Genomic DNA, 72,089 nt, shown 5'->3' on the forward strand with positions numbered 1-72,089 from the left:
GTGGTATGAGACATCGTGTCCGAGCTGTCGGCATATGTTGGGGCGATGAGCCTCCCCGTAGTGACCAGTGAGCAATTAAGAATCGAGAGCCAGGTATGGTGGTATGAGACACTGTGTCTGTGCTGTTGGCCTACGCTGGGGTGACGAGCCCCCATAGTGACCAGCGAGCATAGGTGTTAGGTCCTTGTTCGAACAGTCACCGTTAAATTACTCGGCCAATGGTTCTGTGCCAGATTATCATTCGAACGACCCAAGCATGAATGGAATTGGGAGACGAGCCATTCCTTATGGTGATTTGGTTATATAACAAGCCTGCACCTCGAAACTGAGTGATCATACTCGGTGTTTAGGTGATGTCCCATACCGAATTGATCCTCATACCTTTAGGTATCATGCCTTACCTTTGAAATTATTAGTTTAGGAGACAGATGGATGATACCTAAATTTGGATCATGGATCGTAGGCTTAGAGCCGGTACGGCCGCCCTGGGCCAAGTGATCTAGATGAGGCCATTGATTAAATGAGGTGCTTCAACTTCCCTAATATTGTTGGATGAAAGGACGTAATTAATCCACTTGGCTAACATGTACATGATATTGCATTGGCTACTTTAGTGATTTGGCAGTTGTGGTCGCGCTAAGGGAGTGTGGGTTCGTGATCATTAGATGTTGTCGCACAAGTGTGTATTGTGGTGAGAAGCATGCATCATATCATTGAATCATGCATTTGTATTAACCAGAGTATATAAGATTTTGTGAATGGATGCTTTTCATTAAATTTACTCTTGTGCATGATAACTTGTGACTTTTTGTTAATGGTACCACTGAGTTAGCTACTTACTTCCATTCTGGAACGGTGTTTTAAAACACCAACCAGAACCTATTATAGATGCAGGGATGATGGAGCTAGATGCGCTGTAGGATGCCAGCGTGGACGATGAGGAGGAGCGAGCGTACTATCGGACCTTTAGTGGATCTTTCTAGTTCGAGTTTGGGCGATCGCAGGCATTGGGCCAGGGCCTTAGTCATTTTGGGGGATATGTATGGGTGTGACAAGTTCTCTGTTTGGATATTTTTGAGATTATATTGGATATTTACATGTTTAGTGGCACTTGACACTCCTTTATGATTTACTTATGCTTTATGGCTTGCTTAATTCTTCATTGCCCAAGAGATACTCTAAATATAATTGAATATGAGGCCCATTAGGGCATATGTGGCACCCGAGAATTCCAGAGCCGAGTTCCTACTCGGCCCCTGAAATTTGAGGTGTTACAGTAACTCATTTCGGTTTGCGAGATATGTCTATTTTAAGGTTCTGATCGTCTTGATGGCTTTCGCCTCTGATCGGGCCTTCTGTGGTCCATCTTGGACATGAAAGTGTCCGCGACCTGCTCTACATTAGTCTCATCCACTTCAAAAAAAAACTTGTCCTCGAGTTCTCATGCAGCTTCAGTTCCTGATAATTGGTCAGGTGCGCAGTAATGATACCTAGATCAAAAAGTTTTTTTTTCAAAAACATTGGCTACTTCTATTTCATATGGAAATGAACTCATGGCTGTACAAAGCGCGGTTTGAGAAGGGCCACCTCCTACATCAGACCCCTCCACTTGGAATGTATCGATGCCACCCGGATAAAAAATTATGGTCAATTTACAGTTCACCTTCTTTTGGTCTAACCATGCTAGGAATGTATCGGTGCCACCTCCTACATCAAACCCCTCCACTTAAAAAAAAAAACTCATTCTCGAGATACTCAAATAATTTCTAGCGTCAATGTTTATCAGTCTTTTCTCTGGCTTGCATTAGGCTCTTGAGCTGACACAATACAAGTATTCATGCACTCCTTGACTTGAATAGTATGGATCAATTCCTTCACTTGTAGGCAAGTTAGCTCTCGGGGCAAGGCTTATGTGATGTTGGATGTCCCTCATGAGGAGCAATCCATCGAGTAAATCTTCAGGCAAAACTTCTTTAAATTCATTTAGGAATAGCTTTAAATTTGGAGAAATGTTTAAGGGCTTCGATTCTTCGCCCTTAGCCACTACAGCGTACACCTCTCTAAGTTTCTTGGATTCCTCCATGAAATCTTGAATGGGTAAGAGGGAGCTCTCATCCATTTTAGAAGCTTTGGGGTATTTCTTTGTTGCCATAGTGGCAACGATTATCTTTCGACTATCCTTGACGAAGATATAAACATTATCTCATCCTTGGTGGGTTGCATCACGGTCCGACTTCCATGGTCAACCGAGTAACATATGGCATGCTTCTATGTCGACCATGTCTAAAAGTATTTAAACCTTATAAGTTTTGCCAATTGAAAATGAAATAGTGTATTGTTCAGTTACCTTAGTATTGTTCACCTTTTTTATCAAGCCAATTGAGTACGAGGAAGGACGTTTTGTTGTTAATAGCTTTAACTTGTCCACCATCACTCTTGAGACAATGTTCTTGCTACTGCCACTGTTTATGATTACATCACAGACTTTGTCGTTGACGGTGCACTGCGTATGGATTATATTGTGTCGTTGTTGATGTAATTTCTTCTGTGGGGTGTACAGTAATCGCCTCACAACTAGAGATTCTCCATGATGCTCGCTCGTTCATTCATCACCATCTGCTCCTTCCTCAGTGGCTTGTTCATGCTCATCAAAGACAGAGTCTTCTTCTACAACCTCACTTTCAATGCACCCTTTGTTAATGGTCAAGTGGGTTGCGGCGAGTTAAGGCCTAGATGGACTGCTCCCACTAGTTACAGAAGGTTGAGGTGTCCTCCTACTGGTTCTTTTCCTTGTGTTAATATTGAATCTTGCGTGGGACTCATCATGGGGGGTCGAGTTAAAGGGTAAGGTTGAATAAGAACTCTTGTAAGTTATGTTTTTGCCCTACTTGCCAACTGAACTATTTCATCCAAGGTCCCGATTAGGTGCATCTAAACTCGGTCCTGAATCGCTGATCATAACCCACATATAAATCGTGCTACCTTATGAGATTCGCTTTCTGACATATCATTTGGTGTTGCCAACCGTTGAAATTCTTCGATGTAATCTGTGACGCTTCAATTCCCCTGTTGGCAATTTTAATATTGCTGGAATAATACATGCTCATAATCACTACGGAGGAATCGTGATCGAAGAAGGCGTATCATTCATGGCCATGAGGAGATGAGCACTTTGTTCAATCGAGCACATGAGAGTTGTAATTGCTCCCACCATGCAGAAGTACCTGATTTTAATTTAAACGCTGCTAATTTCACCTTTATATGCTCTGTCATGTCTATGTAATCAAAGTATCGTTCTATTTCGGCTAGCCAATTGAGGAAATTTTCTATACATAAAAACCATTAAAATTAGGAAGTTTAGCCTTACCTCGATAGTATCTTTTAGCACGATCTAGACGATCGCTCCCATGGATTGGTCATTGGGCAAATCCTTCATTAAAGTCCCCGTCACTAGAGCTAGCTCGAATTATCTAGTGTAGCCCTACGATTCACCACTGGTAGTGCTCTACGGAAATTGGAGTTATGTCGTACAACAGCTACGGGCGGTTGAGCATTGCCTTAGGTTCAAGGTGGAATTAGCACATCCACAAAATGACTGAGGGTTGCCTGCAGCCCTTCCATTGTCAACTGACTCCCTCGTTGGAAAGCTTCCATTCTTTCCGAAAGATAATGACTCCCTGGATCATCGTCCACAAGATTTTGGTTCATACCTTTATTGTTTGTCATTCGCTTGAGAGGAGTTCTCGTTTTGATACCAATTAACGTCGAGATGAACGTGATGAGGTCGATCACCGTTTTCCTCAAGGATAATTACTTTAAATCAATGAAGCTTCTCTTGACTCCTCACAGAAACTTCTTGAATTCACAAGGAAAAATATAAACTAGAAATAATTCTAGAAATTTAAAATTAATTTATTAATAATTGATAGATGAAATAAACGAGTTTACAACCCTTTAAATAGGGATACCAACCTTTGGAAGAAGTTTTGGAATTAAACTACAATTAAAACTCCCTAAAATTCATAACTATTTATAGTAAGTATCATATATGGCTTAACCACGTTATTCTCCTAATTTTTCTAAATACTTTTCATGTTGGACACAACTCCTAAATCCCAACGGATGAAGAGTTACAATCAAACCAAAACTTACTAAACATAGTAAAAATGAAAATAAACAGGGAATTCGACCATCAATTTGATGGAATTTCGCAAATTCGTCATGTCCTGGGTTGGTTGGCTAAAGTATCTTGTCCTACCCCAAAATTACATATGTCGCGTCGAGTAACTCATTCTGGTTTGCAAGATATGCCTATTTTAAGGTTCTGATGGTCTTGATGACTTCCGCCTCCGATCAGGCTTTCTCCGGTCCATCTTGGACATGAAAGTGTCCACGACCCGCTCTACATCAGAAACCTTGCAGCAACAGTCTAGGGTCCTTTCGGAGGAGATTTTGGCATTGTCCCCAAGGGGGCCCAATCAGTAGAGGATAGATTTTGCCAATGGTGGCTCTCCCCTTCTCCTAGAGCTTGTGTAGCGGTTTTGTGGGGGTTGGTCCCACATGTAATCCTTCGAGAGATCTGGAAATTCAGAAACGATGCTAAATTTGATGGGAAGTTCCCCTCTGGTGCTAACCTGATTGCTCGAGTGAAGTGGTGTCTTGTTTCCCTCAGTAAATGCTTGTTCGGGTCCTTTTCCCTTTCTATGGCCAGTCGTATGACTCTCAATATCGTGGGTATCAAGGCTCACAACCTGCATAGGATGCAAGATAAGCTTGTGAAATGGTTGAAGTCAAGCATGGGTTGGGCTAAGATGAACATTGATGGGTCAGCTAGAAAAAACCCAGGTATGTCAGGAGGAGGAGGGATCTGTAGATGATATAAGGGAGAATTCATCTTCGCTTTCTCTGAGGGTTATTGGGTAGGCTCGAACATCAAAGCGGAACTTCGTGCCGTCCACAGTGGTCTATTTCATTGCCTGAATTTGGATTTCTCCAAGGTAGAAGTGGAATCTGACTCCAAGTTAGTGGTGGCCTTTTTGAATGGTTCATCCCACGTGGGTTGGAGCTGGAAGCACTGGTCTTCTAGAATTGATAGACTAAACTTAGAGGGCATGTGAATTTTGTGCATGTTCTGGGAGAAGGGAATGCATTGGCAGATGGAATGGCACGCATGGGAAGCGATTGTCAAGGCTCCTTCCTCATCCTGCAATTTTCAGACCTCCCTCCTTAAATTAGAGGGCTCATTTTCCTTGATAGAGTTGACCTAGGTGCCATCAGGCAATCCTCTAGATGAGCTTTTCAATGAGCCAGGCCGGGCTTCTTGGTTTAGTCTTTTGTTCTTTGTCATGATAGGCTCCGCACAGGACCTTTTTTTTCCTGGGTTAGTCCGATTGCTAGCTGAGTTGTAAAGTCTTATGCATGAAATGAATATTCTGCGTTTAAAAAAAATAAAAATAATAATAATAATAAAATAATAACAAATCCTTGTCTAGTGTACAAACATACTCTCGTATATCAGCAGTACTCTATTATTCCTAATCATCTGGGATCAGATACATGAAACTTAATCAGTCATTTCACTTTACCAAAAGGTCAGACTTTCAGTTAGAGCATGGGTCTATTATCCCTATCAAAGACAGTCTAATAGCTGTAACCGCATTCGTAGAACATGGTGTCAATAACGATTATATTTATCTGACCCGCTTGTAGTCGAATTAGAAGCTCTTGAAACCGAACCTGAATTCACCCTACTCCCAACTAAAAATGCCGGTGGTGATGGAGCTGGCAGTGTCATAGACTGGCTATTGAGCATCAGAACAACCGATGACATGGTGGGCCTTTCGGTCGCATCTTCTTGCAAGCATAGTAATCCCATATGAATGCATCTAAAGACCTCACTTCTCGAGCATTGTTCTGCAACTGTTTGGTCTGTTATATCGAGTGCTGCTCCGTCCATCCAATGTTGCCATGCCTGCCAATGGTTCATCAAGGTGGTAAATATTCGATATGTAATTATATTACATTAATTATTGATTGGAAATTATATCTTACAATCTTGTACTTACATAGCTTAGAAGGTCCGTCATCTGTCCAGCATCACAGAAAGGGACGTTCTTTCGACCAGTTACAATCTCTAGAACTAAGACACCGAAGCTAAAGACGTCTGATTTAGTTGAAAACTGGCCGTGCATTGCATATTCCGGTGCCATGTATCCGCTGCATGCCATAAATGAATTGAAGGATGCTTAGGTGCTCATTTTGAAGTTCTATAGTGCTCTTGGCATAACATCTACATGCCGCCACGTTCCAGCGTGGTGGGCAGGTGCAATATCCAATCCATCAAGATATTCTCACTGAAGAATGAAGATGGTGGACTCATCAGCTGGGCCATGGTATTAGAAACAGGTGGACAGCTACAAAACTTCAGCCAAGTCCTCCTTCGAGCCCAAAAATCAGGCTGGCCGAAAACTCAGGTGGGTCTCACCATGTCATGTCGTGTGTAAAACTCTAAAATCATGTGGTGTGGCCCTCTATGTTTTAGAAAGGACTGCATTTAGGGTTGCCACTCATCCAGGTGGGGAACATCTTCTGAATGAATTGGATGGGATGTAAAAAGCACGGAAGATCCCACGATCACAATCAGAAAGTTTTCAAGATGGTCATCCCTATCCCGGCTGTTTGAGTTGTAGTTTGACCCACATGTGTTTTGTATCGATTTCATTTTTGGGATGTGGTATATACATGAAGGAGAGCACCTTATTGACAAAGGGGATCTAGGCACTACATAACGGTGGGCCCCACAGTAATTTACATCGAGCTTATTCTACGGTAGTGCAGGGGAACCCAACTTATGTGAATTTGGAAATCTAAAATGAGAGTGGCCTGGGATTTTAAGACTTACTATGTTCCAGCGATACGGCTTGTATTGCCTTGGGTTTGGTCTACACCGAAAAGCTTTGCCATACCAAAGTCTGCGATTTTAGGATTCATGCTTCCATCCAACAAGATATTGGCCGCTTTCAAATCCCGGTGAATTATCCTCAGTCGGGAATCTTCGTGAAGATAAAGAAGGCCTCGAGCAGTCCCTCTGATTATCTGGTATCGTGTGATCCAGTCTAGTTGCACTCGCTTGATTGGATCTGTACCAGTCCAATAAAACACATGAATTGTAGATGATGATGTAACTTTGATCAAATTAACAGAAATATGAATATATTGAAGCTGGTTTTGCATGGTTGTTTCTCGCGGACAAGCGAGAAAACATAAGAATATTAGAGCCCAATTGAAAAGAAAAAAAAAACAAAACAAAACAAAACAAAAACAAAAGATATCTCGCATGTAACGATGTGCAACATGTAGAACATCGGAGCCGTGAAAAGAGTGAGACCAGCAAAACAAAGAAAGTAATGGGTACTTAGACATTTCAATTGTCTACTTGTGGGGCCTGCGTTATGAGTGAACCATCATGATTCTTTTTCAGGTGTCATGGTGGGGTCCACGTCCTACAAGACTCCACTGTCCTAGACATTTAAGAGTTGGCATGTGAGACTAGTTGTATGTTAAGCAACATCATCACTCCAACATTACCATATTTTTGAAGAAGAAATTGATTATGTAATCATCTGAAAAAAATGATACTGAATTCCCACCCCGTCCCTTCTTTTTTTTTTTTACCCAGGAAAAAATTAAGAACATATCTTAGTCATATTAATCCCTACTTAAACCGTTGAAACCAAGATCCAATACAATAATGAAAATTTCACTTTAAAAAAAAAATCTTTTTTATTTTTATACACACACCCATGACTTAAGTGTTGAAACGCACAGCACGTATACTACTCAGCCATGTATTGAGACCCATAATGAACTTTTCACTTGGTTCATGCATTGTACTGGTAACAAAATTGTACTCTTGTAAGAAAAATATGGGAATACAAATAGGGCTGGTAACCTGCGACCTAACCCATTGGGTTTTTTATTATTATTTTTTTTTGTTTTTCGTTCTTTAAAAAAAAATAAAAAAATAAAAAATAAAAAATAAAAATAAAAATTCAAGATAGGTGGGAGCACACCACCTTCGTTTTTTTTTTTTTTTTAAATAATAAGGTGGGGGAGCACACCACCTTATTAAATGAAACGAAAGGTACACCTACCAAGGTGAGGCCAACACCTAGATCCTGGCCCTAGATCCAATCTCTATGTAGAATGAAGGAAACCTAATAATAAATAAATAAATAAAATGAGAGAGAGAAGGAGAGACGCAACCCAAGGGCAATCCTGCCTGCTCTTATTAGGCTTCCAATGAACGCTATGGGCCTGTTTCTCAGAACTAATTAATGAATGGGCCAACTAGTGACCAGGTTTTCAATCTTATATAACCAAAAAACCAAGACCCAAGGCTGTAGTAATGGGTGGGGCTCAGGCCTAATGTCAGAACTGATGAGTGAACATCCTTGGCAGGGGCCCGGCTCGAATACTGGTTCAGAAAATGGACCGACATGGCACTTCCTGGCAGATATGATCCTGGCCCATCACCAACCATAACTATATAATGGAGATATATAATGAAAGACTGGTATATGAGATAAGGGCCCTTACGAAATAGGAAGGTATCAAGGCTTGTGTTAGGCACATATTCATACACGAGCAGCTTCTCTTGCTGTTCCATACAACAACCCCACAACCTCACCAGGTTCCTGTGCTGGAGTTTTGCAACCAGTGCAACCTCATTTTTCAGTTCCTCTATTCCTTGCACTGATGTTCTTGAAAGCCTTTTCACTGCTATTTCCCTTCCATCGTATAGCTTTCCCTGCATAAATTTACATTATTAGAATCAAGACTGTTTAGGATGGAGCAGAAACGGGCCAGCAAGTTTCATTAATTATGTACCTTGTAAACGGCACCAAAACCACCTTGTCCAAGTTTATTTGCATCTGAAAAATTATCCGTTGCGGCCTTGAGTGTATCCAAATCAAATAATAGCGACTCTGCTTCAGTAATTGAGATCTCCGCCCGATCTTGAACTTGGAAAACTAACATATATTTTGAAAAGATTAGAAAGAATTTCTGTTTGAGAAATAACGCTCGTAAAAGGCTGACTGATTGGCCTCTCACGCATCATTATTAATTGGCCACACAAACAACGGTCAGGCTGGGTCCTATCTAGATTTTGAGAACTTGATGAATTTAGTATCCCCCCAATTTACGTATTCAAAAAATAAAGTGGTTTTGTTTTACAACGAACTTTGTGATCTGTTTTCTTTTTGGCTTTTCTTATCAGAAGTTTAGTACAATAGTAGATATGACAAAGGAAAAAGAGTGAGGCATGGATAGAGTTTCTCATACTATTATCTTGTGAATTTACATAAATGGTATTGTAGCTTGCGCATGCAGTCAAGCTTTAGCTAAGAGCCTGAGACGAGAACAAAGTACCGGTGTGCCTGGACTTGGGACTTGGCTCGTCTGTGCATATCGGTTATGACATTATATCTATTTATTTTCACAAGATCATAGGAAGGAGGAACTTTATATAAGTTTCACTCAAAAAAAAAAAAAAAACCCTTTTCTAAACAATACCACTTTATTTAAAATATGTTACAAATCTAGTCATCATGTTGTTGAGATTGTAAATAGTCCAGGCCGGCCTATTATAGTTTCCTTCCTTCCTGTGGAAGGAAAGATTAGGAGCTTGCATTCTTTTCTTGCCTGGGCCTTGATTTTAGGAAGAAAACTAGACATGGCCTGATTTATATTCTTGCTAATGAAAGACTAGGCCATACCCCAGATGTACAAACTCTTTCTAGGCCCAAACATAGCAGGGATCTATCCAATTTAAATCTTTCAAATTCTAAGGTTCAGCTCGTTTGAAGGCCCGAAAAATAAAGGGACGAATCGGGATCCTCTACTTGCCACCAACATAATTTTTCTATTTTTCGCAATGTGATTCGGCCACATCATCACAGACTGCATTTAATACAGAAGTGCTGACAACATTAGTGATGATGTGGACCAATAACAATGTAGGAAAACAGGAAAATCATGTTTGTGACAAGCAGAGGATCAGACTCTAGAGGGATGGGGCTTCCAGCCTGGCTGAGACCACCTTTCACCTCTAAGTATGTCCATTTCTTTAATATAGGGGGTGGACCAGCTCACAAGGGGTAAACAAAACAGAGAGGGATGTATTGTACTAAGTATATAACATACTTAAGTGGAAGGTTATTTTACCTGGTTTTCGTCTCATTGCCTTGCTCTTCATCCATAAACAAGTGCAAATGGTGCCGATTATAACTAATGAAATTATGACAGCGACAACGACAATAATAACTGTTTTCGATCCATTCTTCTTACCTCCTGCATCAACATGAATTAACTTTCATTTAAAAGTCGCCTTAGATAACCCACTAATTAGTACCTTTACTTAAAATAGATGATTTTCAAGGTGTGAGGATGGTAGTCCACTGGCCAAAAGCATTGATGAGTTGCAAAGGCCTGGGATCCACGCCTGGGGATTCCGCCCATGCCTTAAAACAACAAAAATAAAAAGGACCGTTGTTTACATTTGCTTCTAGTTTATACAAGTGTGGCCCTGGTATAGCGATCCAAAATGTAGATGGATGGACTCATAGTAAATGACGCCTGCACTAAAAGTTCCCAATATTAGTCTAGAACTACCGAACATGGCCTTCCATTGATTGAAATGGAACACTAGCTATAAAATTTCCAAGTAACAAGGTGGTCAATGAAATGAGGTCAATTGCTCCCATTGGTATGTAGCCTGGGGATTTTTGGGGTACTATCCATCCACCCATCCACTGTGGTTCCCATCCCGCTAATGATTTGAATCACTTGGCCCATTTATATAATTGGGAGTCTATGATATTCTAGCAAAGTGAGTTTGATGGTTAATAATCAGCCAGTCAGAAATTATAACCAAGGCATGCATAACTAAATGTAAACCATCCAACTTGTTAGTTATTCACATACCAAAATATATCAATTAGATAGTACTTGTAACTCTAATAATCAGGCACTAATCTTCTAAATTTGGACTATTAGACACTTTATTTCACTGTACAATAAATTTCTGTCTATCGATTCTCTACATTGATTTAGCGATATTCCACATTTACAATGTATTAGTGCATGTGTATCAACCACCACACTTTCGACAGCATCAAAGTTCCTCTACCCATGCAAAAGGGCTTTACATACGTAAATAGCGTTCAAATAAAGGTCCCCTGAATACTATTCAATATTTTGCCGGTTTTAAATCTTCATGATTTTATTAAAGATTTATTGATATTTTAATGGAAAAATATTTTGAAGTTAGAATAATTCAAACGAATCACGACAGGTTCAACAACGACTTTGTGTGGGTACAACGGCGTCCACTTTCCAAACCTACCTTCCTAGGGCCTGCCTTTACGTATGTTTGCCATTCAACCTATTCGTAAGATCATGCAGAGCTTGGATGAAGGGAAAACATAAATATCAGTTTGATTTAAAAGTTTTGTGATATTAAGAAGTTTTTAATAATAGGTGTTCAACCCCTAGTGTTTTCTGTTGTGTAGTTCACTTGAGCTTTCGATCTTCTATTTTATTTTTATTTTTCTTTCCTCGTACCGTGAAATGATATGGAAAAATGGATGGACAGCATGGATTAAACACATATATCATGGTGGGACCTGCATAGCTTTGCCACGCATACACAGCAAGGAGGTCAGCTCTGTTTTCTACAATACGCAATCTCCGTGCGTTGCACGTTCCTCACCCTCTGGTCTGTTTGACTGCATTGAATATTTGAATTGTTGAATAGTCAAATCCATTTTATATCAATTGTTGAATTGTAACCGTTGACTTCTCCTTGTTCATCGTGTCCAACCAAATGGGTGGTTAGGAGCTTCCAACCGGACGTGGATTGCCTGGTTAACCCAACACCAACTACCTATACGGTGTAATGACTGTAGGGCCCACTGTGATGAATGCGTTTTATACATGCCATCCAACCGTTTGGACAGCTCATTTTAATTAATGCATATCCAATCTCACTGTGATAATTAATGGTGTTTCCTTCACCACGCAATATGAGTCCCTTCCAGGAAGTGTGATCTGATGTAATGATGTGGGCCACTTGGATTTAGGAGCACATGTGTAACGGTGGATGGTGAAAAACAGAAGCGGATTGCGTGGGAACGCGCCACAGTGATATGCCTGTGGCAACGTGGCCCAGAGTCTGTGGGGCCACTGAGATTTATGTGTTTTATCCACACCGTCCATCTCTTTTCCAACTCATTTTTGGGCATGAACCCAAAACTGATACAGATTCAAACCTCAAGTGGACCACACCACGGAACGGTTGGGATTGAATGTCCACTGTTGACAACTTCTCGGGGCAACGTGATGTTTTATTTTCCATCCAGACTGTTCATAAAGTCACCCAGACCTGGATGAAGGAAAAAAACAAATATAAGATCTATCCAAAACTTCGGTCGCCCTCAAGATGTTTTCAACGGTGGTTGTTCAATCCCCACGGTTTTCAATTGTATGGTCCACTTGATCTCTAGATCTATCTATTCCATATCCGCACCGTCCATCCGTTTTTACAGACCATTCTAGGCCATTATCAAAGAAAATAAAGCAGGTCCAGTTCTCAGGTGGCCCATATCAAAAGAAAAGGCGGTGGTTGACCATTAATGAGCCACAAAAGTTGACATCAACAGGTTGGAAGTAAAATAAACATTATCGAAACATTACAATATTGACTCTAGGAAGTTTTTAATGGTAGGGCATTCAATCACGACTGTTTCCTTTTGCATGGTCCACCGAAGAATTGGATCTGCTTCATTTTGGCTTTAACGCCCTAAAATGATCTAGAAAAACGGATGTACAGTGTATATGGAATACGTACATTACGGTGGGCCCCAAGGTAAGGGCCACACTGTCTTGGGTGACAATCGTATATGTAGGGAACTCCCATAGGGGAGTGGATTAGGCGAGTCCCCGGATTGGGTGGGACCCCTGACAGCGGGGCTCACAAAGATATATGTGCCTTAACTCCACACCGTCCAACCGTTTTCAAAGCTCATTTTAGGGCATGATCACAAAAATAGAGCAGATCCAAATCTTATGTGGACCATACCACTGGAAACAACATTGAAAACTTCATGGGGGTGACCGGAATGTTTATTTTCCATCCAACCTGTAGACAAGGTCGCAAAGACCTGCATGAAGAGACCACACAAATATCAGCTTAATCCATAGCTTTTATGGCCCACGAGAAGTTGTTAATGGTTGATTATCACCATTTCCTGTATTATGGTCCACCTGAGATTTGGATCTGCTTCATTTCTTGGATCATGCACTGAAATGAGCTTTCAATACCGTTGGACAGCACGGATCTAGTCACATACATCACAGTGGGCTCCACTGTAAAGGGTCCCACCCACCTCGATGGATGGGGGTCTCATCTAATCCGCTCCCCTCAGATACGTCGTAACCCATCTATCATGATGAGTCGACTCAACGAGTCAAATCGAGTTGAGATTTAGTGATTTTAAACGATGATACTGAAATGGAAGAAAGCTATAACACCGAAAACTATAAACGTGGGTGCAGATGTAAATTATCAGCAAAAATTGCACTTACCATCCGTTTCGCCCGAAGGCTGCGAAGGAGGTGGAGGAACTGCAATTGGCGGTGGCGGAGACGTCGGCAGTGGAAGAGGCGGCGGTGGAGAATTATCAAAGAAAAGATATGGATCATACCTAATGTTACAACTCACACTATAGACATTCCCTCCTTTTTTATTCTCACAACATATCGGAATCCTGCTGATCATCCCTTCCAAACATGCCGTGCAATCACCAGCTGATAAGTCTCTAGTGCACTGGGCCAGACCATATATTTTTTGGAAATCATTCAGATCTGTGGTTCCAGTTGTGAATTTGGAAAGCTTTGAACCAGCCTCAGATGCCAGACGTCTCATCATAATTCCTAATTTATTATTATAAATGGTTGCGTTTTCAGCATCCTGAAGTAAGATAAGCTCTATCCTAATGGTAGTGTCGACTACAGAGAAGAATGGACGGTTGGAGTAACGTAAGATGCACTTGTAGTATCGGATGACAGCTTCCATTCTGTTGGAACACCGTTGGATGATCTCAACTGTTGAATTCTTGATGCATTCATTGCATTCTAGTTCAGTTGCGCCAGACATGCACTGAGAGTAGCCATAGACGATGTTGGGGTCGTCTCCGTAGGTAGCGTTGTAGTAGCTGGTGAGATTGGTGGGCCCATTTGGGGATAATAAAGGGAGTAGACGGTTGAGATTGGTTTCAAATTGGCTCCCCGAAGTGTAATTTGAAGTTTCCGGTGAACAGAATACGAAGGTCGGATCTTCGGCTGAGATGGGATCTTGAGAAAGGAGTAGTAGGGATGAAAAGAGAAGTAAATGGATGGGTTTTGATACAAGAAAATGCATTTTGGAGAGAAGAGTCTTGTGAGGTGGGGAATGTTAAGAAGTTTATATAACAATCGCGGAGCTTACCAGATCGTTGACCGCGATGAACCTGTCAAGGTTTGTTGCAGCTCTACATTTAGGGTTCGGTGAATCTGGTAAGAAATGCATGATATAGATGGACTATCTCACAATGACAGCTCTGATTGAATATTTATAATTCTGATTAATAGACTTTTTCGTCTTAAACGTGGATCTTTGATAATTCTTATTTGGACCTTCCATTTAGAACACAAATCAACAGTAGTTTTCTCCGTCTGATTGATTTGTTTTCTCTATGATTAGTCGTCTAAAGTAGGCCCCACCAGATGGACGGTCTAGAATCACCAACCATGCAACAACGTGTTGACTGGAGGAAACAAAGAATATCCTAGTTTTACAATCCGAACCGTTTATATGATGGGACTCCCTCTGGATGGATGGAATTCCTTAAAAGACTCTAGTTTTGAAGCGTCTTATGGGCATCGCTCATTCACGGAGAAGCAATTCCTATAAGCGGTGGTGATCATTGCAAAGCTTGCGTTGCGCAAACCAGTCCACCGAATGCTTTGCTGGAAATGATCTAAACGAAGTTGTGTACGTGGCAAAAGGATTTAGATGTCGGTACATCTCTCTTTTACCGTTCATTTTCTCCTACAAATGGGGCTTGGTTCGTTAGTTGAATGACCTGATTTTTGGGCCTGTTAACTACAGGGATGGAAACTCTGGATGGTTTGGATTATCCGCTGGTGGGATGCGTTGCCACTAACGATTGCGTGTAGTTGTGGGTTTGGACGGGTTCATCTTAGATTAATCATGCAACCTCTTGAAATTGCGCTTCGAGGTGACATTATTTTTCATTTATTATTTGGTTTTACTTGAAAAATTGACTCCTTCAAAATTTGTCATTTTTCCGGACAAAAGCCTAAGGGGAGGACGTTTTTGTCCTTTGACACAGGGAGGACGTGAGGTCAAGCACCGTCTTCCTCAAGAGGATAAATATTCCGAATCCACGGAACTTCTCTTGACTCCTTATAGAGACTTCTCGAATCCACAAGGAAAGAAAGCAGAAAATATAAATAAATTCTAATAAATTCGAATTTGATTAATAAATCAATAAAAATGAGTTCACAACCCTTTAAATAGGGGTATCAACCAATGGAAAAGAAATCAGAATCAAACTACGACTAAAACTCTTAGAATCCGCGACTTACTATAAATAGTAAACTTACTATTTATAGACGGTTGTGATGTCTACTAGTGTGCAAGGTTTTCGGCCAAAAATAATAAGCGTCCTATATGGCTTCACCAAACTGTTCTCCTAATTATTCTAAACTCTTTTCACATTGGGCGCAACTCCTAAAGCCCGACAGATGAAGAGTTATAATCAAACTAAAACTTACTATTTATAGTAAAAATGAAATTAAAACAGGGTAAAGACCGTCAATCTAGGGGTTTTTTGCAATTCCGGGTTGCACAACTCGGCATAGCGGGGTTGTTGGCTAAAGTAGCTTGTTCTACCCAAAATCATATATTTTACGTCAGATAACTCATTCCAGATTGCGAGATACACCCGATCTAAGGTTTGATGGCCCGGATCACTTCTGTCGTCGACTGGGCCTTTTCTGATCCATCTTGGTCATGAAACTGTCCGCGACCCGCTCTACATCAGTCCCCTCTACTTTAAAAGAACTCGTCCTCGAGTTCTCATCCTACGTTGGTTCATGATACTCGGTCAAGTCCGCGACGTTGAAAGTCCGTGAGATCGCCATGTCATCTGGAAGATTAACAACATAAGCGTTATCATTAATCTTTCAGATGATTGGTACTAGTCCAATCTTTTTATTCTTCAACTTGTTGCACGTTTCGGTCAGAAATCGTTCTTTACACAGATGGACCATTACTTGGTCGCCCACCTTGAACACTTTTTATCGCTGATGCTTGTCCACTTGCTCCTTGTACTTTTCATTCGAGGCATGTAGCTTGGTTTGTACCTCCGCATGAATGCCCATGATCTTGTCAGCCATATGTTCTGTTGCAATGCTCATGCTTGGGAGCTTGGGCAGAGGGACCAAGTCTAGTGTGTGGCGAGGTACTCGTCCGTAAATAACCTGGAACGAGGATTTTCCTATCGAGCAGTTCACCATGTTGTTGAATGCAAACTCCACTTGAGACAAAGCCAAATCCCACTGCTTCGATTTTTCTCCTGAAATACATCAAAGGAGGTTTCCCAACGTGTCATTCACAACCTCAGTTTGACCGTCAGTCTGTGGGTGGTAGGCACTGCTGAACTGAAGTCGTGTATCAAATCGAGTCCACAAAGTCCACCAAAAGTAACTTATGAACTTCGTGTCACGATCAGAAGTAATAGTCTTGGGAACCTCGTGTAGCCGCACAATTTCTCTGAAGAATAGGTTCACCACGTGTGTTGCATCGAGAGTCTTCTTGCATGGAATAAAGTGTGTCATCTTGGATAAACAATCTACTACCACGAACACTGAATCCATGTCGCGTTGTGTTCGTGGGAGACCAAGCACGGAGTCTATAGATAAATCCTCCCAAGAGCCGTTAGGCATGGGTAACAGGGTGTAGAGGCCCGTATTATGAGATTGTCCCTTGGAGGTCTGACAAATATAACATTTTCCACATCACGTACCAGTTGCGGCCAGTAATACCATTCTTCCACAAGAGCTCGCGTCTTGTCTCGCCCAAGGTGTCCACTGAGGCCACCTCCATGTAGCTCTTGGATTATCTGTTCCCTTAGCGAACTGTTTAGGAGCACAGTCGATTTTCCTTAAAAAGGAACTCGTCTTTCATATGTAAGTCACTGGGGTGACCTTCTTGGCATCTAACCCATGCGTCCTTGAAGTCATCGTTATCGGCATATATGTCTTTGAGGCGCTCGAACCTAACAACCTCATTGCTCATAGTGACTAACAAAGTTGTACGGCGACTCAATGCATCACTATTTTGTTCTGTTGCCCTGACTTGTGTTTTAGTACGAATGTGAATTCCTGCAAAAACGAGATCCATCTAACATGCACACGGTTAATGCTAGCTTAACTATTAATGAATTTGAGAGCTTGATGGTCTGTGTAAAGTATGAATTCCCTTTGAATCAAATAATGTCGCCAGTGTCGCAGTGTCTGGACCACGACCTATAACTCAATCTCATATGTAGACCACTTCTTGCGTGCATCGCTAAGTTTCTCACTATAGAAGGCTACCAGCCTACCTTCTTGAGACAAAACTCTCCCAATTCTGACATATGAGGTATCACATTCGACTTCAAACAGTTTGTCGAAGTTGGGAAGTACAAGAACCGGGGCTGTGGATAATCTACGCTTGATTTCGGCAAAGCTTCTGTCGGCTTCGTCAGTCCACTGAAACTGCCCTTTCTTCATGCAATCTGTGATTGGTGACACAATGGTACTGAAATTTTTCACAATCTAACGATAGAATGTCGCCAGTCCATGAAAACTTCGCACTTTGTGAATATTTGTGGGAACCAACCATTCTCTGATTGCCTTGACCTTTTTCCTCATCCACCCGAACGCTCGTGGATGTTATGACAAAACCTAGGAACAATAGGCTATCAGTCATGAAGCTACACTTTTTAAAATTGAGATACAGTTTTTTTTTAGTGAGCACTTGAAGGACCTTTTTGAGATGTTCCATATGGGTGGTTTCGTCTTGATTGTATATCAAAATATCATCGAAATAAGCCACAACGAACCGCCCAATGAAAGGTTTCAGAACTTGGTTCATCAATCTCATAAATGTGCTAGGCACATTCGAAAGACCAAAGGGCATGACCATCCATTCATATAATCCTTCTGTGCTCTTAAAGGCCGTTTTCCACTCATCGCCCAGCCGTATTCGAATCTGATGGTAGCCGCTTCTTAGGTCCAATTTAGAGAATATTTTTGCAGCCTCTAGCATGTTCAGCATATCGTTCAACCGTGGTATAGAAAACCTGTATTTTATGGTGATTTTGTTAATGGCTCGGCTGTCGACACACACGCGCGCCAACTCCCATCTTTCTTTGGAGTTAATAAAGCTAGTACAACACATGGACTCATACTTTCTCGAATAAGACCCTTACGGATCAACTCCTCTACTTGTCCCTGAAGAATCTCGCACTCATTTGGACTCATTCGATAATGAGGACGATTAGGTAAACTGGACCCAGGACAAAGTCGATATGATGTTGGATATCCCACATGGGGGTAACCCATTGGGAAAGTCATCGGGCCAGATTTCTTTGAATTCATGTAGCAGGGGCCTTACTCTTTTAGGGATGATGGTAGGCTCGAGTTCTTTTCCTTTTATAATTAATGCATAAGTCTGTCCTGTTTCTTTGGATTCTTCCACGAAGTCCTTTATGGTTAAGAGAAAACGGCCCTTCACTTTAGAAGTTTCAGGTGGTCCCTCTGGATCCATAGGGGCCAATATGGTCTTCTGGCCGTCCTTAACGAAGATATATATGTTATCTCACCCTTTATGAGTGGTGTCAAGGTCAGATTACCAGGGCTGACCGAGTAGTATGTGACATGCTTCCATGTCAACCACATCGCATACTACTTCATCCTTATAATGCTTGCCAATTGAAAATGATATGATGCACTGTTCAATTACCTTTATTTTGCTAACCTTCTCAATCCAACCGATTGTATATGGAGAGGGATGACGCTCCATTTTCAATTGCAATTTTTCCACCATGACCTTAGAGACGATGTTCTCGCTGCTCCCACTATCAATAATCACGTCACAAACCTTTCGATTCACCATACACCTAGTGCGGAAGATGTTATGCCACTGTGGATGTACTTCTTTTCTTAGCATATATAATAGTCGCCTCACGACGAGCGACTTGCCATGATCTTGCTGAACCCAACTTGAATCATCTACCTCGTCCTCGGTGGTATGCTCCCATTCTTTAATATCTGAATCTTCATAAGCATTATCAGCACTATCATCATTGATGGCGAGGTTTGCCACTTTTCGCTGGGGACAAGTATTTAATAGGTGGCCTGGTTGGCCACAACGATAGCAGTTATCGGGTCTTGGCCGAGCATAGTGTTTCGGGATTCTACTTAGACCAGCAGCAGTTGATACACCCCTTTAGGGTCTAGCTTGCCCGCTTCCCTAATCTCGGTTCTCAAATGTAGGAGGTTGAGTACGTGCTCCTACGGGCTCCTTCCCCTTGGGCTGTATAGTTCCCTGGGGCGGACCTGCCACAGGGATCCTTGCAATAGGATAGGTTCGTGTGTTAGAATATTCAAGTTGCACTTCTGTCCGAGTAGCCAACTTGATCGCATCATTCATTGTCCAGACGGACTGCATCTGGACCCGATCCTGGATAGCCATACGCAATCCACCGTTGAATCGGACGACTTGCTGCGATTCAGTCTCGACCAAATCGTTACACGCCACCAGGCGATAAAATTCTTATACGTCTTCTCTCACCGACCAACTACCCTGTCGACAATTTTGGTACTGTTGGAATAATACGTGATCGTAATCGCTAAGGAGGAATCGGGTATGTAGTAGCTGCTTCATCCGCTGTCAGGTGCGGATTGGTACTTTCGTCTGCCTGGTTCACGCGAGTTACAGTTGTTCCCACCAAGCTGAAGCTCCTCCTTTCAACTTGTAAGCCACAAACTTGACCTTTTTTGCTTCAGGGATGTCCATATAGTCAAAAAATCGCTGAAGTTCAGAAAGACAATTTAAGAAATCATCAATGTATAGTTGCCCATTGAAGCTAGGAATATCAACCCGCATCTTGAATTCTCGATCCATTCGATCTACTCGATCGCTGCCATGTCTAGAGTGTTGGAATATTATGTCATCGATTTCCTCCTCACTGGAGCCCCCTTCTTCAGGAATGACCCTTGGATGCACTGCCGGTACTATCCTGCGATCAGGGTGATTACGAGTTTCAGCAATTGGCGGTGGAGGATTACCACAAGGAACACGGAGTTGCCTTAGGTTTTTCGCTAAGAGATCCGCTATGCGGTCGATGGAAGCCTGCAGCCATTGCATGGCTTGTTGATTTTCTCGTTGCGCTACTTCAAAAGCTGCCGCCCTTAAAGGTAAATTCCCTAGAGCACCGCTCATGGGATTGTTGCCCGACCCGTCGTTAGAAGCCATCGATCCGAGGAGAAACCTCGCTCTGATACCAAACTGACACAGGGGAGGACGTGAGGTCGAGCACCGTCATCCTCAAGAGGATAAATATTCCGAATCCACGAAACTTCTCTGGACTCCTCACAGAGACCTCTCGAATCCACGAGGAAAGAAAGCAGGAAATAAAAATAAGTTCTAATAAATTCGAATTTGATTAATGAATCAATAAAAACGAGTTCACAACCCTTTAAATAGGGGTACCAAACAATGGGAAAGAAATTAGAATCAAACTACAACTAAAACTCTTAGAATCCGCGACTTACTATAAATAGTAAACTTACTATTTATAGACGGTCGTGATGTCTACTAGTGCGCATGGTTTTCGGCCAAAAATAGTAACTGTCCTATTTGGCTTCACCAAACCATTCTCCTAGTTATTTTAAACACTTTTCATGTTGGGCGCAACTCCTAAAGCCCGACGGATAAAGAGTTATAATCAAACTAAAACTTACTATTTATAGTAAAAACAAAATTAAAATAGGGAAACGAGCGTCGATCTAGGGGTTTTTCACAATTCCGGGCGATGCAACCTAGTGTAGCTGGGTTGGTTGGCTAAAGTAGCTCGTTCTATCCCAAAATCATATATTTTACATCAGATAACTCATTCCAGATTGCGAGATACGCTCGATCTAAGGTCTGACGGCCCGGATAACTTCTGTCGTCAACTGGGCCTTTTCTGATCCATCTTGGCTATTAAACTTTCCGCGACCCGCTCTACATCATCCTTGAAATAGTTATTTAATAGCCTTAACATTGACGTAGAAATCTAGTCGTCAGGTCTACCTGCGAAACAAAACAAAATAAAACAAAACATGAGCCCGGACTGTGACAGGGACCCTCTCATGCCCACACTGGGTCTAGTTGAACTTGGATAGCTCTGCTACCCTCTTTCCAGAGGTGTGCTTCTTATTTATATCTTTTCCAAGACTCCTCTGGTACATGGTAATGAGTCTATCGTGCGTAATGCTCACAGTAACTTTCCACAGCGTGATTCTTGCTGAGGATCACCGGAGGTATTCTTCTCCGGATATGAAGTAGACATCCTTAGGATATTTCTATGATGAAGGTTGGAGTCGGTGACTCAGGTACTGAGGGTCATCATTTGAGGTCGACAAGCAAGGACAACCACCAAAGTCATTGGTGGATGTTTGAGGTTGTGATCGGCTTAGTGAGGAGGTTGTCCTCTACGTCATGTTGGCCAAGATCCCGTACGCCGAGCTGAAATGTTGAACATGGTTAGGGTTAAGCTTCGGGGTCAAGCCGATACTAAAAGTTGCCCGTTAGTGATAATAACACCACCTTGGCTGAAGTCGAGGTTACTGCTAGTGGTTTGATGCTTGAACAATCCGTGGAGGTGGTACTTGATAGCAGGGTCGACCAAGCTCGCTTCCTTGTCTATGCCTTGTGTTCTCTCTCACCTGGGTTGCTCTAGTCCAGTTTTACCCATAACAGTAGCCCCCTATTTTTGATCATCTTTCAAAATCTTGGGAAGTTGTGCCAGACTGGTGCTTGGGGACGAGGTCTTGCTCATAGTAGTTCGAACGTGCTTGTCATTATGGTAGGAAAAGAAAAGGTGGCAAGCATGGGATTCAAGGGGGCGAGCATTGGAATCGAGGAGGATCTTCTAATGATCGTGATGTGTGGTACGAGGGAATGTGCACTGATACAATGTACCTATTCAACTTTCATCTTATAGGGTGAAGACATGTGGTTCTTCCTCGGTAGACGGGTCAATTGGCGAACCCACAGTGGCTACGTGGATAAAGGCGTGTGCTGTAACGCCTTATCGGGCTATGGCATTAAATGCCCACATTTAATGTTGTAGCCGACGAGCTTATAAATAGGGGAGGGGGATGCCCTAGCCCAGTTCATTTGTTCTTCTTCCTCCTGCTATATCCCATGCCACCAGACTAGGCGATTTCTGGTAAGTAAAAAAATCCTTCTTTTGATCTTCTCTTTCTTCCTTCTCCCCCTCTACTCCTGTCGTTATTCCTTCCTTTTCGGGTTTCCCTTATTGTCTGGCCAGAATGTCGGATATTTCTAACCAGGAGTCTGTGTCGAGGGCATTTCACTGGGAATCTATCCTGGAAAGTGTGGATTCTCAGATGGGTGTCCCTTCTAAGCCACCATCTTCGGTACCACTCGGCCAGGAGGCAGAAGTGCTAGCTCCATCAATAAGGGAGGCCACTCGGCCTTCTACGAAGCGGTCGTTGGATATTGGACCCTTTGGGTTAAGGTTGCAAATTGTCGACCCGGTTCGGATTAGGGCAGAGTACCAGATTCCAGAATTGGTGGTACTCTGAGCTCCCGAGCTTAGTGAAGTTCCTAGTCATCCTCGAACTGGTGAGGTGGCTATATATCTGGTCGCTCTCCAGTATGGCCTCCAACTTCTCATGCACCCTATTGTATAGGAGGTTACTTACCATTTGAGGTTGGCCCCAAGCCAAATCATCCTAAATGCCTTAAGGGCCCTGTTCGAGACATATATCTTATGGCACCAGCTTAGACATACTGAGCTATCCATCGACGAATTCATGTATCTGTATAAAGCGAAGGCCATCCCTAGCCACCAGGGTTGGTATTATTTTTATTTTATTTTGTTCATGGGTGAACAAGGGCTAGGCCCTCATCACCAAAAACTCATCCTTAAATAAAAGTTGGAAAGACAAGTTGTTCTGGGTGTCGAGAGAGTGGGTGGCCCTAGTGGCTGAGGTGGCTAAGTTGTGTTTTTGGGTCCCCACCAAAATTTCCAACCCAGGTCGGAATTAGCTGAGCTGTAGACTTGTCATTTTTCTTTTCTTTATGGCCTCGTTTGTGGATAATTCTGTTTGCTGACCTTTTTATCCCTTTTTTTTTGTAGTTCTTTCTCGGAGATAGCCTCTACTCTCTGATTTATAACTTCGTCGGATTAACTGCGCAAAGCTACGGGACAGCGCCGAGAGGAATTGGAAGAGGCTGATCACTCCCCAATCCCTATATCAGTCCAACTTATCCTTGATCGAGCCAAGATGTCAGTAGTAGTTTTTGTTCTCAGACCTCAATCCTTCATATCTGACCTGGGTGCTTTATCATGCAGATACGGCCGATGTCCCTCATCCCACGAAGAGGGCCAGGGTCCCTGTTGGGACTGACCTAAACCAGATAATGAGGACAGTCAAGAAAGTTACTCGTCCTCCAATGCGTCGAGGAGAATCCTCACTACCACTGTAGCGGAGAGTAGACGAGAGCCTGTCGTCGAAGGGCTAATTACTGAGCAACCGGCTCCGGCTATGCTTATCCCTCCCTAGCCATCAGCTCAAGAGGTCATAGATTTAGAGCCTTCCCTCGCTTAAGAGGAGGCTAATCCTGTTGAGGGCCCTCCACTGCCCAAGTCCAGCAGGTGGAGGGTGGAGACCCTAGGCTTCTGAGGCTGGGGGCCCAACTCCCTTGCCCCTGGGTTATAACTTAGGCCTCCTCTCTCAGTGGAAAGCTTGGCACATTCCTGAGGAGGAGATCGCTGCACTTCTGGATGTCCATCCGATGTCCTTCTTAGGTGACCTGGCGGCCACCTTCTACAAGGTAGGCCTTCTCCTTAGCTAGTCACTTTTGGATTGTCATTTTCTTTAACCCTATAATTGTCCTTTATTCCTTTTATTATGTCATTCCCTCTCTCCTAGCTGCTCATCGCTCAATCCGGCGAGTGGGAGAGGGCTTTGAGAAGATGGAGGCGGACCTTCAAGTCAAGGTCGCCTAGCTGGAGGTCGCCCTATATCCGCAAGGGACGTGGCCATAGCCAAAGTAGAGTCTCTCTAGGATGCTCTGTAGTCGTCTGGGTAGGAGTGAGTAGCTCTGATGATCCAGCTAGAGGAGCCCCAGCGGAAGGAGGTCGCATCTTGGACCAAGTAAGAAGGGCTGAGGATGCGTCTTTCCATCTCTAAGCAGGAGCAGGCCAAGGCGGAAGTCAAAGATGCCAGGTCGAATGTCAGGGTGTCCAAAGTTAATGCCTTCATTCCATCAGTTTGGGTGGCCGTGGTGGACGAGTACAAGACTTTCGCTGAACGGGTAGAGGATGAGGAGTTATATTTCTCCTATGGCTACGAATGGTGTCAAGAGGATGTCTAGTAGAAGTATCCTGAGCTTGACCTGACTGGTTTGGGAGAGGAAGCTCCTGAAGATCTGGCCCCAGGCGAAGCCAAGCAACCTCCTCCTCAAGTAGACTGAACCTCGCCACCCCTCTCCTACTTATAGAAATATTTTTTATTCTTTGTTGCAATGACTCTCCTTTTTAATGAAAATAATTTTTTAGCCACGATTGTTGTGTGTTCGATTCACAAATGGTACCAAACTGTTGATGCAAAATCTAGTCATCCAGGCTAGATATTCGTGTACCTGCAAAATAAAACAAAATAAGGGACCCTGGCTATGACAGGGGACCCTTTGATGCCTAAGTTAGAACTGGCACACCGGGTCTAGTTGAACTTAGATTATTGTGCTTCCCTCTTCCTATAGGAGGGCTCCTTATTTATATATTTCCCAAGACTCCTTTCGTATATGGTAATGAGTCTATCACTTAGGTGTGTATTGCTCACAGTAACTCTCCTCAGTGTGATTCTTGCTGAGGATCTCAAGAGTTAATCTTCCCCGGATATGAAGGTGATATCCTCCAGATATTTCTATTCTGAAGGTCGGAGTTGGTACCAAAGGTCGGTACCTGAGGTACTCAAGGTTGGGGTCATCTTTTGAGGTTGGCAAGCAAGGCCAACCTCCAAAGTCATTGGTCGACGTTTAAGGTCGTGGTTGGCTTGGTGAGGAGGTCGTCCTCTAAGTCATGTTGGCTGAGATCATGTAGGCCAAGTTGAACCATCAATCACGGTCGAGCCAATACTAGAAGTTGCCTGTTAGTGACAATAACTCGTCCTCGACTTGGTGGTTTGATGCATCAGCAGTCTATGGAGGTGGTGCTTGGTAGCAAGGATTGAGCTCGCTTCCTTGTCTATGCTTTCTGTTCTCTCTCATCCAGATTACTCCAGTCCTGTTTTACCCATAACACATATCATGATGGATGATAGACAGGGACTTGCATTCGTATAGGTAGCATGCATTTAACTTAAGCTAAATCGCCATTCATGGAGCTTGCTACAACTTGCATTAAAAATTATTCCCTCTTACTGCAATGAGTCATATGTTGTTAATCATTAATACTTTATTGTCATGCATGTATGAAATAGATTTGGTTGGGTAAAGTCTAGTCTGAGGCTACTTTTGAAGTCTATCTCCATGAGGAATAATGTAGAACGAGTTTAGTTTGAAATATATTATCTAAAATATATTTTCTAGCCTAACCTTTTTGGAGCATTCGAATCCTAAGTTACTTTACATAAATTATTTATGCCTAGATTAACTTAACTTGATTTCTAGTTATTTAGTAGATCAGTGCATATTGAAATAATATACCTATCAATAAAAAAAGTAAAAAAGTGTGTTTAGTTTCATACGTCCTCTAAGTGCTTTTCCTTCAAGATTGTTTGGTCCATCATTAATATCCATCATTCATCATGTGGACTCGACCATCACATAAGCTAAACCTTTGACGTGGACCATTCTTTATGTTGGGCTCACCTTAGCCCTCTCTTCTATGTGAACTTTCCATCATATGGGGCCTACTTTCAACGTGGACAATCCACCTTGCAAGGCCCACCTTTTATGTGGGCTATTGTGAACGTTGGGAGATCGGTACCCACGCTTTTAGGCGATCTTGCTTTTGTACAGTTTGTGGTTGGGGAGTTTGATGTAGGAGGTATGTAACCTTAATTGTCAGTTTGGAGTCACCGCTAGCCGCTTAATCGCAAATCCCGCAGTCGGCTAGAACCCGTGGAATATGTAAGGTTCGAGAAATCCAAAGATTCTCCTACCTTAGATTGACTTCTAGTCTGCGATCTAGAATTCTGGGTAAGGGACCTCGGTTACAAAGAGGGAAGATGTTAGGCACCCTCTCTGCCCCATATGAATGTACGGTCTTTACTTGGTGTGGTAAGAAAATCTCAAGGGATGAATGATGTGGTCAGAATAGGACTAGGCACACGTGGATTTCTACTATGGCAAGATCTGAGATTTCGGCAAGCTACAGAGCATACGTCCAAGGATGTGTCTAGAAGGCAGATGTGATGATGCTTTTACAAAAGTAAAGAAAAGTGGACTAGATCACTAGGAATTTCTGATGTGACAGGATTTGATGTACAGCAAGTCACAGTGCATATGTTCACAAATGATCTAGAGAAGCAGGGGGTTGAGAAGAGAAGAGATGTTATGATGAATGCTTATATGTAAACAAAATGAAAGCTTCTTTGGCTTGATCTCGAGTTGGCTAGGACATGGACTACACCATGATCAATCCAAGCTAGACTTGTGGGGTTGAGATGGTTAGGAGGAGGCTAAGGGCTAGCTGAAAAATCAAATCTTGGAGACTTGGGAGCTCCTTCTCACCCTCACTCTCTTCCTCTCTCTCTCCCTCTCTCTCACTTGTATTTTAGAAATGAGATGTTGTTGTTGTTGTGAAATGTGAAAGGGAGAGGGCTATATATAGCCTTTTCTGATAACATTGTGGTAATTACTGGGTTTATGAGGGATAAAAGCTGACATGGCAGCTTGGGATTGGTTAAGGAGAGAGGAGTGCCATGTGGCATGCTCTCATAGGCTCTTGGAGGTAAGTAAAATGGTAAATAAGGTGAGCTAGGGGTAAATCCATATGAAAGTTGACTTTAGAATGAGAGACAGTTGTTGCCCCAGAGGGGACATCTGTCCGTTCTGGGGCAACAGTCGGATTACCGCCAACGGTAGTCCGATTACCGCCTGCGATAGTCCGATTACTGCCCGGTTTAGGTTCGGTCCGAGCTTTGGTCGGTGGGCTTCCTTTAATGCTCCGGCTCGTTTAGAAGTCTTTTTTCTGGCTTTTGGGCTCAAATGGTTGGGTGTGTTTTAAGGTTTGTACTGATTCGCATGTATGCTTTGGCTTAAGCGATGGTTTAAGGTTCAGATTAGGGTTTAAGCTAGGGTTGGGCTAGGTCTTAGATTTAAGTTGAGGTTCGAGTTAGGGTTAGGCTGGGCCTTGGGTTTAGGTCGAGGTTCAGGTTAGGTTTTGGTTTAGGATATGATCAAGATTTTCAGATTGTCCTAGTTCTCTCAAGATGCTAGCCTGGGTGGGGTGTCTGCAAATGCCCCTTTTTAGCCGAGGTTGCGAGCAATCCAGTGTCAATGCGAGTGAACACCCCACCCTTTTGGTTAGAAAAGGGTAGTGGTTCGAATCTGTTGTCTGCCATTGTATCATTGTCAGTTAACTGTTTAGAAAAGAGAGAACTCGCACATATCATGAGGGTTGAGGAAAACATTATGATTATCCCTGCGTGTTCTGCGCCATTACGAGCCACGAATCACAACCCTTTCACGTCTGATTGTTAATAGCATTGGAGGATAAGTCTGAAGAGTAGGGCCTCTGCGCGTCGATGCAGCTTTATGAGGATTCACATACTGTTTGGATCTGTCGTTTCCTTTACTACGTAATCATCCTATGAGTATTCGTTCCGTTTGATCGTCAAAGTGGTTAGCTGCCCTGCACATCGATGTGGCCTTATGGGGAACTCATTACACTGACTTGGACTTGATCAAACTTTTCAAATATCCTGAACTAGGTATGTGTGGGTAATCTTTTATCATGCAATCTACTGATTCTGATACTTTGGTTACAATGGATTGTCTTCACATTGAGTTTGATTATTCTTTCCGAAGATAGATCAAATCATTTTCACTTGCATTCGTCTCATACGATTGTCTAGATATGTAGATCAGGCCAATTATACTTGTATCATATACAGATTTGATCGTCTTCCGGGGAGATCGAAAGGGATCGAATCTTATTTTGCTGTTTGAATTAACCGCAACTAGAGAAAATGGAAGATTCCTCAGTGTACTGCGCGTCGCGTATGTTTTTGAAAATCTTTTGTTTGAAAACTATTCTCTTTGGAACTAGATTCCGCGGGGGTTTTATTAAAAGAGTTTTTTTTAGATTTTTTAAAATATTCGTTCGATCTCGCAGGAAGGCATCGTTGTTCAGTTTTTATTGTGCAGGTTAAGTAAGCAGTCTCGTTGCCTCCACTAATGAGCTAATGGGGCTAATGGTGTTTATTGGATGATATTTTTGGGATTTTTTGAAACGTTCGTCCAATTTCGCGGGAAGGCGTCGCCATCTAGTCTTTTATTTGTAGTTGATAAAAATGTCGTGTTACCTCCACTAATGAATTAATGGGGCTTTAACTATGATTTTTTACATTTTTGTGTATTTTTCTTTTTCTCTTTTTTTGTATTTTTAAGCAATTTATCATTTTATTTACCAAGATTCTCAATTTCTCGCGAGATTTTGAATTTCTAGCGAGATATTGGGGTCTTCTCATGAGAAGGATCCCCATTTATCTTTTTCTGGCTTTGGTCCGCTGGATATGGTGGTGATCCAGCCATCCCATCTCTTCAAAAGGGATCGGCATGCTGTCCCATACGAAACTAAACTGGTGCGGTAGTCGGACTACCCTAAGCGGTAGTCGGTCTATCGCTTGACACCCAATTGTCCGCTAGTTTGGCACCAGCGTTGGTTCGATCATGGTGCCTCTTCCCCTATTTCTTCTTCTTTTCCAATCCGTCCAGGGACACCATTGTTGCTCCCTAGAAGCTCTCTTGTTGATGATTTTTGCTCCTTTGTAGCCATCTTCTTGCTTCACTTCCTTCATCATTCTTCCAGGTGGTTGATTTCTTCATTGGACTGATTTTTGTTGTGTATTTGGCTGGACATTGCTGGATCATGTTGGTGGAGTGTTTGAATGGTGGAGATGGCGAGTTGGTTGGCTTAGATGGTGAGGATGGGATGGATGGGATTAAGATGGGTGGCAGGTCCCACTTTGATGGATTGGGTTTGATGAGCAGTTTGGATTTGATGGGTGACAGACCCTTTGTTGGCGGATTGGGTCAGATATTTGGTGCAGACTTCGAGGCGGTGATGGGATGCGTAGTTACTGTTGTGGATCAGGATATCAGCCCAGTCAGCTGTTGGAGCGGCCCGAGAGTCGCGGCTCCGTGTACTTTTTAGACTGGCCCTCATGTGGTGATCATTGGTGGTTCTGGTCCACCTATTGCTGCTTTCTAGGACACGCTTCGTGATGAGATGAGAGGGTCAGGCTTTTTTCGACATCACAAGCTTGACTTGTTGGACGAGGGCATGCCTATCTTTAACGACTCGCTTGTTGATTCTGGATTGTAGAGGGTGTGCCTATCCATACTTGTCTCCTGTAGCCGCGTAGTACGTGCTCCGAGAGACTGCGCACCTGGATCGAGAGTTTGACAGACTCCGAGGTTTTCGAGTTGGGCTCCTTGGGCTTTGGAGAGTTCCTCCACTTTCATCGAGTTCGCCTAGATTGGCGATTGTTGAGTGCAGCGTTGTATGATTGGGTTCCTGCGTTGAACCTATTTTCGTTTAATGATCTGGAGCTGGGCTCGTCTCTGGAGGAGTTTGCGCGCTTGTCTAGCCTCCCTCTTACTCAGGAGTCATATGTCCCTTCATCTTATCTTGTTCGTCCTTTCGATATGGGGCCATGGTTCAGATTTTCAGTCGCCTTCCCCACTGCGGAGAGCAGAGCTGATGAGTTCTCGCTTGAGCTTTTGTATGATCGATGTTTAACTGCCCGAGGGGGCCCGGGATTCGACCGTCAGCTTCAGCGCTTGAACGCGCTAATCTTTTATGTCCTGGCAGAACTGTTTTTTTTTCATGTGGCGACGGTCTCCCTTGGCAGTTTTGTTTAATGTCTTTCGCCGCATCTTGGCTCGTCAGAGTGTCGTCTCGATAGTGCTAACAAAGCTGTTCTTAGGTTTGTCCGAGTGTTCGCTCAGACAAACTCCCATTCTCAGGGGCTACTGCACATTCCTCCAGGTATTTTTCTACTGTCTTCCTTTCTTTTCTGCTCTTTTGCTTGCCTAAGCCTCAAACTTCGGTCGTGCTTTTCCTTAGGTATGGCTGTGGGAGCACTTGCATATGACTTGTTTGTTCTCGTGGCCGGACTTTTGTCGCGGTGACATGCTCTCTATTGCTTGATGGCCTTCCTCTCTGCGTCGAGGCCACAGATTCGCTTTACCGCCACGTGTTCTCTCAGCTTCGACTATGGGAGGTTAGCTGGGAAGCTCCATGGCTCTGCCGTACGCCGTTAATTTATAGCGCAGCTCGTACTCCTCTGTTGTTGTTGGGCTTCCAAGGGTACTGCTCCTATTATCCCGTGTGGTTTCTTTGGCAGTTCAGCTTTTGGCAGGACATTCCTGACTTTGCCTTCTTGGGATTTGGGCACGCTCCTCTTCCTTCAAGCTTGACGGCTTTGTATTGACAGGCTTGGACCTTTTGGCAGGGATGCTTGGACGCAGCGGCTTGGGAGTTTGAGTCATGGGCTCTTCCTCTGGCTACGATGTCGTACCAGCTGTGGGTGGCGAAGCAGTCGCTTTACCACCAGGTCCCTTGTTGGCTTTGGCGGATGAGGCGGGTGATCGGGATATCGTCGGCAATGCTGCTTCGTCTTCGTCGGGGGTTGACGACTCCTTCGAGGCATTTGAGGAGTGGCCTTTTGTCGATCCGTCATTCTTGCTTGCTATGCACGGCCATCTTATCTCTGAGTTTTCCATCCTTCATCATGTGTGCAAGGATATGGCCCGTCGTTTAGCAGTGAGGCGGCGATATGATGAGAGCATGATCGCATTGCGCCACTTGGAGAGAAATGAGGTCTTCTACCTACACATGGAGGTAGAGAGACTTAGGCAGAGGCTGTTGATATACGAGGGATGGGATGAAGGCTTACCTTGTGATCCCTGACATAGTTGGTTGTATATGCATGAATGCTTTTGTTTTTGTTTTCTAAAGAAAGGAAAACGATGTACAGAAAGACTTTTTGAAAGGAATGAAAATTTTTGTTTGTGCCAAATTTGTTGGTGTTTGCTTGTTCTTGGATTTGTGCTTTGGATGATTGGGATCAGAATATTGAGCTTAGCCCACGTTGTATTCAGTAGTCTGAGTTGTGTACTAGAGTTCTTGGTTCCCTGAGGGTGCACATTTGGGATCGTGCCCCTTGGACTTGGGTAGAGTCTGATAGAGGACTGATCCGAAATTGGTCCTTTCTTTGTATCTCTTCGTTTCGCTCGTTGCCTCGGCTTCTTTTGTTCCTATACTTTTATATATTATTTTTTTTAGTTTTATTTCTTGTTTCTTTTTCCTGTAGTGCCTTTTCAGGTTTTCACTACGACTGGCTTTCCCGTCGTTTTTGCCCGTAGCGTCCTTTCGGATTTTCACTACGTCCCACGTTTTGTTCTTGCCTGCTCCTTGGCAGTTATGCTTTTTTTAACCATGACGCCTTTTTAGGTTTTCACCAAGTTCGCTATATGCTCGCTGTTTTTTCTCGAGCACCCTTTCGGGTTTTCAACTCGCCCCTTTCGCTTAGGGATGCTTTCCTCTTTCTTTTTTTTTTGAAGTTCCAGGAGAGATAGAGAGACTTCCTTCATGGCCGGCTGACTGATTACACTCATGTCCTTGTTTTTTATTACAATCGTAAGCTGTTTTATTTTAGTCGGATTATTTTGGGATGTAGGACGACCTTATTTTCTTTCTCCCTTTTCGTCTTCTTTTTTAGTTCAATCTTTTCCTTCTTTTTTCTTTTTTCTTTCTTTTTTTTCTGTGGGAGACTATTTTTATCTCTCTTTTTTGTATTCTTTTTGTGGGAGTACTAATTTTCTCTTTTTTTTTTTAATTTTTCGTTAATCTTAGCTTAGCGATTGTAACCATTGACAAAGTTAGGGATGGTTACCCGTGATAGATTTTCACATTGTCAGCATTGATGGGATCGGGAAGATCTTCTCCTCTCAAACTGGTGAGCCAGAGGGCGCCTCCTGGGAGTACCTCCTGAATGATTAGTGGTCCATCCCACGAGGGTTTGAACTTTTCTCTGGGATCTGGTAAGTGCAGTAGTAAGATATGCTTCATGACCATGTCGCCAACTTTGAAGCTCCTCTTTCGAACCCTCTTGTTGCAGGCCTGTGCAATCCTTCTCTAGTAGCATTGCGAGTGGCTTAGCGCACACATGCACTTTTTGTCTGCCAAATGTAGTTGATCGTCTCTTACTTATTACCACTTACCTTCCTCGACTTCGCTTTCTAGCAATACTTGGAGTGATGAGATTTCGATTTCGACTAGCAATACCCCTTCCATTCTGTACATGGGTTCGTATGTAGTTGCGTCTGTAGCAGATCGTACAGACGCCCGATAAGCTCAGAGTGCATATGGGAGCATTTCCGACTAGTCACGATATGTCTTGACCATTTTCTCTAGTATGCGAATGATAGTCTTGTTTGCGGCTTCAACACCACCATTTATTTGAGGACGGTAAGGGCTTGACCGATGACGTTGGATCTTGAACTTGTCGAGGAAATCGTCCATCCTTTTATTGATGAACGGAGGCCCGTTGTTTGTAACGATGGCCTGAGGAATCCCCTACCAATTGATGATATTATTCTTCATGAACTTTATCACGTGAGACGCTGCGATGGGAGTGTAGGATGTTGCCTCTATCCATTTGGTGAAGTAATCTACTGCCACCAGGATGTATTCATGCCTGTTTGAAGCTTTGGGGTTGAATTTGCCAATGATGTCAAGTCTCCATATAGAAAAGGGCCTTGGTGTTGTCAGGTTACATAGTTCAAAAGCAGGTGCGTGGATCTAGTTCGCATGCTCATGATACTTGAAGCACTTCCTGACGTATTTGTAGCAATTTGTCTCCATCGTTAGCCAATAATAGCTAAGCGGTAAGATCTTCTTTGCCATCATATGTCCGTTCATGTGTGGGCAACATAGTCCTTCGTGGATTTCTAACATGATCTGAGTTGCTTCTGTTTCATCCACGCAACGGAGGACTTTATTGAAGGATCGCTTGTAGAGGATGTCCTCAAATCATGCAGCAATCCCGTGCATACCGCGCGCTCATGTGGGACACTCCGTCTCATAAGGATTCCTGTAAATGTCTCAGCCTAATGGCTTATGCTATGATCAAACATTCCTCATATCAAGCATACATATGATGCGTATGGGCATGAATCATGGAGCTATACTAAGCATGTTATAAAGTGATGAACTGTCCTTACAATGAAGATGGGCCTAGATGGCCTACACACAACAAGTACGGGCCTATTAATGGGCCCTAGGGAGAGTTATAATGCAGACATTTAACCAACATTATTCTTACAATGTGGACGTCAAACCAACATTGCTCCCAAGGCATGGCCCGCCATAAAGCATCATTACACAAACTATGGAGGAATCATACATTGCAATGAACCCTAAGGACATCACGTTGGGCCTCGACCCATGGGCCTTAGATACATCAAATAGGTCGCATCACATGGGCCTTATATTGATCAAGTGGGCCGCACCAATGGGCCTTATGTACATTGTAATGGGCCATAACCCATAGGCCTTGAATACATCACAATGGGCCTCATAACATGGGCCTTACATTCATATCAAGGTGGGCCTCAACAATGGCCTCATATACATCAACGGGCCATAAACATATCAAATGGGCCACACCAATCGGGCCATATGTATATTAAATGGGTCACACCAATCGGGCCCCATGCATATCAAATGGGCCATACCCAAGATAAGTGGTGATAATGATTTCCACCATTAAAATTTCCAAGGCCCACGATAACATTTATTTTCTATCCAATCTGGTCATAAGGTCACACAGACCTGGATTTAAGAGGAAAACAAATTTCCTAATGATCTAAACTTTTGAGCACAAGGGTTAAATGGTGGATGTTCAAACCCACTGTCTCCTGTAATGTGGTCCACCTGATCTAGATCTGCCTCATTTTGTCTCAGCCTCAAGGCAAGTTTGCCAACTGGAGGGATGATTTTGACATAACACATACATCAAAGGTGGGGTCCACTAGTCGTCCAGTAGCCCAGTAAATTGGCTGGACGGCATGATGAAACACATACATTTTAGTGGGTTCCACCGTCCACCTGGACGATGTGAATAAAACACATACATCATTGTTCTTCCCATGTGGGGCCCACCATAATGTTTATCTAAAATCCAATCTGTTGATAAGGTCACGTAGACCCAGAGAAAGAGAGAAAACAAATTTCATGTTGATCCAAGACTTCCGGGACACCCAAAAAGGGGTGCAATGGCAGACATCCAATCCCACTATTTCCTGCCTTATGGGCCACCTAAGCTTCAAATACGACTGATTTTGGGGGTGGCCCACTGCCCTAAGGGTCAGATAAAAATGGATGGTGTTGATGATCACAACACATCATGGTGGCGCCCATGACTGGGACCGTGGTCCCTACTATCCGTCCGCCAAAATGCAGCAGCAGGCGCTGCCTGTTTATTTTTTTTATTTTTTTTGAAATCATGTTTTCTCACTGTTTTTCGTGCGTGGGACCCGTATCGGAAGAATCCACCCTGCCCATTAGTTCCCATAATTCAAGATAAGCCAAACAAGCCCAATATTCGATATATTTTGGCGTATCAAAATATTAGGGTAAATTTCAATGGTAGACACACTGTTTGTTATACTATGGCCCACTAGAAAATTGGATTAGCTTCATTTTTTGGCTCAACGCCTAAAATGAGCTGGGGAATGGAATAGACGGTGTGGATTGGATCATTGCATCAGGGTGGAGCCTGTGTGAGCAGCCCACCCAAAAGCCTTAAAAATCCTTTTTTTTGTTGCTCTATGAACTCATGTCCAGCGTCCTTGGACGCTGGACGGATGACGTGAATATACAAATTCTTCAAGGTGGGTCCCACATGGACGTGGCCCACCTGATAGGATCCATTTGATATTTGTGTCTTCCCATCACCCTAAGGTAAGGCCCACATGGTTTGGACGGTGTAGATCCTACACGTCCATCAAGTGGGTCCCACAAAGGTGGATGACTTGGATAAAATGTATACATCAAGGGGCTAAAATTAAAAGAAAAGGGAGAGAGAAAGAAAGAGATCGAGTGCTTGAGGAACCCCGATACTATGGGCCCTCCCTTCCAAAATTTAAAACATACATCAAGGTGAGTCCCAATACATATAGGCCCACCGATCAAAATCAACAGTGGAGATCCTTTCTACACCAAAATGTACGGTCTAGATGACCCTATTTATGCAAGGAAGATAAACATCATGATGGGGTCCATGGAGAATGGCCCCATCATGGAATGATCATGAGGATCAAGGTGGCCCATCGGCCACATGTAGGGTCCAAAGTGAGATCCATACCATCAATCGGTAGGCCTCACTTGGCTCATCATCAAAACATAAAAATCTAGCTTATAGAAGCACCCACCGTTCGATCTTCTTGGTCCGATGGAATGCTGGTCTCCTTGTGCTTCACTTTGATGGAAGGTGATGAGAGTTGAATGGCTAGGATGAAGGATTTGGGATGGAAAATTGGGCCACACACAACTCACTTTATCTCCATGAGAAGGCTTAGACATCCACTTTTTTGGTGCTTGGAAAATGTGTTTGAGAAATGGGAGAGAGAGGGTTGTAGGGAGAGAGAGGTGAGTGATGGATGTGAGGTGAGTGATGGGTGAGATGAGAGCTTGGTTGACTTGGTGGTTGCTTGACTTGTGGAGAAAGAAAGTATGGGTGCTCTTGTACTTAACATGAGGTGATTAATTGATTGATTTGAGTGATTGATCGATGAGACATGATGTAGAGATTCTCTTGGGATTGCAAACGCGAGGCGTTTTCTTTGAAATAAACGCTGGCCCACATCTCCCTGCCAGGGTATCGGATCGGTATGCAAGACGCGGCGTTGGAACCGCGGCAATGGTGCGGTCGCAATGGTACAAGTCTCGGATTAAGCCGACTCAAATCTATAAGATATGACTCAAGGTTGTATGCAAACATCGATTATAAGTCGTAGGTTGCCGGAATTCGACGGGAAGGATCACGGGAGTCGACGAAACAATACGGACTAGCATATGGGTCTTATACAAACCTTAACCTATAACCTATAACCTATAACCTATAACTTATAATCTATAACCTAACCTTAACCTTAACCTAAACCTAAAACCTAAAACCTATAACCTAACCTTAAGCTTAACCTAAACCTAAAACCTAAACCTTAGCCTATAACCTAAAACCTAAACTTAAACCTAAAATCTAAATGTATTCTCAAATCCCTAAACCTAAACCTACACCTAATCCTAATCTCAATTCTCTAACCTAAACCTAAACTTAAACTTGAAAACCCAAACCTAAACCCGATCCCGAACCCGAACCCGAATTCTTAAACCTAAACCTTAACATATTCTCAATTCCCTGAAACAATAGCCTATAACCTATACCTAAACCTAAACCTTAACCTAAACCTAAACCTATATCCTTAACCTAAACCAAAACCTATAACCTAAACATTAACCTATAACTTATAACCTAAACTTATAACCTATAACCTAACCTTAACCTAAACCTAAAACCTAAACCTAAACCTATAACCTAAAGCTATAACCTAAAACCTAAACCTAAATTTAAAACCTAAATGTATTCTCAAATCCCTAAACTTAAACCTACACCTAATCCTAATCTCAACTCCTTATTAAACCTAAACCTAAACTTGAAGACCCAAACCTAAACTCAATCCCGAACTCGAACTCGATTGATGTAATAATGTAGCCTAATCACATGGCAACAAACAAGAAAATCTTGCTTTGTTGGCAAGCATACTCGAACTCAAGCATCACAATGCATCTATTTCCATCTCCATTATCTCTTATAGCATAGATTGTTTGAGATTTGCATTTATCTCATTTTTAGAGTCATGTCCTAACACAATATAATAATATTAATAGATAAGGTGGATTTGTCACCAACATTATTCCAAGACCCATATAACTTCTCCTTATAGGAAGTTGGGTATGGCACATGCAGCTTGAATCCATCAAAGGAGATTAAGATCACCTCTCATAAGTTCTCTCTCTTTTCATTAGTTTGGGTTTAGATGGATGTGAATGTGAATATGATGAAATATATTATATAACAGGTGCATATCATGATTAAATATATTGTCACAGGTGTATTTGGATTTTGTAGGTAAAAGTCCCATCCACGTTTTTTACCTATGAAACATTTCGTAGGTAAAAGTCTCATCTACGTTTTTTACCTACGAAAGTTTTTGTAGGTAAAAGTCTCATCCACATTTTTTACCCACGAATATTTTTGTAGGTAAAAGTATTATGAAATATTTTTACCTACGAATGAATTCGTCAGTAAAACTCTTACCGCAAACCTTTTCAAGGTAGTAGGAAAACCACTGGAGGTAAATTTTAAATCATTATTCCCGACAAATGTTTTCGTCGGTAAAGATGGCTTTTACCTACGAAATTATATTTCGTAGGTAAAAGTAAACTTTTCAATTTTTTGTTTTTTTTTTAAATTCAAAACACCCTTTACCTACGACAAGTTTCGTTGGTAAAGATGGCTTTTACCTACGAAATGTACTTTCGTAGGTAAAAGTAAGCTTTTCGATTTTTTTTTTTTGTTTTTTCAAAAATTCAAAACACCCTTTACCTGCGAAAATGGTTGTCGGTAAAGATGGCTTTTACCTACGAAATATAATTTCGTAGGTAAAAGTAACCTTTTCGATTTTTTGTTTTTTTAAAAATTCAACACACCCTTTACCTACAAAACGTTTCGTAGGTAAAGATGGCTTTTGTTAACCTTTTCAATTTTTTATTTTTTCAAAAATTTAACACACCCTTTACCTATGAAAATTTTCATAGGTAAAGATGGCTTTTACCTATAAATAATAGTAACTTTTTTGATTTTTTGATTTTTTCAAAAATTCAAAACACCCTTTACCTACGAAAATAAAGATGACTTTTACTGACAAAAATTTCTTATAGCGATAGCAAAGGTGACACCCATATGATGGATGACATACGTCAAAGGTAAGCCCACATGATGAACAACCCATAATGAAGGTGCCCCCCACATGATGAATGGTCCACATGGTGGACCCACATAATGCATGGTTTAAATCAAAGGTGGACCCCAGATGATGGATGACCCACATCAAAGTGTGAGCCAAAATGATGGACTCTCCACGTTAAGTGGGCTCCACTTGATGTATGGTCCACATCAAAGGTGGGACCAACATACTGGATAGTGGACATCAAAGGTGGGCCCACAGATAGACAATTGGCATCAAAGGCGGGCCCATATGATGAATGATCCGTATTGAAATGGGGGCCCACATAATGAATGGTCCACATCAAGGTGGCCCACATAATGGGTGGAGTGGGCCACACATGATGATGGCCCACATCAAAGCGTGGCCTTTTGTGATGGACAATCCGCATTAAGTGGGCCCCACCTAATGGACGGTCCTATCGGTCCACATCTAAAGTCTCGCATGATGGATGGCCCATATCAAAAGTGGCCAACATGATGGACAATCCATGTAGAAGGTGGGCCACACATGATGGATGGTGGACATCAAAAGTAGGCCCCACATGATGGAAAACCCACTTCCAAGGTGTGGCACACATGATGAATACATTTAATGTGGGTTTCACATAGTGGGTAGTGGACATTGATATAATGGAGCTGTAATATTTTAAAATAATATCAATTACCGTTAGAAAAAACTCCAATTTGAATGTTTTACCAAATGCGCTTATTTTATATAAGGTTTTTTTTTTTTTTTTTTTTTGAAAACCTGATTTTATTAAACAAACTTATTCAAAATAGGAGCTAAAACAAAAAATAAAAAAATAAAAACTTATTAGAGTAACTCTTATTTGAAAAGCTCTCTTATTAAATCAGAATAGAGATGCCAAACGAGCCCTTACTGTTGACTAATTTTGTATCCACCATCCACTGGGTAATAACAAATCAACCTATTAAGACATCATATCAATATACTTTTGGTTTCATAAAACATAAACAATGGTGTCCGCCATCTAGACAGCTCAATATGAGTTTCCCAAATGTGAAAATTGCAAGTTCCTTGGAATAAGCTATCACCGTCTAGTACCAGCATCGAAGTTTTCGTTGTCCCTGGGACTTCCACATCCATAAGGGTTCTTTCCTGACCAAGACCATAGGATTACTACCACGGAAATGGAAACCGATTGGCTACACCCCCTGACACCAGCCAATGGCTAGTGGTCGGTGCTCCATGGGCCCCACCATGATGTGTTTCATCCATGACATACATCTATTTTTATATATCATTTTACGGTATGAGACAAAATATGAGGTATATACCAATCTCAAGTAGATCGCATTACAGGAAACAGTGTTGAATGAGTGTTGATCATTAAAAACATTTTGAGGGCCCAAAAAGTTTTGGATCAAGCTGAACAGTACAGTGACCTTAGGAGGATTTTAATGGTGGATATCCAATCGCTATTGTTTTTATATGGTGTGGTCCACCTGAGATTTATATCCCTCTCATTTTTGGTATCAAGCCATAAAATGATCTGTAGCTCAACTGGCAGACTGAGTAGAGATACCTTGTTTCAACACTTGAGGTGTCACACCCCAAACCCGGAAATCGGATTCACAAGAATTTCGATCGCTGAACCCGGTGCTGACAGCCTTCGTAGTACCCCATTCTCGGCCCCCAGCGTACATACGCCAGGTTCCGATCCTGGGATCCTACAAGGAGAATTTTCCAACATACATTTGTCTCATGAGAAGCATAACCACAAGTATACCCAAATGATAAAGGCAACATTATCATCACATATCCACTAATATAATCATTTGGATACAATGCAGAAAGGGAAATACATATATATATCGAAATCAAAGCTCCAAAGGACAGCTGTACCCTCCAAGCTCAATGCTGCTGCAACCTAACGCCACCTGCACGCATCTATCGTACATAAGCTTACAAAAGCTTAGAGGGTGGTGAAAGTGTGTGCACAAGAAAAGTGCCAAGTATACTATAAATCCCATAAATCATACATCATCGGAATAAGCGGAAATACTGATAAGACATGAATCATACGATATTAAAGTAAGTAGAAATATACTGGTAAGTCCATGAGTGCTATCAGTTGTACCAAAGCTATGCGATGCAAAACATAATAAGACAATAACAGATGCTGAAGATGCAATACAATATACAAATCCTGACGAGCCACGAATACCATCAACCTCATCTAGGCCATATAAGTATAAAAATATAGTAACACAAAATGCTAAGTACTGCAGATGCAATGTAATATGCAGTGCGAATGAAATGACTATGCTGGAATATGAAGTCGGGATGATAGTACATAGTATCGCAGGCTATGGGGTTCACCACAAGGGACTTCTATCCAAATCAGTCTCATACCTAAATTTGGATAGTCCGACTCAATATGGTAAACTCCTGATCTCAGGTTAGTCGTGCACCCAACCGAAATCTTGACCATGCGATGGTACACGTAACAAATAGTTACGCACCACCAACCTGAGTAGATAGTGAATGAATGAATGAATGTATACTCAATTCCTACTTAATAAGTCCACATATCAGTATGATTGCTTTCTAGAAAAATCACTGGGGTCTATTACACTCCACTCCGACTGCCTCCTCCCTAACTGCACAGCCCAGTGAGTGGAAGAGACCTCACTATCTGCCTGTCAATATCGAGCCCGGCTCGTCGATAGCAAACCCATTTATGAGCTGGTCATACTCAACCTAGCTTAAAGTCCCCTCACTCGGGCGAATAAGGCCACACCCCCTTCCAACCGACCATGACACAGTGGGAGACAATCTCATGGTATAGGCACCGGCGCTCATATTCCACTCGGTCTAGACGTTGGAGCATCTCCTGGTACCAAGGAGGTTCTAGGATTTTCACCCAAGGACATCCTACGTGCTCACAGTGCTAGAACCAAGCATTTTCGTTGTCCCATCTGGCCATCCACGATGTGTCTGTGGAGGTCACGGCCCTGATGTCGTTAGAGCGTACAATGATCAAGTCACATATATGTGAGATGCATGAGTCACACTATCCAGTCATGCAACAATCCTGCGCATACGGCGTAATAATGTGGGCACTCCGTCTCATAAGGAGTCCCATAAATAGTCTGCCCAATAGCGTATGCTATGATCAAACATTCCTCATATCAGGCATACATATGATGCGTATGGGCATGAATCATGGAGTTATACTAAGCATTTTATATAGTGATGAACTATCCTCACAACGAAGATGGGCCTTGATGGCCTACACACAACAAGTATGGGCCTATCAATGGGCCCCAGGGAGAGTTATAATGCGGACATTTAACCAACATTATCCTTACAATGTGGACGTCAAACCAACATTGCTCTCTAGGCATGGCCCGCCATAAATGTCGTTACATAACCCATAGTGGAATCACACAATACAATAGACCTTGTATACATCCCATTGGGCCTCAACCCATGGGCCTCAAATATATCAAATGGGCCTCAACCCACGGGCCCTAATACATCACAATGGGCCTTAACCCATGGGCCCTAATACATCACAATGGGCCTCAACCCATGAGCTCCAAATACAACAAATGGGCCACATCATATGGGCCTCATATACATTAAGTGGGCCTCAACAACTGGCCATAAACATATCAAAGGTGGGCCTCACAGATGGGCCATAAACATATCAAAGGTGGGCCCCAATGGATGGGCCAAAACTACATCAAGATGGGCCTCAGAATACGTCAAAATGGGCCTGATCATATGCGTCATATGCATATCATATGGGCCTCAATGGACGGCCACAAACAAATCAAGATGGGCCTCAAGGGACGACTATAAATAAATAAAAATGGGGCCTCATACATATACCAAGGTAGGGTCCACTTGAACTATAAATCAGTCTTATTTTTAGTCTCAAGCCTGTAATACAAGCTTGCCAAATGGTGGATGGTTTGGATGCAACCCATGCATCATGGTGGGGGTCCACATGAACTATGGACCTGACTCATTCTTTAGCTCATATCGTAAAATGAGCTTTTAAAATGGGTGGACGGTTTGGATGCAGCACATGCATCAGGGTGGGTCCCACTGTCCAAATAGTGGACAGTGTGAATAAACACATATATCATTGTGGGCTCCACCGTCCGCCTGGACGGTGGGAAACAAACACATACATCACTGTGGGTCCCACGTGGGGCCCACCATTATGTTTATATGCAATCCAACCCGTTAATAAGGTCGCACGAAACTGGCTAAATAGGAAAAACAAATTTCATCTTGATCCAAAACTTCTATGGCCCAGAAAAGGGTTTCAAGGGCAGACGTTCAATCCCACTATTTCCTTTGATGTGGGCCACCTGAGCGTTGGATGTGGTTGATTTTTAGAGGGGGCCCACTTCAAGCAGGGGCCCACCTAATGAACGGTTTGGATGACATACACACATCATGGTGGGGCCCACGACTGGGACCGTGGGTCCCTGCTCATCTGCCCATCAGCAGCAGGTGCTGCCTACGCCTCTAACAGCAGCAGCAGCAATGCTGCGGTTGCATGTTTTATTTTTATTTTTATTTTTAAAAAACTAAAATCCCAGGGTTTTTCATACGTGGGGCCCGCATCAGTTGAATCCAGCCCATCCATTGCACTCTATGGCTCATGACCGTCTAAACGAGCCCAATATCTGATGTGTTTCGGCGTATAAAAATATCGAGGTGAATTTCAATGGTAGAAAACACTGTTTTCTATGCTATGGCCCATCAGAAATTCGAATCAGCTTCATTTTTCGGCTCAACGCCTAAAATGATCTAAGGAATGAAATGGACGGCTTGGATTACAAACATACATCAAGATGGGGCCTATACAAGTGGCCCTTCCCGAGAGCTTGAAACAAGCTCATATTTGTGTTTTCATTTCACGTCCAGGGACGTCCCTGGATGTGGGCGATCTGTGTAGAACACATGTAGCAAGGTGGGCCTTGCTCAGGTGGGCCACCAAATGATGGATGGTGTGGGTACAATACATATAAAGTGGGCCCCCACCTATGGATCACTTGGATAAAATACATGCCTCATTGTGGGGTCCATCCGGGTGGGCCACACGGTCATATCATCACACGAAACATGAAAAGGAGGGCGAGAGAGAGAGAGAGAGAGATCAAGGAACACACGTGCATGGAGGGCTCCATCACTATGAGCCCTCCCTTCCATACATCCAATCATACATCAAGCGGGTCACATTGCATGTAGGCCCACCAAATCAAAAATCAATGGTGGAGATCCCTTCTCCACCAAAATGAAAAGTCTAGATGACCTTATTTAACTAAGAAAGTAAACATCACGATGGGGTCCATGGAGAATGGCCCCATCACGGAATGATCAAGAGGATCAAGTTGGGCCATCGGCCACATCTTAGGGTTCAAAGTGAGATCCACACCATTGATCGGTAGGCCTCGCTTGGCCCATCATAAAAATATGAAAACTAGCCTATATGAGCACCCACCTTCGATCTTCTTGGTCCGTTGGAAAGCCGATCTTCTTGTGCTTCACTTTAACGGTGGAAGATGAGAAATGAATGGCTAGGATGAAGGTTCATGGGATGGGAAAGTGGGCCACAAAAATAACTTCTCTCCTTAGAAATGCATGGACGTCCACCTCTCTTCTCTCTTGGAATTGTTGCTTGGAATTTGTGTTAAGAAAGAGAGAGAGGTGTGGTGGTTGTAAGAGAGATGTGAGTGATGGATGTGAGGTGAGTGATGGGTGAGGTGAGAGATTGGTTGACTTTGGGGTTTGCTTGACTTGTGGAGAAAGGAAGCATGGGTTTCTTTGTACTTGACATGATGTGATGTGATTGATTGATGGGACATGTTATAAAGATTCTCTTGGGATTTGTAACGCACGGTGTTTTTCCTCGAACTGAACGCGGGTCCACATTTCCCTGCCAAGGTATCAAATCGGTCCGCGAGTCACGGCATTGGAATCGGGGCGACAGTGTGGTCGCAATGGTACAAGTCTCAAGTCGAGCCAACTCTGATATACGGGACACGACTCAGGATCACGCGCAACTGCTGTCTGCGCGTCGCAAGTCGCCGGAATTCGATGGGAGGACCGTGGAAGCTTACGGAATAGTATGGGCTAAGATACGGGTCTTACATGAGGTCTTGGTTATAAAAAAAATTTTTAAAAAAAAGCCATAAAATGATCCATAAAAAATGGATGAAACACATACATCATGGTGGAGCCCGGTAGGGAACTGATGTGCATTGCAACAGCTCGCTGAATTCCCAATGATTGGCCATTTCCCATCCGTGCAACATGTCATGTTTCTGTAATATCTGATCCATGAAAAAGATGGGCCATGCCACCATGATCACCTTCTCTGAAAATTGATCGTCCACGATACTCTAAATCATAGTCATGTGCTTTTAAAGTGATCAGGTTAGATCATGGCTGAAAGTACACCGACTATTCAGGGGCCGCTCAACGTTTTTGAGGGCCTTAAGCAAGTCATAAAAATGAGGCTTAGAATTTAACTTTTTGATAACTTAATTAGCAATAAAGTAAGTATAAGGTAGGTAGTTGTGGTCTTAGGTTTTAGGAGAAGAATTTATTGGAAATGATGCTATTATTTTGAAAAGAGATGATAAAGTTAGATTGTTATTATTGATAGTGCTAGTTTCTAGGATTTGTTTTTATTTTCAATTTTAAATTTGTAAACTAATTTTTAGATGTTCTTATTTTGTAGGCCTTTTAATAAGTTTTATTTCAAAAAATTTAGGCTTTTTTTCTTCTTCTTAATTCTAATTTTGAGACCTTCATAATTAAAATTTTTTAATTTTTCTATAATATAAGGCCTTCATAATTGGGGGGAAATGGATTGCGTACCGAGTAACTCAATACAATTAGCGTATTGAGTAAATTATGTGGGTCCCACGGTCATTTTTGTGCATTTTATCCACTCTGTCCATACATTTTAGCATATAAGTCTACATTGTTAGGCCAAAAATGAAGCATATCCAAAGGTCAAATGGACCACACCACTGGAAATAGTGTGATTGAACATCTATCATTGAAAATTTCGTGGGGGCCACAGAAGTTTTAAATCAATCTAATATATCTTTTTTTTTTTCACTTCATCCCTGTCTTTGTGATATTATGAAAAGGTTGGATGACAAATAAATATCACTGTGGTCCATAGAAAGGTTTCAACGGTGGAAATCATTATTTCCACGGTTTCCTATGGTATGGTCCACTTGAGCTTTAGATATACCTCAAATTTGGGCTCAACCACTAAAATGATCTGAAAAAATGGTGGATGGAGTGGATAAGACATATACATTCATGGTGAGCCCAACGGAGTTTACTCAGCACCGTAAGAACGTACTCAGTAACTCAGTACGCAATCCGATTTCAACAGGGGACCTTAGGCGATTGCCTCACCTGCCTACCCCGTTGAGCCGCCCCTGCGACTATTCACACTCTTTTCTAGAACTGTCTGATATATGCCACGTAACAATGGCTAGAGAGCAGAATTTCAAAACCAAGACCGGAAGGAACGGTCTGACCGTATGGATGGGTACCGGATTAGGTGTACGCGGATTTCGTCCTACCCGGCCAGTCTACAGATCGGAACGGGCTGGGGCGCTGAGGGCCCACCATGATGTGTGGATTTTATCCACGCCGTCCAGACTTTGCCATATCGTTTTAGTGCATAAGCCCAAAAATGAGGCAAGCTAAATACTCAAAGTGGACCACAACATGGGAAGTAGCATTGTTAGTGAAGGCTACCGTTGAAACCTTCCTTGGGCCCACCATGATGGTTAAGTGCTATCTAACCTGTTCCTAAGATTACATAGACCTGGATGAAGTGAATAAACAAATATCAGCTCTATCTAAAACTTCTGAAGCTCTCTAGAGGTTTTCAACGCTAGGAGTTCAATCCTCACTGTGTGTAGTACACTTGAACCTCGGATCTGGCTCATTTTTGGGCTTCTATACCAAAACTATATGGAAAAGTCGATGGACGGTGTGGATAAAACCCATACATCACCATGACTCCTCAGAGGCCCTGCCGGTTCGGATTAGAAGAGGCCCTGACCGTGGAGCCCACCTTGATGAAATTATTGTATATCCACGCCATCCATCGGTTTTTCCCGCTCATTTTAGGGAATGATCCCAAAAATTAAGTAGATTCAAATCTCAGGTGGACGGACCCAGCATAGGAAACCGTGGAGATTAAATGCCTATCATTAAAAATTTCCTGAGGCCCACCTTAGTGCCCACGGTAATGTTTATATATCACCCACCTGTTGATAAGCCAAACAGACCCGGATGAAGGGAAAAAGCAAATATTATCTTGATTGAAAATTTCTGTGGCCCGTGAGAAGTTTTTCAACGGTCAGGGGCCGCACCTAATTCACCCATGTGTAGATGGTCAAGGGTGGCCTTTTTGGGACGCGTCGGTGGTTCGATGTGCCGGGTCATACGCAATATCAGGTCAAACATTTCGGTCAAAAAACATTTAAATTTGAGATTTTGACCAACAACATAACCTTATGGTATTGCCAAACCTCCCCAGAGGCTATCCGCTACAAACAAATCCCATCAATGGCCTCTGACAGTTTTTTCAAACTTTTCGGAATGAAAATGCCTCTACTTGGAATCCAGCACTAGTACGGCCTCATTAGTGTAGGAAAAGCTACGGGCACTATGGGTGTACACGAACCGAGCTAACTGAGTTAGCCTGCTCGACTCAACTCAAAAAAGCCTGGTTCGACTTGGTTCGAAGCTGAGTTCAGGCTGAGTCGACTGCTTTTCGAACTTGAAAATGACTTTGAGCCGAGTTCGAGCTGGCCCCAGCTCGACTTGACAGCTCGAATCAAACTCGGATCAAACCAGTTCTGTGACTAGGTTAGTGGATCACACCATGAGAAGCATCAATGATAATGAGGCCAACTGGTGAAACCTTCCTATGACCCACCATCATGTTTATTTTCCATCCAATTTGTTCATAAAGTCACATGAACATGGATCAAGGGAAAACACAAATATCGGCTTGATCAAAACTTCTACTGCCCTTAAGAAGTTTTTAATGGTGAGTGTTCAATCCACACAATGATCCATTTGAGCATTTGGTCTGACTCACTTTTTAGCTCCTATCCTAAGATGATCCAGAAAAATTGGATGGACAGTGGGGATGAAACCCATACATCACGGTGGGCCCACAGAGGCCCTGCTGGGACCAAATCCGTCTAAGCTGAGGCAATCGGCTTCCATTTTTAACTAGTTTATTACGTAACTGTGAGTTGACCCCGTCGGATAGAGATGGCCTCTGGTCGGGATTTTAAAAGACCGGTTATAGTCCAAGTAAATACTAGGGTCAATAATAACTCATAAAATAAAAATAAAAATAAAATCTTGAATAATAATATGGTATATTAATTGTTTAAAATTTTGAGATGTGAATTTGGTGCAACCGCCTGTATAGATCTTTAGAAACAAGTAGGAAAGAATAAAATAAAAATCAGGTGCAATACTCGCGTAGGAGACGTCATGAACGGCTTCATGGACGGGCGAGGACCAGGAAATTAGGCCAAGTGGACGAGGGGCGCCGATTGCATACAACCCCTACTACAACCTAGCTAGAGACTAACGGTCCTGTCAGGGGCTCTTTGTGGCCACCGTGGTATATGTGTTTCATCCAAGCCGTCCATCCACTTTGAAAGATCATTTAAGAAATGGGCCGAAAAAAGAGGCATATCGGGGGCTGGAGTGGACCACACCATAGTAAGCAATGGTGACAATGACCCCACCATTCTAAGCTTTGTAGGTCCCATGGTGATTTTTATTTTCCGTCCAATATGTTCATAAGGTAACATAGACCTGGATGAAGGTAAAACATAGATATCAGCTTGATCCAAAACTTATGTGGCCACCCAAAGGTTTTCACGGGTAAACAATCCTCACTGTTTCCTATGGTGTGGTCCACTCGAGCATTCAAATTCTAATCATCCCAGAATGTTTATTCTTGACCACTTCAAACACAATAACTAATATTCGTTGAAAAGAAATGATGAAGCTATCCATTGGGAACATGACATTAGAGTTAAATGTATTTAATTTTTACAAATAACCGGAGGATGTAGATGAGATCCACAAGATAAACATGATAGATACACTCGTGAAGGATGAGTTCCTATTGACTACAATCTTTGATTCCTTAGAAGCTTGTCTCGCTCACTTCATGGATACCGATGATCATATGATTTAAAATGTAGTGAGTGCATTATTATATTCTATGCCAATACTCTAAACTAGCCGATAGAGGTCATGCTTTGAAAAATTACCATCTCTCAAATCTAAGCCTCCACTGTCTAGCATCGAGGCACCGAAGCGTGACTTAAAACCATTGTAATCCAATATAAAATATGTTCATTTAGATCAAGACGATACATTTCCTGTTTTTATTTCCTCATATTTGGAAAATGACTAATAATTTCAATTGATTGAAGTATTCAAGGAACACAATGGAGTCATTAGATGTACGATTGCAGATCTCAAGGGAATAGATCTCTTTGATTTGTACTGAGTGCGTACACCTTGAGGAGAATGCTAAATTCACTTGACAACCATAATGCTGTTGAAATCCAAATATGAAAAAAGTGTTTAGAGCCGAAGTGTTGAAACTATTGAATATTGGTATCATCTATCCAATTTTTAATAGTCAATAGGTAAGTCTGACTCAAGTGGTTCCTAAGAAATTCAAACTTGCCATAGTCCCAAATGCAAACAATGAGCTCATTCCAACTAGAATCACATTTGAATGGACAATGTGTATTAATTATAAGAAGATAAACATTGTGAAAAGGAAAGACCATTTCACTCCACCATTCGTTGATAAAATCTTAGAGAGATTTGCAGGCCATTTCTATTATAGCTTCTTAGATGACTATTTTGGATATAACCAAATATAGATTGCCCTATAGGACCTAGAGAAAACAACTTTTATATACCCGTTTGGCACCTTTGGTTACAAAATAATGACATTCATTCTATGCAACGCTCCCACCACATTTCAATAATGCATGTTCATCATATTTTTAGATATGGTGTGAATTTTTTTGACGTTTTTATGGATGATTTTTCTGGTTTTGGTTGTATGTTCTATGAGCGCTTGGATCACTTAAAATTGGTTTTGATCCAATGTGAAGAAAAGAACACTGCGCTCAATTGGGAGAAATGTCATTTTATGGTTCAAAAGAAAATTGTCCTTGAACATATTATATTATTCAATGGAATTGAAGTTGACAGGGCAAAAAAAATCTAATTGTTAATCTATTAATTACCATCGGAAAGCATGCGTGATATGCGATCTTTTTTAAGACATGCAGGATTCAACAGGCAATTCATAAATGAACTTAGTCACATCTCTCAACCTTTATGCAATCTCCTTCAAAGGAAACACAATTCAAGTGGGATAAAGATTGCCAAGAAGCTTTCACTCAGCTTAAGGGCATGTTGACAAGTAGACTTATATGCAACCACCTGATTGGATCATTCCCTTTTGAAATCATGTGCAATGCAAGTGTAACACCCTGTACTTTTCCGTACTCGGGTGTTACTATGGGAATCCAAGGTATATGTGCCTGTTGGACATGTTTAACTTACACCTTTAAATTCTTACTGAATTCCTTATGCAAACCTATTTCTAAATATCAAACTTTGATAGAACTTCAAAATAGAGCCTTGCTGGACAAATTAAACCCACTACAAGAAATACCACTTTTAGCGACGAAAATTTTCGTCGCTAAAAGTCAGATTTTCGTAGCTAAAACCATTTAGCGACGAAAATTTTCGTCGCCAACTTCGTCGCTACAAGACCGACGTGCATGCAATTTAACGGCGAAAAAATGAAATCGTCGCTAAAGAAAGACTTTTAGCGACGAAAATTTTCGTTGCTAAAAATCTATGTACGAGACTTTTAGCAACGAAAATTTTCGCTGCTAAAAATTCGCTACTTTTAGCAGCGAAACTTTTCGTCGCCAAAAAACTATGAAAAATTTTTAGCAGCGAAAAAACTGCGCAAGACTTTTTAGCAGCGAAATTTTTCGCTGCCAAAAGTTTCTGTTTTTAGCGGCGAACATTTTCGTCGCAAAAAAATTATCCAAGCCTTTTAGCAGCGAAAATTTTCGCTGCTAAAAAGTATTTCTATTTTAACAACGAATGTTTTCGTCGCAAAGAAACTATACAAAACTTTTTAGCAGCGAAAATTTTCGCTGCTAACAATTCGTTCCTTTCTAGCAACGAATATTTTCGTTGTAAAAAAAACTGTACAAGACTTTTAGCAGCGAAACTTTTTGCTGCTAAAAATTCGTTCCTTTCTAGCGACGATAATTTTCGTTGCAAAAAAAACTGTACAAGACTTTTAGCAGCGAAAGTTGTCGCTGCTAAAAATTCGTTCCTTTCTGGCGACGCTAATTTTCGTTGCAAAAAAAAACTGTACAAGACTTTTAGCAGCGAAAATTCGTTCCTTTCTGGCGACGCTAATTTTCGTTGAAAAAAAACTGTACAAGACTTTTAGCAGCGAAAATATTCGCTGCTAAAAATTACAATACTTTTAGCTACGAAATTTTTCGTTGCTAAAAGTCTTTTTTTTTTAATATACCTCTTAAAATTGCGCTCAAAATTCCTGATATACACCTGTTAACAATATATTTCATCATATTTATCCTGATATACACCTATTATACATATATTTCATCATATTCACATTCACATCCATCTAATTAAATTAATTCAAACCCAAACATAAACTACATTCATCCAAACACAAACAATCTAATCCGCACCACATTCATTCAAAACTTAACATAATAAATAAATATATAAAAAAATCACACAGATGAAGGCGGAGGCGCTGGGGCATCAGTGGATAAGCGTACAGCGATAACCTGAAACATCTCTATCATCCATCGCTCATGCTCCACCCGCATCTTCTCCATCCTCTTCTCTTGCTCCTCCCTCTGCCTCGCTAGCTGATCTTCCATCCTCCTCTCCTGCTCCTCCCTCTGCCTCGCTAGCTAATCTTCCATCCTCCTCTCCTGCTCCTCCCTCTGCCTTGCCAGCTGCTCCTCTATCCTCCTCTCCTGCTCCTCCCTCTGTCTGTCCAGCTGATCTTTGATGTCATCGACGACGACCCGTAACTGCTGAACCTCTCTCTCTGCAGTATCAGCTCGGCGTACGGCGCTGTCGCCAACGACGATGGATCGGCTGGAGGCAGCTTTAGCGGGTGCCATGAGCTTGGCACCATGGCCAAACCCACGCACATATCCAGAACGGATGCCAAGCACCTGACTCAGGATCTCTGGCTCACTCCGCTGAGTACCATCGGGAGTGGGCTGACTGCGTAAGGTGTTCATCTCCTCCTGTAATGAAAACATATGAATTTTCATAATAAATGACATTATTATAATTTAATGCAAATAAATTTTACAATGTAAGGATCTTTACCCAAATCTCGGTGGCTCTAGGATGTACCCAAGATCCCATCGCCTGCCGACAGTGAGTCCTTTTGTAGAAGTCTACTGGTCTGGGCTCCTGGCCAGTGACGGAATCTCGCTGCGCAATCGAAAAGACAATAGACTTAATATAAATGCATGAAAGAATATATAAACATAATAATTACCTGTACTTTCTTACCATGTCGTGACGAAGTCGTACAAATGACTTTGAACCAGCTACGTGGTTCACTTCTAACTTTCCTCTATTGTCAGAATTTATTTTGCTCCTCTTCTGAACACATTATTCGTAATACATTGTTATTAATTATGAATTTAATTATTACGTTAAGATATCATAAATATGTAAATATTACCTGAAAAGAATCAGACGAAAACCTATCGCAGAGTATCCACCAGTCCCCATCGGTCACGTGCAGCGGTGCGGACTGTACAGCCTCCTCGTGGCTCATGCACCGCTTGTATTGCCAGTGTAACTTACTGCGGTAATCCTTGAACCGCTCCTTCATCATGTCGTCGACAACATGAGAGATGTGCGGAACACTCAAATCCAAGTCAAATTTATCCTGCAGTTTTGTAAATAATAGATTAAGATAATAAACTTATTTAAAAAATAACTTAACTGTAAATAAACTTTTATAAAATAAATTTTAATTTAATAAAATTTACCTGAAAGCGCTGACGGATGAGCTGCCGCACATCATCTGTCACGTCCCCCCAACGGGGAGTGGTGGGGGGATCAGAGATTGGCATAAGACACCGACCTTCGACGTAAACAACATGACATTGTTCCCAACAGGTCTAATGCAGTCCTGTGGGAACTCTACCGTCACCCTACCCTCACGCGTAAGTCGCTGTAAAATCAACCCACGCGTGGGTCCACGTCCTCGTCGGCTGGTCGACGACGCTGTTGCAAAAGAAATATGTAAGTTTAAACATAAACAGAAATCATTAAAAGAAATATACGCCTAGACTTACATGCAGTGCCCGGTGTATGCGGGACCGAGGGATCAGACGCCTGCGATGCAACATGTGACGGCGATGCTGGCTCCGTCACTTCACGAGTAGAAGGGGTAGATCCTGTGCGCGAACGACGTACTCTCCCACCTGGTGCCATCACTGAATATGTGCGAGCTACGAACTTATAAATTTAAACAATGTCAATACAAGTGGAATATACTAAAACATTATACAAGTAGTGTTGATGGTACAATGCATGTGTTTATGCTTAGAGAGATGATTAAAATATGATTAGACCATTACACTATAATGCAAGCAGAATATAATAAAACTGTAAACTTTAATTTATAATCATTGGAGCCATTATACATTATCATTCTATATTAAATACACATATTTCGCTGTAATACAAAACAACTTTGAGGTAAACTATCTAAAGTACTCCCTGCGTAAGCTATCGTATACTTCAGAAGCATATGTCATTTCGTGCGAAGCACTCGACATATTTATAGCCAACATGCCAGTCACAATAGGAGATATCTGGTCTCTTGGGACTCCATTCAGATATGCAAGTGACAGAATCGCATCTTCCATATCTCGTTTCCCGCGGTTATATATCTCCATCAGCTCTGGAATTTCTTTGAGATAGCATAATCTTTCCTCTGAGTCATCGTCGATATATTCCACTCTACACTCATCGACCAGACCGGGTATCTCTATGGCCCTACCAGAAGAAGATAGGACCGAAACATCCATCTGCAACAGCTGATGAAGTATGTTGCGTGATTCTGCTACGCTCCGGTTTAAGGAGGACATGATCAGAAATTGACTCAACTGCAAATGTAGATTATAAACAAGTCAATAAAAAGAATTACTCATAACTTGTAATTTTCACGTATACATGGAATACATAAATTATTCGAATTGAAAAATGACATGAAATCATGTGTACATTTAATAATCGTCATCTGTATCACTATCGCTTAGAGCTATTTCTTCACCATCACTATCACTGATCAGTATTTCATCCTCATTGTCCGTAACGTCGTCATCAATGAAACCGCTATCATCTGTAACAATATCACGTATTATTGAGGCATCAACATGATCAGGTGGCACATCATCTCTATCTAATTGCACCACATCAATATCAACACTTGAATCAGTCCCTGTATCCCTAGATGTCATGTCTTCTTGATATGCTTCTTCAACCATAAACGTGTCATTTCTCCTGTCCTCGCTATCTTCAACTTCTGGTATGGGAACGTCAAATACGTTCCTGGGCTTTATTTTCTGCACCACGTGCCAAGAGCCGCCTAACTTGGTATCAGTGAGATAAAATACTTGTTCGGCTTGGCTGGCGAGGACAAATGGGTCGTCCTTAAACCACTTCCGAGATAAATTTACGCTCGTAAAGTAGTTGTCAGTCTGTATTCCCAACTTCTTATTTCCAATGTCCCACCAATCACATCTAAATAAGTACACCCGCTTTCTCATACAATAACTCAGCTCGATAATATCTGTCAAAATGCCATAAAACTCAATTTCATCCTCCTCATTTGTTCCCTTCACAACCACCCCACTATTTTGTGTGGTCCTGTACTTCTCACGTTCTTCGGTGTGGAATCGAATCCCATTTACAATACAACCTGTATATCTAGATACACGTTTATCAGGGCCACATGCCAGTGAGTATAACTCATCAGACGCATCCGCAGAGTTGCTTGTGCGTAACATCTTCATCTATTATCATGTACAGAATATGATTGTTTAGGGATTTTCATAAGTTGAAATAATGTGCAATACAACGAAAATGCTAAGTGTGGTGAAATACAATGTGAAATCTTACACGGTTGGCAAACCATTCTGGAAAATGATCTTGATGCATTCGATCATAATTTGTGGAAAATTTGGACTTCATCTCGTCTATGTGTTCGCTACACATAAATATCACGTCATCAGCAAGAAACATTAAGATCATCGTATGTAGAGAAAATAATAATCGAGATAAGACTTACTCCAAGTACGACTCTATTTCTTCATAATTATGCAACACATACCACCGCGCCTTTGCTAGATCCCCAAGGTCCATATCCTGAAACGTCGAGGATCCTAAAGGACGAACGTTATGTGCAAATACAGATATGGGTCCTTGTTTATGCTCCTGCCCTTCATCGACATTTCGATCTTCTCGGTTGAATCTAGTCTCTATGCCACGAAGATACATGGAGCAAAATGTAAGGCACTCATTATCAATGTACGCTTCAGCTATCGACCCCTCCGGTCTTATTCCTCACAAATTGTTTCAGTGTGTGAAGGTATCTATACACAAAACCACTATGTTATACGTATGAAAACATGGATATGTAGTTTATTGAATGAATAAAAATTTTAAGATATTGGTACCACCTTTCAATTGGATACATCCAACGATATTGTACTGGGCCTGCAAGCTTCGCCTCATGCGGTAAGTGAATCACTAGGTGTACCATGACATCGAAAAATGCAGGTGGAAATATTCTTTCAAGTTTGCAAAGGATTACAGCAATGTCCCTCTCCAGTCGTTTAATAACATCTACATTCAACGATCTCGAACACAAATCCTTAAAGAATATTCCCAACTCAATCAGTACCCCACTGATATCCTTGCTCAAGAATCCACGAATCGCAACCGGCAGTAGGCGTTGCAGAAGGACGTGACAATCATGACTTTTCATTCCTATTACCTTACAGTCCGTAACGTTTACGCGTCGAGATATGTTTGACGCATACCCATCAGGAAACTTCACCGATCTCAACCAATCATATAAACACTTTCTCTCTAGTTTTGTCAACGTGTAACAGGCTGCTGGTATAGTATATGAATTTCCATGTGATTGCAAGTGCAACTCTTTCCTTAAACCCATTTCTTGTAGATCCAATCGAGTCTTAAAACTGTCTTTTGTTTTCTTCTCTATGTTCATCAATGTTCCAAAGACATTGTCACATATATTTTTCTCAATATGCATGACATCCAAGTTGTGTCGCAATTTCAGATCACTCCAATAGGGCAACTCAAAAAAGATGCTCTTCTTTCTCCAATTATAGTCCAATACTGTACGTTTCCTCTTCTTCAAGTGCGATGTCTTACCAAATCTAACCGGTGAAATGTTACTCAGTTGTTGCATCACGTCTTCTCCAGATAGCTGTTTCGAAGGTGGCCTATGATCTTGTTTGCCATCAAAGATCATCGTCTTCCTACGCCAACTATGATCGCTCGGAAGGAAGCGACGATGGCCCATATAACATGTTTTCCTACCATGCTTCAGTGACAATGAACAAGTCTCAATACCACATGTAGGACAAGCCAACTTGCCCTTCGTGCACCACCCAGACAAATTTCCATATGCGGGAAAGTCATTTATTGTCCACAAGACCGCTGCATGCAATCGAAATGTCTGTCCTGCAAATGTATCATACGTTTGTACACCTTGACTCCACAACTCGTTTAACTCGTCTACTAACGGTCGTAAATACACATCAATGTCATTCCCAGGTGACCTGGGTCTAGGAATAAGCAATGACATCATGAAAAACGACTCCTTCATACACAACCAAGGAGGTAAATTGTAGGGCATAAGTACCACTGGCCACATACTGTACGAGCTACTCATATTACCAAATGGATTAAAACCATCACTTGCAAGGCCTAGTCGAACATTGCGAGAATCTTCTGCAAACCAGCTATGTTGCTTGTCAAAATTTTGCCAGGCTTCAGCGTCCGCAGGATGCCTCAGTGTACTATCATCATGAACGTGTTTCTCCTTATGCCACCTCATATCTTCAGCCGTCTTACGAGACATAAACAGTCTTTGCAATCTGGGTTTCAATGGGAAGTACCTTAACACCTTTCGCGGGATTTTCTTACCCCCGGCTCTATCATTCTTCCACCTAGACTCTTCACATTCTTGACACTCTTCAGCCTTATTGTGCTTTTTCCTATATAATAAACAATCATTTATACATGCATGTATGAGTTTATAACCAAGGCCCAAGTCTCGCATCAATGTTTTTGCCTCGTAATGAGACTTTGGCAATGTCTCACCGTCCGGTAACACTTCTTTCAACAACTCAAGCAACATGTCAAACGACTTGTTACTCCAACGATTTATTGTCTTCAAATGAAGTAACTTTGTAAGAAAGTTCAACTTGGAGAAGTTTTGACACCCCGGATAAAGTGGACGTTCTGCCTCCCTCAACAACCTACTAAACTTTTCTGATTCGACATCACCCATTGGAGGAATATCTTGGCTACTGCTTGTCGCTGCAAATCAGTATCCGCAGTTGTTCCCCTGAACACATCCCTTATAATATCTTGCATTTCGTCAATGTCTTCATCCTCGTCATCCGGCACAATTGGGTCAACAAGGACTTTGGAGGGCTCAACTCTATGAGTCATATCTTCACCATGATAGATCCACCAAGTGTAACCCTGATCAATCCCAACTATGAACAAATCATCCTCTACTTTGTCTAAAGTCTTATATATCATGTTCTTGCATTTTCGACATGGACACCTAATCCTATTCCTTGAATCTGCCCGATTTCGCACAAATTCCATGAACTCTTGAACCCCTTGCTTATACTCTGGGCCAAACCTGTTCTTAGCTCGCATCCAGCTCTTATCCATGTCTACAATGAAATGACTAAAGTCAGTTTACGAAAATAGCTTTAAGATTAGGCTAGGTTATGTGTTTAGGTTTAGGGAATAGAGACTAGGTATAAGTTTAGGTTTAAGTTTAGGGAATTGGAGTTGAGATTAGGATTAGGTGTAGGTTTAGGTATAGGGATTTAAGTTTAGGTTATAGGTTATAGGTTATAGGTTATAGGTTTAGGTTTAGGTTTAGTATTTGAGAATACATTAAGGTTTAGGTTTAGGTTTAGGTTTAGGGATTTGAGAATAGGTTTATGTTATAGGTTTAGGTTTAGGTTTAGGGATTTGAGAATAGGTTTATGTTATAGGTTTAGGTTTAGGTTTAGGGATTTGAGAATAGGTTTAGGTTATCGGTTTAGGTTTAGGTTAAGGTTATAGGTATAGGTTTAGGTTGTAGTTATAGGTTTTGGGATTTGAGAATAGGTTTAGGTTATAAGTATAGGTTTAGGTTAGGTTATATGTTAAGGTTAAGGTTATAGGTTTATGTTAGGTTAAGTTTATAGGTTTAGGTTTAGGCTATGTTATAGGTTTTGGTTAAGGTTTAGGTTATAGTTATAAGTTTTAGGATTTGAGAATAGGTTTAGGTTATAAGTATAAGTTTAGGTTAGGTTATAGGTTATAGCTTTAGGGCATTGAGAATAGGTCAAGGTTTTGGTTTAGGAAATTTGGTTCGGGTTCGGGACCGGGTTTAGGTTTGGGTTTTCAAGTTTAGGTTTAGGTTTAGGCTAGGGAGTTGAGATTAGGATTACGTGTAGGTTTAGGCTTTGGCATTTGAGAAGCTTTTAAGGTTTAGGTATAGGTTTAGGGATTTCAGAATAGGTTTGGGTTATAAGTTTAGGTTTAAGTTTAGGGATTTGAGAATAGTTTTAGGTTATAGGTTTAGGTTTAGGTGAAGGTTATTGGTTTAGGCTAGGTTAGGTTATAGGTTTTTGGTTAAGGTTTAGGTTATAGTTATAGGTTTTGGGATTTGAGGATAGGTTTAGGTTAGGTTATAGGTTATAGCTTTAGGGAATTGAGAATAGGTCAAGGTTTAGGTTTAGGAAATCGGGTTCGGGTTCGGGACAGGGTTTAGGTTTGGGTTTTCAAGTTTAGGTTTAGGTTTAGGGTAGGGAGTTGAGATTAGGATTAGGTGTAGGTTTAGGTTTAGGGATTTGAGAATAGGCATAGGTTATAGGTTTTGGTTTAGGTTTAGGGATTTGAGAATAGGCATAAACCTTGACCAATCCTCATTTCCCTAAAGCTGTAACCTATAACTTAACCTAAACCCATAACTATAACCCAAACCTATTCTCAAATCCATAAACCTAAACCTAAACCTACACCAAATCCTAATACCAAGTCCCTAGCCTAAACCTAAACCTAAACTTGAAAACCCAAACCTAAACCCGGTCCCGAACCCGAACCCGATTTCCTAAACCTAAACCTTGACCTATTCTCAATTCCCTAAAGCTATAACCTATAACCTAACCTAAACCTATCCTCAAATCCCAAAACCTATAACTATAGCCTAAACCTTAACCAAAAACCTATAACCTAACCTAACCTAACCTAAACCTATAACCTTCACCTAAACATAAACCTATAAGCTTAGCTTAACCTAAACCTAAACCTATTCTCAAGTCCCTATCCCTAAACCTAAACCTATTATCATATACCAAAACATAAACCTTTTCCTTTAATGTATTCTCAAATGCCTAAACCTAAACCTACACCTAATCCTAATCTCAACTCCCTAGCCTAAACCTAAACCTAAACTTGAAAACCCAAACCTAAACCCGGTTCCGAACCCGAACCCAATTTCCTAAACCTAAACCTTGACCAATCCCCATTTTCCTAAAGCTGTAACCTATAACTTAACCTAAACCCATAACTATAACCCAAACCTATTCTCAAATCCCTAAACCTAAACCTAAACCTACACCAAATCCTAATATCAAGTCCCTAGCCTAAACTTAAACCTAAACTTGAAAACCCAAACCTAAACCCGGTCCCGAACCCGAACCCGATTTCCTAAACCTAAACCTTGACCTATTCTCAATTCCCTAAAGCTATAACCAATAACCTAACCTAAACCTATCCTCAAATCCCAAAACCTATAACTATAGCCTAAACCTTAACCAAAAACCTATAACATAACCTAACCTAACCTAAACCTATAACCTTCACCTAAACATAAACCTATAAGCTTAACCTAAACCTAAACCTATTCTCAAGTCCCTATCCCTAAACCTAAACCTATTATCAAATACCAAAACCTAAACCTTTTCCTTTAATGTATTCTCAAATGCTTAAACCAAAACCTACACCTAATCCTAATCACAACTCCCTATCCTAAACCTAAACCTAAACTTGAAAACCCAAACCTAAACCCGGCCCCGAACCCGAACCCGATTTTCTAAACCTAAACCTTGACCTATTCTCATTTCCCTAAAGCTATAACCTATAATCTAACCTAAACCTATAACTATAACCCAAACCTATTCTCAAATCCCTAAACCTAAACCTAAACCTAAACCTATAACCTATACCTATTCTCAAACCCCTAAACCTAAACCTAAACCTTAAAAGCTTCTCAAATGCCTAAACCTAAACCTACACCTAATCCTAATCTCAACTCCCTAGCCTACACCTAAACCTAAACTTGAAAACCCAAACCTAAACCCGGTCTCGAACCCGAACCCGATTTCCTAAACCTAAACCTTGACCTATTCTCATTTCCCTAAAGCTATAACCTATAACCTAACCTAAACCTATAACTATAACCCAAACCTATTCTCAAATCCCTAAACCTAAACCTAAACCTATAACCTATACCTATTCTCAAATCCTTAAACCTAAGCCTACACCTAATCCTAATATCAAGTCCCTACCCTAAACCTAAACCTAAACTTGAAAACCCAAACCTAAACCCGGTCCCGTACCCGAACCCAATTTCCTAAACCTAAACCTTGACCTATTCTCAATTCCCTAAAGCTATAACCTATAACCTAACCTAAACCTATCCTCAAATCCCAAAACCTATAACTATAGCCTAAACCTTAACCAAAAACCTATAACCTAACCTAACCTAAACCTATAACCTTCACCTAAACATAAACCTATAAGCTTAACCTAAACCTAAACCTATTCTCAAGTCCCTATCCCTAAACCTAAACCTATAACCTAAACCTATTTGATAATACCAAAACCTAAACCTTTTCCTTTAATGTATTCTCAAATGCCTAAACCTAAACCTACACCTAATCCTAATCACAACTCCCTATCCTAAACCTAAACCTAAACTTGAAAACCCAAACCTAAACCCGGTCCCGAACACGAACCTGATTTCTTAAACCTAAACCTTGACCTATTCTCAATTCCTTAAAGCTATAACCTATAACCTAACCTAAACCTATACTTATAACCTAAACCTATCCTCAAATCCCAAAACCTATACCTATAACCTAAACCTTAACCAAAAACCTATAACCTAACCTAACCTAAACCTATAAACTTCACCTAAACCTAAACCTATAACCTTAACCTTAACCTAAACCTATAACCTAAACCTATACCCAAATCCCTATCCCTAAACATAAACCTATTCTCAAATCCCTAAACCTAAACCTAAACCTTAATGTATTCTCAAATGCCTAAACCTAAACCTACACCTAATCCTAATCTCAACTCCCTAGCCTAAACCTAAACCTAAACTTGAAAACCCAAACCTAAACCCGGTCCCGAACCCGAAACCGATTTCCTAAACCTAAACCTTAACCTATTCTCAATTCCTTAAAGCTATAACTTATAACCTAACCTAAACCTAGACTTATAACCTAAACCTATCCTCAAATCCCAAAACCTATACCTATAACCTAAACCTTAACCAAAAACCTATAACCTAACCTAACCTAAACCTATAACCTAACCTAGCCTAAACCAATAACCTTCACCTAAACCTAAACCTATAACCTAAAACTATTCTCAAATCCCTAAACTTAAACCTAAACTTATAACCCAAACTTATTCTCAAATCCCTAAACCTAAACCTAAACCTTAAAAGCTTCTCAAATGCCTAAACCTAAACCTACACCTAATCCTAATCTCAACTCCCTAGCCTAAACCTAAACCTAAACTTGAAAACCCAAACCTAAACCCGGTCCCGAACCCGATCCCAATTTCCTAATCCTAAACCTTGACATATTCTCAATTCCCTAAAGCTATAACCTATAACCTAACCTAAACCTATTCTCAAATCCCAAAACCTATAATTATAACCTAAACCTTAACCAAAAACCTATAACCTAACCTAACCTAAACCTATAAACTTCACCTAAACCTATACTTATAACCTTAACCTAAACCTAAACCTATTCTCAAGTCCCTATCACTAAACCTAAACCTACAACCTAAACCTATTCTCAAATCCCAAAACCTAAACCTAAACCTTAATGTATTCTCAAATGCCTAAACCTAAACCTACACCTAATCCTAATCTCAACTCCCTAGCCTAAACCCGAACCCGAACCCGATTTCCAAAACCTAAACCTTGACCTATTCTCAATTCCCCAAAGCTATAACCTATAACCTAACCTAAACCTATACTTATAACCTAAACCTATCCTCAAATCCCAAAACCTATAACTATAATCTAAACCTTAACCAAAAACCTATAACCTAACCTAACATAAACCTATAAACTTCACCTAAACCTAAACGTATAACCTTAACCTAAACTTAAACCTATAACCTAAACCTATACCCAAATCCCTATCCCTAAACCTAAACCTATAACCTAAACCTATTCTCAAATCCTAAAACCTAAACCTAAACCTTAATGTATTCTCAAATGCCTAAACCTAAACTTGAAAACCCAAACCTAAACCCGGTCCCGAACCCGAACCCGATTTCCTAAACTAAAACCTTGACCTATTCTCAATTCCCTAAAGCTATAACCTATAACCTAACCTAAACCTAAACCTATAACCTTAACCTTAACATATAACCTTAACCTAAACCTAAACCTATAACTATAACCCAAACCTATTCTCCAATCCCTAAACCTAAACCTAAACCTATAACCTAAACCTATTCTCAAATCCCAAAACCTATAACCTAAACCTTAATGTATTCTCAAATGCCTAAACCTAAACCTACAATCCTAATCTCAACTCCCTAGCCTAAACCTAAACCTAAACTTGAAAACCCAAACCTAAACCCGGTCCCGAACCCGAACCCAATTTCCTAAACCTAAACCTTGACCTATTCTTAATTCCCTAAAGCTATAACCTATAACCTAACCTAAAACTATTCTCAAATCCCAAAACCTATAACTATAACCTAAACCTAAACCTATAACCTATAACCTAACCTAAACCTAAACCTATAACCTTAACCTTAACATATAACCTTAACCTAAACCTATAACTATAACCTAAACCTAAACCTTAACCTGTAACTTAAACCTAGACTTATAACCTTAACCTAAACCTATTCTCAAATCCTAAAACCTATACTTATAGCCGAAACCTAAACCTAAACCTAAACCTAAACCTTAACCTTAACCTATAACCTATGCTTACAGCCTTAACCTAAACCTATTCTCAAATCCCAAAACCTATACCTATAACCCAAACCTAAACCTAATCTCAAACCCGAACCCGATTTCCTAAACCTTTCCCTAAACCTATAACCTAAACCTATTCCTATAACCTAAACCTAAAACAAAACCTATAACCTAAACCTAGACTCATAACCTTAACTAAACCTATTCTTATAATCTATAACCTATACTTATAACCCAAACCTAAACCCGATCCCGAACCCGAACCCGATTTCCTAAAACTAAATCTTAACCTATAACCGAAACTTATACCTATAGCCTAAACCTAAACCATAAACTATAACCTAAACCTAGACTCATAACCTTAACCTAAACCTATTCTCAAATCCCAATACCTATACCTATAACCCAAACCTAAACCCGGTCCCGAACCCGAACCCGATTTTCTAAACCTAAACCTTAATGTATAACCTAAACCTATACCTATAACCTAAACCTAAACCTTAACCTATAACCTAAACCTATACCTATAACCTAAACCTAAACCTTAACCTATAACCTAAACTTAGACTTATAACCTTAACCTAAACCTATTCTCAAATCCCAAAACCTATACTTATAGCCGAAACCTAAACCTTAACCTTAACTTATAACCTATATTTACAACCTTAACATAAACCTATTCTCAAATCCCAAAACCTATGCCTATAACCCAAACCTAAACGTGATCCCGAACCCGATTTCCTAAACCTAAACCTTAACGTATAACCTAAACCTATACCTATAACCTAAACCTATACCTTAACCTATAACCTAAACCTAGACTTATAACCTTAACCTAAACCTATTCTCAAATTCCAAAACCGATACTTATAGCTGAAACCTAATCCTTAACCTTAACCTATAACCTATACTTACAACCTTAAACTAAACCTATTCTCAAATTCCAAAACCTATGCCTATAACCCAAACCTAAACACGATCCCGAACCCAAACCTGATTTCCTAAACCTTAACCTTAACCTATAACCTATACCTATACTTATAGCCTAAACCTAAACTTTAACCTATAACTTAAACCTAGACTCGTAACCTTAACCTAAACTTATTCTCAAATCCCAAAACCTATACCTATAACCCAAACCTAAACCCGATCCCGATCCCGAACCCGAACCTGAACCCGATTTCCTAAACCTAAACTTTAACCTATAACCTATAACCTAAACCTAGACTTATAACCTTAACTTAAACCTATTCTCAAATCCCAAAACTTATACTTATAGCCGAAACCTAAACCTTAACCTTAACCTATAACTTATACTTACAACCTTAACCTAAACCTATTCTCAAATCCCAAAACCTAAACTTAAAACTTAAATGTATTCTCAAATCCCTAAACCTAAACCTACACCTAATCCTAATCTCAACTCCCTAACCTAAACATAAACCTAGACTTGAAAACCCAAACCTAAACCTAATCCCGAACCCGATTTCCCAAAACTAAACCTAAACCTTAACCTATTCTCAATTCCCTAAAGCTATAACCTATAACCTAAACCTAACCTAAACCTATAACCTTAACCTAAACTTAAAACCTAAAACCTAAACCTAAACCTAAAACCTAAATGTATTCTTAAATCCCCAAACCTAAACCTATACCTAATCCTAATCTCAACTCCCTAACCTAAACCTAAACCTAAACTTGAAAACCCAAACCTAAACCCGATCCTGAACCCGAACCCGATTTCCTAAACCTAGACCTTAACCTATTCTCAAATCCCTAAAGGTATAACCTATAACCGACACTTATAACCTAAACCTATAACTGACACTTACAACCTAAACCTATAACCTAAATGTATTCTCAAATTCCTAAACCTACACCTACACCTAATCCTAATCTCAACTCCTTAACCTAAACCTAAACTTGAAACCCCAAACCTAAACCCAAATCCGAACCCGAACCCGATTTTTCTAAACCTAAACCTTAACCTATTCTCAATTCCCTAAACTTTAACCTATAACCTAATTTAAACCTAAACCTTAACCTATTCTAAATTCCCTAAACCTTAACCTATAACGTAACTTAAACTTAAACCTATAACCTATACTTATAACCTAAACCTAAACATATAACCTAAACCTAAAACCTAAATGTAATCTCAAATCCTTAAACCTAAACCTACACTTAATCCTAATCTCAACTCCTTAACCTAAACCTAAACCTAAACTTGAAAACCCAAACCTAAACCCGATACCGAACCTGAACCAGAACCTGATTTCTTAAACCTAAACCTTAACCTATTCTCAATTCCCTAAAGCTATAACCTATAACCTATAACCTAAACCTGATTTCTTTTCATTTGTCTGGATCACCTCTTATATATTCTTTCTCTTTTCATTTATTTTTTTTCCATAAGATTGTTTGTGTTTGGATGGATGCAGTTTATGTTTGGATGAATGTAGTTTATGTTTGGATGAATTTACATAGTTTGAGTTTAGATGGATGTGAATGTGAATATGATGAAATATATTATATAACAGCTGTTATATAATATTTCGTAGGTAAAAGTATTTAGCGACGAATATTTTCCTCGCTAAAAGTCTTATCCTTGTATTTAAAATTGTTGCGGCCTTTAGCGACGAAACTTTTTGTCGATCAAAGTAACATCTAGGTTTTTTAGCTACGAAACGGTTCGTAGCTAAAAGTAATTTTTTGGAAAATTGTTTGTAGCCTTTGGCAACGAAAATTTTCGTCGTTAAAATTCTCATTCACAAATTTTAGCTACGAAAAATATCGTAGCAAAAAGTACTCGATTCGAGAAATTGTGTGTAGCCTTTGGCGACGAAAATTTTCACGGCTAAAAATCTCATCTACGATATTTAGCTACGAAATTTTTCGTAGCTAAAAGTAAATCGTTTGCACCCTTTCGCGGCGAAACTTTTCGTCGCCAAAAGTCTCATCCACGATTTGTAGCTACGAAAATTTTCGTAGCTAAAAGTAATCCATTTCATTACACGGAAAAGTTTGTTGCAGCCTTTAGCGACGAAAATTTTTGTGGCTAAAAAGCACATCTACGATATTTAGTTACGAAAAGTTTCGTAGCTACAAGTAAAACGTTTGCACCGTTTAGCGGCGAAAAATTTCGTCGCTAAACGTCTCATCCACATTTTTTAGCTACGAAAATCTTCGTAGCTAAAAGTAATCCACTCGTTTTTAGGCTGCGACCTTTAGCGACGAAAATTTTCGCCGCTAAAAGTCTCAACGATGATTTTTAGCTACGAAAGTTTTCGTAGCTAAAAGTAATCTAATTCGTTTTGGTGGAAAAGGTGGATGCGGCCTTTGGCGACGAAAATTTTCGCCGCTAAAAGTCTCATCCATGATTTTCAGCTGCGAAAATTTTCGTCGCTAAAAGTACACTTTTGGCGACGAAAAACTATTTCGTCGCTAAAAGTGTACTTTTAGTGACGAAAATGTGTTTCGTCGCTAAAAATTTCATCGCTAAAAACCCTCTTTCTTGTAGTGACCGTTCATCAACTGCAGGACATAAATGTAAAAATTCACCGTTTATCAACTTGAGTGGATAACAATACACCACTAGAATGTGAGAATCACCCTTGAAGACCAATGGTAAATTCCTCTTAATTGTCCATTTCTTCTGTTCACTAGTATCTAATTACCTCACCTTGATGCAAGTTTTTCAACAATGTCATCTAGGTGATGGGACTTCCTTGAAAAATGGGATTTTACACACATGTGCCAGGTTGCTGCTAGGGGTGTACATGAACCGAGCTAGCTCAGTTAGCTCACTCGACTCGACTCGAAAAAGCTCAATTCGACTCGGTTCAAGCCGAGTTGAGTTGATTTTTTTAGCTCAAAAATGAGTTCGAGCTGAGTTCGAGCAAGCCCCAACTCGACTTGACTCAGATCAAATCTAGCTCATATCGAACTAGTTTGGTGACTCAATTACTGTTAAGGGTCAAATATTGCATATCAGACCCCAATTATTACTCAAATTTACGAGTATGATACTGTTTAATGACTCGTTTAATCGTATTTGTGATGCAGGGTGTATTTACAAGCTGAGATCGAAATAAGGTGCTAAAAGCATGGAGTTAACGCTCAGAATTCACCAAGGCCAGGGACGGGATTCCAGGAGACCAAGATCGGCAGATTTTCACGCCAGAGATTCGAGAAAATCGAGAAACTGAAGCTCAAGTAGCTTGAAAGTCAGCCAGAATGCAAGATCACAGGGTTTCCACCATCTGTTCAGTCTGAAACTTCATACATGGCCTGAGGACCTTAAATTAACTGTACAAGTCAAATCTCACCCATCGGATCATTATGGAAGTGGCCCGACGGATAGATAAGCCCATAAAACTCTAATTTGGGGCCTGCATGATATCTGAATATGCCTCAATTTTGGTATCAACTATTTAAATGAGATGATAAAGGGGATGGACGGATTGGATTTTGCATATACATCAAGGTGAGGTCCATTTTACATGAGTGGAGTGTAGAGGAACCATGCACTCGCCGTGCATCGAACAGACGAAGTCCGTTAGCAGGCGCTGACCCAACGTCCGTCTTTAAAATGGAAATAGCATTTTCGTTGTTCGCAACAGAGCTTTGCAAGCGACTTTAGGTGGGCTAGTATCATCATACTTTTTGATGATCCACACCGTTCAATGAGATAAGGAGGTCAAACTGACCGTACATAGGAAGTTCTTCCAACCCCAGGCTTGCATACAGAGGAGAATACTGTTTAAAGCGTAGAATGGACGGCAAGAAAGGAAATCTTGTGGATCGCATCATCAGACAGTCAAAATCGTCCATGCTCAAACAGTTTTTTGTCCTACATCTAACGAACGGCTTGGATTTTCTCATAAAAATCAAGTGGGCCCCACCGACATCGCAGCGTAATCAGTTACGCACTCTGTTATAGAGCGTCTGAGAACTGGACGCTACGGGCTGTTTCGCAAATATGGCCAGGATCGGTTCGACGATCCTGGCCGTTCAAAATTGTTCCAGTGTTGGGCCGACCAAGTCCAAGGGACCTGAATGGGTTGGATCTCGCATTAGATGAAGGATTTTGTAGAAAATCACATCAAAATGTAGTTGTGCTGCGTAAAGGAAACTTCCGTCCAAATTCCCACCGACTTCCATCCACCATCCGTCCCTGCTTATAAGAAAGAGAGAGAGAACGTGAGGAGGGGATCTTAACTTGAACGTGGAGGGGAGAGAGAGAGAGAGAGAGAGAGAGAGAGAGAGAGAGAGAGAGAGAGAGAGAGAGATAGTAGTATTTGTTTTCTTTTCTTTTTATTTTGTTTTTGTTTAAGGGATCCAGCCATTCATGTTGGGCTAAACCTCTTAGCTAGGGCTAAGAGGTGAAACTTGTGGCGTGATGAGACTGATTCTACGTCTCTGATTCATGTTGATGAACCTTCTGTTTGATTCTAGTTTAATTATATGGAATGCTTTCAGTTTTTAATGGTTTGTTGTGACTGAAATTACAATAGATCTGCGATAGCTTTGAGCATATTCTTAGCATTATAAGGTTTATGAATTTGGGAACCCTGTTGTTCACCATTGTCTCATGGGCATGGTTGAATGACGAAATCCTTCCTAACATTCATACATCTCTCAGTTTGGTTATGGATTGGTTTAATTTTATTGTTTATCTTGTCTCATAGGCATGGTTTGGTGATGGAATCCATTCTAATTTACATCCATCTTGTCTCTTAAAAACTATATCAAAAGAAGTTCAGATTTGATTTTCATGTTATATCTTCCAACTGGATGAAGATGGGACTCGAAGTCTAGTTGAGTTCATGAATCAAACGTAGATCTCCCTGATCTCTACAAGTGGATCCTTGGCACCCTAGTTTCCTACCTTTAAATTTCATTAGTTTTATATTAATATTTTCACCATTAGTCCTCCATATTCACTTGATTTAGATTTCATCTTAGTCTAGTTCTAGTTCTACTTAGTTTCAAATTACGTACAGGTTTCAGTCCCTTGGGATTCGACCTCGCTCTCACCGAGTTTATTACCGCATCACAACCCTATACTTGGGGAGTGAACAGTTACTTTGCCATAGATGTTGCTCACCAAGTGTTTGATAAAATGACTCAACGAAGTGTGTTTGGTGGCAAGGAAGGTATGTACATGAAACAAATATCCTTTTTTTCTTAGTTTTTCTTGGTTTTTATGTTACTTAAGGTGTTTGTTAAAATACCTATAAAACCATTGTTTCTGTTTCACATACAGAGGGATTTTGAAGGTGCAGTCCAAGTGTTTGTGGAAATGCATCATTGGTGATCTTGGCTCGAACTTGGCCCAAGCTGCTGACCGAACCAAGCTGAGCTGAGGTCAGCTTGTGGCTGAGCCGAGTCAAGCTGAGGCCAGCTCAACTCGGTTCGACTCGATGTACGCCCCTAGTTGCTGCTTGTACGATGTTGAGTAACTACACTTAGCTGGGTTGCATTGACCCTCGCAATCAGAAATTGAATTATTGCCTGCCTTCTTAAACAGAAAAGAAATAACAAATCGCAGTCTAATTTACGAACATACGCTTGTATATGAGAATGCACGAATCCTGTTCCTCTATTCCACTCCATCAAGAGTCAGGCCTTCAGTTAGACCATGGGTCTATCATCCCTATCAATCTATGTATAGTTAAATAGCTTGTAACTGCATTTGTAGAACACGGTGTCAATAACCATTATAGATCCGACCTGCTTGTACTTGAATTAGAATCTCTTGAAATTGAACCTGAATTCATCCTACCCCCAATTAAAAATGCTGGTGGAGATGGAGCCGAGAGGGTCATAGATTGGCTATTGAATATCAGAACAACCGACGACATAGTAGGCCTTTCGGCCGTGTCTTCTTGCACACATAGCAATCCCATATGAATGCATCTAAACACCTCAGTTCTCGAGCATTGCTCCGCAAGTGTTTGATCCATCATATCCAGTGCTGCTCTTTCAGTCCAATATCGCGATGCCTGCCAATGGCCGATCATGGTAAATATTCAGATTAAGACATTTAATTACATTATTGATAGGAAGTTAAATCTTATAAACTCATACCTACATAGCTTAGAAGGTTTGTTGTGTGTCCAGCATCATGGAAAGGGGTGTTCTTTCGACCAGCTACAATCTCTAGAACTAAAACACCGAAGCTAAATACGTCTGATTTTGTCGAAAACAGGCCGTGCATAGCATATTACGGTGCCATGTATCCGCTGCATGCCATTAATAAATTGAAGGATGTTTAGGTGCTCATTTTCAAGTTCTAAACTGCTGTTGAGAGACAGGTGCAATATCCAATCCATTCAATATGTTCTTGATCTAGAATGAGGATGGTGAACACATCAGGTGGGCCAGGGTGTTAGAAATCATGCATCTACAGTCATTTTATGTTTAACCACACGTTGGATGGCCATCAATTGAATGCTTCGTATTGGTAATCAAAATGATTTGGTGACTAGGTTCCATCCACAACAGGCCTACTATATAGACTATATAGATTTCCACATCCTGTCCCTATAAGTTTTAGGATGTGTATGGGTATTGAGCCCAGCTCCTCTGAAACTTTTGTAGAATAAGACTATTGTACAACGTTGTGTGGAGCCCACCTTGAAGTGTGTATGACATCCACTTTGTACATCATCTGCACAACCAAATGTTATCATTGGAGCCTAAAAATCAGGCTGGCCCAAAACTCAGGTAAGACTCACCATGTCATATCATGCCTAAAATTCTAAAATCATGTGATGTGGCCCATGTATTGTTTAGACAAGCCTGACTTTTGGATCGTCCACTCTTCGGAGTGAGGAACATCTTCTGAATGGATTGGATGGAATGTAGAAAGCATGGTAGACCCCACACACAATCGGAAAGGTTTCAAGATGGGTCCCATCTTGACGCGGGGTGCACCTTATTGACAGAGCGGATCTAGGCGCTACATTACAGTGGGCCCCGCACAGAGAAATGTACATCGAGGTTATTCTACAATATTGTAGAGGAATCCACCTTATGTGAATTAGGAAATCTAAAATGAGAGTGGCATTGGATTTTAAGACTTACTATGTCCCAGCGATACGGCTTGTATTGTCTTCCGTTTGGTCTGCACCGAAGAGCTTCGCCATACCAAAGTCTGCGATTTTAGGATTCATGCTTCCATCCAACAAGATATTGCTGGCTTTCAAATCCCGGTGAATTATCCTGAGTCGGGAATCTTCGTGAAGATACAGAAGGCCTCGAGCAATTCCTCTGATGATCTTGTATCGTGTGACCCAGTCTAGTTGCAGTCGCTTCATTGGATCTGTACCAGTCCAATAAAACACATGAATTGTAGATAATGATGTAACTGTAATCAAACTAACAGAAATATGAATCTATCGAAGCTGGTTTAGCATGGTTGTTTCTCAAGCACAAGCGAGTAATCATCACCTACAACTGGTTGTATTATAGATTAACATAAAGACCCGTCTCATGTACCAATGTACAACATGCTTGGAGCCGTGCAAAGATTGTGCCCACCCATCACCAATCATAACTATATAATACGGAGATATATAATGAAAGACAGATATCTACAATAAGGGCCCATACCAAATAGAAAGGAATCGAGGCTTGTGTTAGGCAAATATTCATACACGAGCA

General features: G+C 41.2%; 2 protein-coding genes and 1 pseudogene across 3 annotated transcripts; all 3 read right to left on the bottom strand.

The window, feature by feature from the left end:
• Window positions 1-5,450: 5,450 nt before the first annotated feature.
• Window positions 5,451-14,505, bottom strand: LOC131221554 (cysteine-rich receptor-like protein kinase 44). Of its 2 annotated transcripts, XM_058216837.1 has the most exons (7): window positions 13,648-14,505; window positions 10,228-10,353; window positions 8,890-9,032; window positions 8,599-8,809; window positions 6,902-7,139; window positions 6,066-6,216; window positions 5,451-5,971 (listed from the first exon to the last, which is right to left on the bottom strand). In XM_058216837.1, the coding sequence occupies exons 1-7, from the start codon at window positions 14,480-14,482 to the stop codon at window positions 5,675-5,677; spliced, it is 2,001 nt and encodes a 666-aa protein (XP_058072820.1). In that variant the 5' UTR covers window positions 14,483-14,505; the 3' UTR covers window positions 5,451-5,674. The 2 variants fall into 2 exon arrangements, with proteins under 2 accessions (XP_058072820.1, XP_058072821.1); XM_058216838.1 differs by lacking the exon at window positions 10,228-10,353.
• Window positions 14,506-51,783: 37,278 nt separating this feature from the next.
• LOC131220188 (uncharacterized) lies at window positions 51,784-53,129 on the bottom strand. The gene is made up of 5 exons (XM_058215150.1): window positions 52,891-53,129; window positions 52,578-52,787; window positions 52,403-52,495; window positions 52,214-52,321; window positions 51,784-52,128 (listed from the first exon to the last, which is right to left on the bottom strand). Exons 1-5 carry the CDS (start codon window positions 52,972-52,974, stop codon window positions 51,784-51,786), a joined length of 840 nt encoding a protein of 279 aa, XP_058071133.1. The 5' UTR covers window positions 52,975-53,129.
• Window positions 53,130-69,896: 16,767 nt separating this feature from the next.
• Window positions 69,897-72,089, bottom strand: part of LOC131221553 (cysteine-rich receptor-like protein kinase 6) — a 17,944-nt pseudogene continuing 15,751 nt past the window's right edge.

The sequence above is a fragment of the Magnolia sinica genome, chromosome 12, assembly GCF_029962835.1.
Source record: "Magnolia sinica isolate HGM2019 chromosome 12, MsV1, whole genome shotgun sequence".
Classification (NCBI taxonomy): Eukaryota; Viridiplantae; Streptophyta; class Magnoliopsida; order Magnoliales; family Magnoliaceae; genus Magnolia; species Magnolia sinica.

Bases quoted from the DNA above. Each gene is read 5' to 3' on its own strand.
- LOC131220188 (XM_058215150.1), bottom strand. From the start codon at position 52,974: ATGCCAATCTCTGATCCCCCCACCACTCCCCGTTGGGGGGACGTGACA. The intron at 52,788-52,890 runs GTAAATTTTATT...ACAAAACTGCAG, and splicing joins TCATCCGTCAGCGCTTTCAG to GATAAATTTGACTTGGATTT. The intron at 52,496-52,577 runs GTAATATTTACA...TAATGTGTTCAG, and splicing joins TTTCGTCTGATTCTTTTCAG to AAGAGGAGCAAAATAAATTC.
- LOC131221554 (XM_058216837.1), bottom strand. From the start codon at position 14,482: ATGCATTTTCTTGTATCAAAACCCATCCATTTACTTCTCTTTTCATCC. The intron at 10,354-13,647 runs GTAAGTGCAATT...ATGTTGATGCAG, and splicing joins GCCTTCGGGCGAAACGGATG to GAGGTAAGAAGAATGGATCG. The intron at 7,140-8,598 runs GTAAGGGCCCTT...GGACTGGTACAG, and splicing joins CCTTGATACCTTCCTATTTC to ATCCAATCAAGCGAGTGCAA.